Source organism: Chiloscyllium plagiosum, chromosome 26 (genome assembly GCF_004010195.1).
Source record: "Chiloscyllium plagiosum isolate BGI_BamShark_2017 chromosome 26, ASM401019v2, whole genome shotgun sequence".
Lineage (NCBI taxonomy): Eukaryota > Metazoa > Chordata > Chondrichthyes > Orectolobiformes > Hemiscylliidae > Chiloscyllium > Chiloscyllium plagiosum.
In genome coordinates this window covers 17,833,887-17,896,983 of record NC_057735.1, presented here as the reverse complement: position 1 = coordinate 17,896,983, position 63,097 = coordinate 17,833,887, and the positions used below count along the sequence as shown (strand labels likewise).

The 63,097-nt window shown below is 39.7% G+C and overlaps 1 protein-coding gene across 4 annotated transcripts; it reads left to right on the top strand.

The window, feature by feature from the left end:
* Positions 1-18,673: 18,673 nt before the first annotated feature.
* Positions 18,674-56,946, top strand: LOC122563161 (TRAF3-interacting JNK-activating modulator). 4 transcript variants are annotated; one of them, XM_043716638.1, is made up of 15 exons: positions 18,674-20,287; positions 27,437-27,590; positions 33,652-33,724; positions 34,382-34,406; positions 36,134-36,163; positions 36,775-36,870; positions 39,631-39,702; positions 42,680-42,820; positions 43,371-43,508; positions 45,661-45,805; positions 47,965-48,027; positions 49,994-50,053; positions 50,351-50,463; positions 52,204-52,317; positions 55,845-56,946. In XM_043716638.1, exons 1-15 carry the CDS (start codon positions 19,880-19,882, stop codon positions 55,938-55,940), a joined length of 1,728 nt encoding a protein of 575 aa, XP_043572573.1. In that variant the 5' UTR covers positions 18,674-19,879; the 3' UTR covers positions 55,941-56,946. The 4 variants fall into 4 exon arrangements, with proteins under 4 accessions (XP_043572573.1, XP_043572574.1, XP_043572576.1 ...); XM_043716639.1 differs by having other exon boundaries at positions 52,204-52,353; positions 55,845-55,931; XM_043716641.1 differs by lacking the exon at positions 55,845-56,946 and adding an exon at positions 55,162-55,327.
* The last annotated feature ends 6,151 nt before the right edge of the window (positions 56,947-63,097 follow it).

Sequence of the window (63,097 nt, the reverse complement as noted above, 5' to 3'; positions counted from 1 at the left end):
CCCCACCCCCACCCTCCTCTAGCTTATCTCTCCACACTCCAGGCTCACTGCCTTTATTCCTGATGAAGGGCTTTTGCCCGACATGTCGATTTCGAAGCTCCTTGGATGCTGCTTGAACTGCTGTGCTCTTCCATCCTTTTCTCTCATGCAAAGTACGTTGTGGTATTCTTGCATCTGTCCTCTTGAGTCCAGGATGAAATGCTTCAATAGCTTTTCTTCTTTTTTCAGTATTACTCAACTTGGAAATTTGACCCCGAAACCCAGAGAGACAGAAAGACAGCCACTGTCACCCCTCAATGATACCACATTTATCAGGGCACTGTCAATGTGTTCAAGGCTAGCAGGTTGTAACTTACTTTTCCACTCCATCTGCCTGCTACAGTAACTTGGGATATTTTTCCTTCAGTGCACATTACCCAACTGAGACAAGCCCAACAACTTGGCAGCAAGCTCCAATCAATTTTCAGTACTACTATTTCAGCATAAATTAATTTAGGGACAGTTTTAAATATAATGAGATTTAAAGAGGAAATCTCACTGTCATAGCTCATGTAGAAAACAAGCTTATTAAAAGCAATTGATAAAACTTCTTTCAAATAATCTCAAAAATAATTACAGATTCCACAGACCTTTTAAAGAACTTACGCATTTTCTTCACTATACTGTTTTTGGGTCAAAGACTCATGGAATCCCTACAGTGTGGAACAGGCCATTCGGCTCATCAAGTCCATACCGACCCTCTGAAGAGCATCCTACCCAACCCACCCCCGCTACCCGATCCATGTAACCCTGCTTTTCCCATGGCTAATCCTCCTAGCTTGCATATTCCTGGACATGATAGGCAATTCATCATGACCAATCCACCTAACCTGACATACTGTGGGAGGAAAACCACGCAGATATAGGGTGAATGTGTAAAATCCACACAAACGGTCACCACAAAGCTGAATTTGGCACTGGCACTGTGAGGTAGCAGTGCTAACCACTGAGCCAGCATGCTTCACAATATGGAGATGTTCCCCTTTGTGGGAGAGTCCAGGGCTAGAACCATAATCATAGAATAATGTGTTGCTGATTTAATATAAAGATGAGAAGGAATTTCTTCTCCTGGAGGGTAATGAATCTGTGGAATTCTTTATCTCGGGGGCAGTGGAGGCTGGGTCATTAAGTATTTTCAAGGCAAAAATAAGCAAATGTTTAACCAGTAAATGAATTAAGGGTTATGGGGAAAAGGCAGGAAAGTGAAGTTGAGGATTGTCAGGTCACCCATGAACTCATTAAATGGTGGAGCAGACTTGATGGGCTGAATGGCCTACTTCTACTCGTATGTCTTACAGCCTTATGTCCAGGCTGGACACAGCCCTGAAGATGATCACTCCACTGCTTGAATCCATCAAGGATGGGCTGCAGAAGGAATATATATATATAAATATCTGTAGCTTTCAGCAATGGAGAAACAATATGAAGTACTGTATACATAGAAAATAACATTATAATTTAATTTGATACATTTACTTGTGTTTTATTTATAACTTTTTTTAAGAATGCTCAACTAAGAAGAATTACGTTTGTAAAATTATGCATTGACTGACTGGGAGTAGTTTGTGTCTCCAAATGTTTCTAATGTAAAGTTAGAATACCAGAAAGGAGGTCATGATTTGGAGATGCTGGTGTTGGACTGGTGTGTACAAAGTTAAAAATCACACAACACCAGGTTATAGTCCAATGGGTTCATTTGGAAGCCCACTATCTTTCAGAGTGCTGCTCCTTCATCAGGTGATTGCCTGATGAAGGAGGTTTATATTGTGCCAAATTAGGAAAGCTTGTAAAAGATTATGATTTGGAGATGCCGGTGTTGGACTGGGGTGTAGAAAGTTAAAAATCACACAACACCAGGTTATAGTCCAACAGGTTTAATTGGAAGCACACTAGCATTCGGAGCGCCGTTCCTTCATCAGATGATAGTGATGAAGGAGCAGCACTCCAAAAGCTAGTGTGCTTCCAATTAAGCCTGTTGGGCTATAACCTGGTGTTGTGTGTTTTTTTAACTTTGTAAAAGATTAGCAAGTTTGGTATGTTAGCACCACCTTATGGTCACTGCCTGTATTACATGCTGTATTTCCATGTGATCCACAAAAGTCACTGTTTAACAGTAGATTAAATGATTGGCTGTTGTCAACTCAGCTGCAAGCTAAGCTTAAGTAAGGTTTGCTGCAATAAAGTATGTCAAGTGGGGAGTTCAGTGAAGGGTGTGGTGAAGTTTTTTTTCTTCTGCTTCTCTATATTTAAGCCTCCAGAATTGAGTTTCCACTTTTTTTTTAAAAGGCAGAAAGAGCAGGTAAACCAGTATTACTGTTAGAAAGTAGAAGTTTTGTCAGAATTATTTACTGTTGTACTGTTTCATCAGTATTGTAAAGTTTGTTGGCAGTGCTAAAACCTATTGGGTGGTGTAGGCTGTATTAATTATAAATTAATTAATTAACAATTACTCATGAATTACCACGTATTTGGTGGGCGGCACGGTGGCACAGTGGTTAGCACTGCTGCCTCACAGCGCCTGAGACCCGGGTTCAATTCCCGCCTCAGGCGACTGACTGTGTGGAGTTTGCACGTTCTCCCCGTGTCTGCGTGGGTTTCCTCCGGGTGCTCCGGTTTCCTCCCACAGTCCAAAAGATGTGCAGGGTCAGGTGAATTGGCCATGCTAAATTGCCCGTAGTGTTAGGTAAGGGGTAAAATGTAGGGGTATGGGTGGGTTTCGCTTCGGCGGGTCGGTGCGGACTTGTTGGGCCGAAGGGCCTGTTTCCACACTGTAATCTAATCTAATCTATTAGAGATGGAAGGACAAGTGATGTGTTGCGAATGCAGAAAGTGCAGATTACAGATGACAATACAATTGTTATGAAGATGTGGGTATACCTTTAAGAGAGTTAAAAGCAGCAGAACTACCGGGCACAGCACTACGTGTTCTCAAAAAGGTAACAATGTAACCTGGGCCAATTCACCCTTCTTTACCCGATCTGGTGATCCCGGATTCCTCCGGGGACACCATGTCAATGCCCAGCTTAGTGAGGACACCTGATCGGCATAGTCCACAGCAGCCCAGAACAAGAGCAGTGAAAAATGTTTGTAGGCATGCTTCTTCGTCAATTCACAAGATGTGCAGAGATCACCCAGAACTGATCATGCTGGTGTTTGAAATGTTGTGCGTCCATGTCAGGCGTCTGCAGCAAGATGAACAGCAGCTTACACAGTTGGAGAAGTGTGCTTTAATGGAATTCCCGGTTCCCCTGAGCAATCAGTTCAAGGATTATGAGCGACAGAAAGCCTTCCAAGAGGAACTCATGGCTCCTGTTACTAACTTTTGGTTGTCTGAGGAGATGTAAAGAGTGCTTTCAGAGCCAGCCATGTTTTGTTCGTACATTGGTGCAGATGTCACTCCAGATGATCCTATTAGAGAAGACCCAGCAGGCATCAGCAGATCTCAGATCAACTTGAGTGTTTACACCATACTTGGAGTTGTAAAGCGGGCTCACTGGCCTATTGATCTGGAGGAGACAAAGGCCGGAGGGTTCGTGGTTGAACTCACACCCAGTGGATCTCCGATCTACTGCAATGCCTGCACTGAGCATGTCATCAAACTTCTTAACAACCTGCTCACGCTAATAAAGACACAGAATAACCTTTGGCTGCCAGAGGTGTTGGCCCAGCTCAGCCCACACTTTAACCTGAGTAGTTGTGGTCCCAGCACTGACTCCTGTGAAACTCCACTAGTCAACAGCTGCCATCCTGAAAACGATACCTTTATCCCCACTCTCTGCCTTCTACCTATCTGCCAATCCTATATCCATACCAGTACCTTGCCCCTAACACTATGGACTCCTCTCTTATTTAGCAGCCTCCTGTGTGGCACCTTTTGGAAATTCAAATGGATTACATCCACTAGCTCTCTTTTGTCTAACTTACTCATTACCTCCTCAAAGTTAGGCTAACGACTTATAGTTTCCTGTCTTCTACCTTACTCCCTTCTTAAACAGGGGTGTTACATGAGCCATTTTCCACTTCTCCTAGGACCCTTCCTCACTCTAGGAATTCCTGAAGGATCACCAGCAATGTCTCCATAATTTCCTCAGCTATCTCCTTCAGAACCTTGGGGTATAATCCATCCTAATTGGATGATTTATTCATTTTCAGACTGTTCTGCTTTCCCAGCACCGTCTCCTTACTGATGGCCAGTACTTTCACCTCTGCCCCCGGATTCTCTTGAAGCCTGGTATGCTACAGATGTCTTCCACTGTTGCAACTGATGGAGCGCACCTATTTGATTCCTCCACTATTTCTTTTCCCCCCATTACTACTTCTCCAGCCTCATTTTCCTTCTGTTCAAAGTCTTGCTTCACTCTTACCATTTAGATATCTAAAAAAAACTTTTGCAATCTTCCTTTATATTATTAGCTAGCTTACCCCCTTATTTCATCTTCTCTCCTGGTATTGTGTGTATAGTTGTTCTTTTTAAAAGCTTCTCAATCCTCTGGCTTCCCACTAATCTTCATCACATTGTATGCTTTTTCTTTTGCTTTTATGCCGTCCCTGACTTCCTTTGTCAGTCATGGTTGCCTCATCCTTCACCCAATATGTTTCTTCTTTTTTTTGGGATAAAGTTCTGATGTGCCTCCTGACTTACTCTCCAAAACTCCTGCCATTGCTGCTCCACTGCCTTTCTTGCTAGGCTTCCCTTGCAATCAGGCAGAAGTGGGTACTGCAGATGCTGGAGATCAGAGTCAAGATTAGAGTGGTGCTGGAAAAGCACAACAGGTCAGGCAGCAGCTGAGGAGCTGGAAAAATCGACATTTTGGGCAAAAGCCCTTCATCATTCCTGACCTGCTGTGCTTGACTCTCTTCCCTTCCAATCACTTCTGGCCAGTGACCCCTGCCTGTCTTTGTCATTACCTTTACTCAATTGTAATACCGTTATATCTGATTCCAGCTTCTACTTCTCAAACTGCAGGGTGAATTCTATCATATTACAGTCACAGTCCCTGAGGGGTCCCTTCACCTTAAGTTCCCTGATCAAGTCTGCCTCATTACTCATCAGCAAACCCAGAATTCCCGATTCCCTAATGGGCTCTACCACAATCTACTTGAAGAAACCATCTTAGAGTCATAGAGTCATAAAGATGTACAGCACAGAAACAGACCCTTCGGTCCAACCCGTCCAGGCCGACCAGATATCCCAATCCAATCTAGTCCCACCTGCCAGCACCCGACCCATATCCCTCCAAACCCTTCCTATTCATATACCCATCCAAATGCCTCTTAAATGTTGCACTTGTACCAGCCTCCACCACTTCCTCTGGTAGCTTATTCCATACATGTAACCACCTGCTGCATGAAAAGGTTGCCCCTTAGGTCTCTTTTGTATCTTTCCCCTCTCACCCTAAACCTATGCCCTTTAGTTCTGGACTCCCTGACCCCAGCGAAAAGACTTTGTCTATTTACCCTATCCATGTAAACATTCCACAAATTTCTTTTGTTGTGATCTGCTACCAACCTGATTTTCCCAGTCCACATGCATATTGAAAGTCCTTCATAATTATTATAATTATGCCTTTCATACATGCCTTTTCTATCTCCTGATTTATTTTCTGCCCCACATCCTGACCTTTGGGTAACAGGCTGTAAATAGTTCCCATTAGGATATTTTATTCCGTTGTGGTTCCTCGACTCAATCCACACAGATTCTACACTTTCTGATCCTATATCACTTCTTACTAATTTAATTTCTTACTAAATGAGGCAATTGCAACTGATCTCCACCCTATATAACAACCCTTTATCTCTGAGACCATATCACCATGGTCTCGGTTTCCTAGCCTACCTGTAACTGGGCTAATCCTAACGAGAGTCTTTAAATCATCCTTAATTGGTTACTTAAAGGCCTCAGTTGACATTAGGGCAGAAAGGTCAAGCATGGGCCTACTTGCTCAGAATTTAATTTTCTTGGAGTCTGCAAGGCAACAGGGTTCTGATGTGAGACCACATCACCCAATTAAATTTCCTTCCCTCCTTTAAAATCGCCAGCAGTGACAACAGAAGATTCCAGCCTCAGCGTCTACCTATAAAGTCCCTTCAGAACCTTACGTGTTTCAAAGAAAGTACCTCCATCCTTTGAAATTCCAAACACTAATTCCACACAGCCTCACACATCCAGAGACAACTGAGAACAAAAAGCCATTGTTAAGTACCTACAGTAGCAACTATTAAGTATTTTCAAAACCTTTAATCTAAAAGCTCACAAGTTACCCCAAGAAAAACATGCCTGCAGGATCTCCAACTAGCTTAATCTGACAGCAGCTGAAGGTTTTTGTTCGAAATAATCACCTCAAGATTTAGTTGTCATGAAGAGAAGCAGGATGTGGGTTAATCAGATGGTGAGTTCGGAAAATGAAGTCAGCATTATATTGTGATCGCTGTAAAAGTAGCAGTAAGTGGCGGCTAAAGATGTTCTACATTTTTGCCCATCAAGTGTAATTGTGATAAAAACGATGCAAAATCTATCCTCCAAGGAGATATGTTCAGATATTAATAGGCATCAATGTAAAGTTTTATGCCAGGAAACAAATAATTATTTTCCTTTCTTTCTACTGCAAAGTCTATGAGGCTAAGACATGAAATGCTATTGGTCAAATGCTGGAAAATGGTATTAGAATACTTAGGTGTTTGTTTTTGACTTGCACAGATGTAATGAGCCAAAGGACCTTTTTCTGTGCTGTAGGTCTCTATGACTCTCTGCAACACAGTGGTACTTTGTGATTTAGGAAAACTTTGTGTAAAACAAAATTATATTGAGGGAATTCTGATATAACATGATCAGAAATGCAGTCTTCACTATTTAAAAAGAGAAAAGCTAGTTAACTGGAGAAATATTAATAAAATAAAAAATTCTGGAGAAATTCAGCAGGTTTGGCAACAACTGTGAAGAGAGAAATAGAGTTAATGTTTTGAGTCCATTGTGACTCTTCTTTGGAAGTCATACTGGACTTGAAGTGTTAATGTTGCTTTTATTTCCACAGATGTTGTCAAACCTGCTGAGTATCTCCAGCACTTTCTGTTCTTATTTCAGATTTCCAGCATCTGCAGTATTTTGCTGTCACTCAAGAAACATTAACCTGAACGATCACTGTTAGAATGTTACTCATATTTTTCTGATTAATTGCACATACATTGAATCTGCCTGTCCAGGCACATATTACATGAGAACATAAGAACTAGGAGCTGGAGTGGGTCGTTCAGCCCTTCAAGCCTGCTCCACCATTCAATAAGATCATGGCTGATCTTTCATGGACTCAGCTCCACTTACCTGCACTCTCACTGTGCCCTTAATTCCTTTATTGTTCAAAAAAAGTCTATCTTAGCTTTAAAAATGTTTACTGAAGTAGCATCAACTACTTCATTGGGCAAGGAATTCCATAGATTTACAATCCTCTGGGTGAAGAAGTTCCTTCTCAATTCAGTCCTAAATCTGCTCCTTGTAATCTTGAGGCTGTGCCCTCTTGTCCTAGCTTCACCTGCCAGTGGAAACATCCTCTCTACTTCTATCTTATTTATTCCCTTCATAATTTTATATGTTTCTATAACATCCCCCCTCATTCTTCTGAATTCCAATGAATATAATCCCAGTCTTTCCTCATAAGCCAACCCCTCCCCCCCAACTCTGGAATAACCTAGTGAACCTTCTCTGCACCGCCTCTAGTGCCAGTACATCCTTTGTCAAGTAAAGAGACCAAAACTTCACGCAGTACTCTTGAGGCTCCCTCTTGTCCTAGCTTCACCTGCCAGTGGAAACATCCTCTCTACTTCTATCTTATTTATTCCCTTCATAATTTTATATGTTTCTATAACATCCCCCCTCATTCTTCTGAATTCCAATGAATATAATCCCAGTCTTTCCTCATAAGCCAACCCCTCCCCCCCAACTCTGGAATAACCTAGTGAACCTTCTCTGCACCGCCTCTAGTGCCAGTACATCCTTTGTCAAGTAAAGAGACCAAAACTTCACGCAGTACTCCAAGTGTAGCCTCACCTTGTACAGCTGTAACATAACCTGCCTTCTTTTAAACTCAATCCCTTTGGCAATGAAGGACAAAATTCCATTTGCCTTCCTAATTACTTGTTATACCTGCAAACCAACCCTCTGTGATTCACACAAGGAAACCCAGGTCCCTCTGCATAGCAGAATGCTGCAAATCTTTATCATTCAAGTAATAATCCTTTTTACTGTTACTCATATCAAAATGGATTAATATTGTATTCCATCTGCCAGACTCACTCAATGTATCTGTGTTCCTCTGCAAAGTTTCACAGCCGTCTGCACACTTTGCTCTGCCACTAATCTTAGTGTCATCTACAAACTTTGACACACTGTACATGGTCCCCAACTCCAAATCACCTATATCAATTGAAAATAATTGTGGTTCCAACACCGATCCCTGAGGCACACCACTTGTCACTGATTGCCAGCCAGAATAGCACTCATTTATCCCCACTCCTTGCTTCCTGTTAGTCAACAATCCTCTTTCCACGCTAATACCTTAACCACAATGCCATGTATCTTATGCAGCAGCCCATTGTGCAGCACCTTGTCAAAGGCCTTTTGGAAATCTAGGTATACCACAATGACTGGGACCCTGTTGTCCACCTTGCTCATAATGTCTTCATAGAATTCCAAAAGATTTGTTAAGGAAGACCTGCCCTTCATGAACCCATGCTGCATCTGCCCAACAGGACAATATCTATCAAGATGCCTTGCTGTTTCTCCCTTGATAGTAGACTCAAGCATCTTCGCCATGGCAGAGGTTCAGCTAACTGGTCTATAGTTCCCATCTTTTGTCTACCTCCATTTTTAAACAGTGGCATCACATTTGCTGTTTTCCAATCTGCTAAAACTGCCCCAGAGTCCAGCAAATTTTGGAAAATTACCACCAGGGCACTTGCTATTTCTCCTGCCATCTCTTTTAGTACCCAGGGATGCATTCCATCAGGGCCAGGAGACTTGTCTATCCTTAGTTGCATTAGCTTGCCCAACACTATCTCTTCCGTAATAATGATTGTTTCTAGGTCCACACCTACCTTCGTCTCTTTGTCACTTACTAGGATGTTATTAATATCCCCCACTGTGAAGACCAATACAAAGTACCTGTTCAATGCCTCAGCCATTTCATCATATTCCATATAATGCCCCTTCTCATCCTCTAGAGGACCAATGTTTACTTTAGCCACACTTTATCGTTTCATGCATTTATAGAAACTTTTGCTATCTGTCTTTATATTCCGTGCAAGTTATTTCTCATGTTCTATCTTACTTTTATTCATAGCTTTTATTGTGGCTTTCTGTTGACATTTAAAATTTTCGCATCTTCTAGTTTCATGCTGTTTTTGGCCACATTGTATCCCTTCTCTTTCAATTTAATTGCCTCCCTTATTTCCTTAGACACCCATGGCAGATTACCCCTTTTCATACAGTCCTTCCTTTTCACTGAAATATACTTTTGCTGAGCACTTCGAAAAATTGCTTTGAAAATCCTCCACTGCTTGTCAATGTCCCACCATAAAATCTTTGTTTCCCATCTACTTTAGCTAAGTGGTCCCTTATTCTATTGTAGCATCCCTTGTTTACCAGGACCCTGGTATTGGATTTTATCTTCACACTCTCCAACAATATTCGAAATTCAACCAAACTGTGATTGCTCCTGCCAAGAGGATTCCTAACTCCTGTCTCATTACACAGGACCAGATCTAGGATAGCTTTCTCCCTTGTCGGTTCCATTACATATTGTTCAAGAAAACTATCATGGATACACTCAACAAGCTCCTCCTCAAGGCTACCCTGACTGATCTGGTTCAACCAATCGACATGTAGATTAAATTCCCCCATGATAATTGCTGTTCCATTTTTACAGGCATTAGTTATTTCTTTGTTATTGCCCACCCCAATGTGATGTTATTATTTGGTGGCCTAAAGACTATGCCTATCAGTGTATATTTCTTCTTAGGATTTCTAATTTCCACCCAAATGGTTTCAACCTTATTCTCCATAGAACCAATATCATCTCTCAGCACCGCCCTGATGTCATCCTTGAATATCAGAGCTACACCACCCCCTTTACCTTCCTGTCTGTCCTTCCGAATAGTCTGATACCCCTGGATATTTAATTCCCTGTCATGACCATCCTGTAACCATGTCTCCGTAATGGCTATTAAATCATTTTCATTCACAATGATTTGTGCCGCTAACACATCAACCTTGTTACGAATAATACAAGCATTCAGGTAAAGTGCCTTTATGCTATCTTTCTTACCCTCATGATTTCCAACATCTCTAATAATATCTCCTGAGTTATCCTTCCTTTTTCTTCTTTCATAGTCTGCCTTGAACACATGTTAACCTGCTGCTTATCTTTTTATTTACAATTATACTGCTGTCTTTTTCCCTTTCCCTTCCCCCCGAATCACTAGTTTAAAATCCTAGTGACCACCCTATTGATCCTTTTTACTAGAAGGGCCTGTTTCCACACTGTAATGTAATGTAATGTAATCTAATCTAAAAACACTGGTTCTAGATCAGTTCAGGTGGAGACCGTCCCATCAGTACAGATCCTTCTGGTTCCAAAACTGATGCCAATGCCCCATGAAATGGAGCCCCTCTTTCCCACACCACTCCCTTAGCCACGTTTTTACTTCCCTAATTTTCTTATCCCTAAGCAAATTTGCACATGGACATTATAACACTCGAGGACCTGTTCCTTAATTTCGTTCCTAGTGCTAGATAATCCCCAAAGAGGTCCTCCATCCTAGCCTTGCCTGCTTCGTTTGTCACAATGTGGACCACAACAACGGGATATTATGCACATCTTTTGCAGGCGGGACTAGAACCTAGACCTTCTGGTTCAGAGCAGGGACCTCAGCTATTCATTATATAATAATGATTTAAATGAGGGAACAAAATGTAATATCTCCATGCGTGTAGATGACGCAAAGCTGGGTGGGAGGGTGAGCTGTGAAAAGGATGTAGACAAGTTGAGCAAGTGGGCAAATGCATGGCAGATTAAGATAATGTGGATAAATGTGAAGTTATCACCTTTGCAGCAAAACCAGGAAGATGAATTATTATCGAAATGGCAGTAGATTGAGGAAGGGAGAGGTGCAATGAGAGCTGCCTGTCCTTGTACACCAGTCACTGAAAGTAAGCAAACAGGTATAACAAGTGGCAAAGAAGGCAAATAGTGTGTTGGTCTTCAAGACAAGAGAATTTGAGTACAGGAGCAAGGATGTCTTGCTGCAATTGCACAGGGCCTTGGTGAGATCACAACTGGAGTACTGTACAGTTTTAGTCTCCTTATCTGAGGCAGGATGTGTTTGCTATGGAGGGAGTGCAACAAAAGTTTACCAGACTAATTCCTGGGACGGCAGGACTGATATATGAAGAGAGACTAGATTGGTTAGGAACATATTCACTGGATTTTATAGAAAAATGTGAGGGGTCCTCATAGAACCCTCCAAACGTCTAAAAGGACTAGACAGGGTGAATGCAGGAAGAATATTCCCAATGGGTGGGAAGCCCAGAACCAGGCTCACACTCTAGATAAACGGGGTAGGCCTGAGGTGAGGAGGTGAACCTGTGGAATTCTCTGCCACAAAAAGTGATTGAGGCCAAAACATTGAATGTTTTCCAGAAGGAAATAGATGCAGTTCTTAGGCTAAAGGGATCAAAGGGTATGGGGAGAAAGCAGGGACATGGTGCTGAGTTGGATGAACCAACATGATCATATCATATGGTGCAGCTGGATCCCAGGACCAAATGCCGAGTCATGCTCCTATTTTCTACATTTCTATATTTCTAAATTGAAAGTTGAAGTTTAATTCAACAAATGTTCGCAATTTTTCTACCCTGATTAGGCCATTAAATTGCCTTTTATATTACATCCTTGAGCACAGATCATCAGCACCTCTAGTTTCCATTATTACATTTTGTCTTTACATGCAGCTGAGGTCATGGTGTATGTGGGTGTGGATTAAGATCGCTGTGCTATTTGGATATGCAAAACCTCAAGTTCAAACTTGTGTGTTAGAATTAAGAAACTTCCAGTTTCCACAGTTGAATTCCCCTCCCCTACAACTGCGCATGGAGGCAGATGTCAAATTAGTGTCAGGGACAATAAAAGTAAAAATTTAAAAGGAGCGTGATCACCTAACACTTGAAGTAATTGTCTATACTGCAAATTTTATTTTTAATTTCAAAGTAGAGTCAGGTTCAAAACTTTGATATCAGCAGACTCACATAGAGCAACAACATTTGCATAAACCTGTCTGCAAATAAAAGCACAAACCTGGGCACTGAATAACCTTTTCTTTGTACACTAAATACATATCATGTTAAATACACTTTATTTGAGGATAGTTAAAATTTATATTTAAACAGATAGATACATATTTTGAGGAGTTCCAGAAAAGCAGGTCTGGAGCTTATCTAGTTTGGCAGAAAGAGTTGTCAGCAGACCCTGGAGTCAGGCTACCGCTGGCATGAACTGAAGAAAAGTAGAGCTGGGCCCAATGGCAACAATGAATTAGTGAGGCACAAAAGAAGCACTTTACCCGAGCAGTCAGCATGGGAGCAAGGCCCAGAATCTAAAATAGATGGGGCTTGAGATGGATGGAAATGGAGCTGGAGAGAAGTAAAAAATGTCGGCAATACTGAGAAATGACTGAGGCTAGTGGGATGGGGAGAGTGTCAAGATCACACAATGTGCACTGCTAATTATCCTCAGAGTTCAGACGATACACAGTGCTAGCAAATTAACTGCTGATGTTCGAGGTTGTAATTGACACATTTTCTGCAACCACACAAGAATGTGACAAACGTGTTACTCAAGGAAAGTAATTGACTTTTGTTCCTGTCAGTGCTGTTGGCAATGAGCTTTATGAAATCCCTTCATTTGCATCACAACCAGGAGCTAAATGTTTCACTTGGTACAGAAATTTGTCGGTGAGATTGCAAGTCAAGCCTTTACATATACAACTCATGACGTTCTGTTCTGTTATTTTAGAATTATAGATTTATACTGCAAAGGAAGAAGCTACTCAGTCCATCACACCCATACTGGCTCTTTGATAGTGTCATGGAAAGGGGGAGAGGTAAACTGAATTCATTTTACTGTTGTCCTCCTCTTCTGACCATAACAGAGGTGATTTAATTTATTTTTAATTTTTCTTTTCCCTTCTTAAAAAATAATCGCTTATTTCCCCAAACAATGTTTGTCAAGTTCAATTTCAAAATGACCTACCACAACTTCTTCAGGGCTAAAATAAAAGACAGGTTTATTAATGCATTCAAAATCCAGGGGAATAGTTCACAATACAAAATCACACAGGGAACAAAGAAAGAAAAGTAGGAAAGCAAATAAGTCACAATTGCAAATTCAAAAATTAAGCTGTAAGTATTAATTTATGTGAAATAGAGTCAATTTCCTTTTGTTGAAGCTTGGACGCAGTGGATTACAGTTAAATTGTTACAGGCTGCGAAATTAATCCACCTTTTGGGTGAGATATGGGATTCTTCCCACACATCAAGTTTTGAGACTGGTTGAGACAAGAGTCAGGCTGTAGCTAAGCCCAGAGCTGCTTTATTGCTGACTGTACTGATGTAAAAAGCAATCTAAGAAAATAGGATAAAGCAGCATAATTTAAGTGGTTCAAAAACCAACAATTTCAGTTTCATGACTTAGGCTCCTAGTTAAGTCACTTCAGTTAACGAGACAACCTTGGTGTGTCTGGTCAAAAATCATGCAGGTAGCAATTGGGCCATTAATGCCGTCTCAGACATAAGGAGTTTCTAAAGCTTTCTCCTTTTTCAGATATTGTTGACATAGGCATCCCTTCTGTGATTCTTATGTGCTGGTTTGACTGTAATATAAATACAATGTAAGGAAAGTGGCATGCCAGGAAGAGGAAGAGGTAAACGTTTTTTAAATTCACTCATGGGACATTGGTATCACTGGCTGGCCAACATTTATTGCCCATCCCTAGTTACCTTTGAACTGAATGGCTTGCTAGTCCATTTCAGAGGGCAGTTGAGAGTCAACGGTGTTGCTGTAGGTCTGGAGTCACATGTAGGCCAGACCAAATGAGATTAGCAGATTTCCCTCCCTGAAGGACATTAGTGAATTAGATGGTTGTTCTAACAATTAACAATGGTTTCATGGTCATTCGTAGATTCTTTATTCCAGATTATTATTGAATTCAAATTCCACTATCTGCCATGGTGGATTTCAAAACTGGGTCCCAAGATCATTAGCTAAATTTCCTGGATTAATAGTGTAGTGATATTGCCACGAGGCCATTGTCTCCTTTATAATCTCCTGGTTGCTGCTGATAAAAACTTATAATAATTTATGATTAACTGACATCATGGAATTGGTGGCAGTCATGTTGTCAGTTCAGCAGGGGGTCTATTTATTTTACTTAAACAGAAGAATGTACCTTTAAAGAAAGACAAATTAAAATTCTCTTCATGCCTCTGAGTGTAACATAGTTCTGTAAGTTCACTCACTCAAGACTTTATCCTATTCATTGTTGAAAATTATGATTGAAACTGCTTTCCTTTCAGACATTCCAGACCAGAACTACTTGTCTAAAAAATATTGTTTCCGCTTGTTATCTCTGGTTCTTTTTTTAATCCCCTTTAATCTGTATCCGTTGCCAGCTGGGAACAATTTCTCTTTACATATAATTTCATGCATCTCTGAGATCACCATTTTAACCTTCTCTCAGAACTAACACAGCTTCTCCAGCTTCTCCACATTAACCTCATCCCTGCTATCATTCCAGGAATTCTCTTCCTCATCCTTTTAATTCACCATCAGAGGGTTAGCATACTTTCCTTGCCTTTGTACTCTGTTCCTCTGATAATAAAACCAAGTTTCCCATATGGAAAAAGTGAGGACTGCAGATGCTGGAGATAAGAGTCCAGCGTGTAGTGCTGGAAAAGCACAGCAGGTCCAGCAGCATCCAAGGAGCAGGAGAATCGAAGTTTCGGGCATATGCCCTTCATCAGGAATCATATGCTTTTCCCACCAAGTTTCCGATCTGCTTTTATTTAAACAGATATCTCAACATGTCCTGATTATTTCAAAGATTTACATATGTACACCTCCAAGTTTGTAGTTCTGCACCTGCTTTTGTATGTTTTCATATTGCCTCTCTTTATTTCTCATAGCGAATATATCCTTTCACACTCCTGTGTGTTAAATTTCATCAGCTGTCATGTGGCAGTTTATTTCACTGGTTAGTCTCTGCTCTCCTGAAATCTGATGCTGTTTTGTTGTTTACTATATTTGCATTTTGTGCAATCTTGCAAATGTTTCCGAATATTCTGGCCCATTGTAATATATTGAAGAGAGTAATGGTCTGAATGTGAACCTCTGTGTTTCTATCAGCACCATATACCTCTCTCCAGTCTGAAAATTCAATGGTTAACTACTGCTCTCTGCTATCTGTCTCCTTGTCTTATCATCACAGTCATTGTGGCTACTGTCCCTGTAATCTCATGGGCATTAATTTTGTTAACAAGCATTCTTAATGGGTGAATATGCATGGAACAGCATACACCCAAATTATTTTGCTGCCCTAAAGACAAACATTTATCCTTTTATGTTCAACATATGTTTTCTAACTATACAAATGTCAATAAACAATTGAAATTGTTCCTGCAACCATAATATGAAAACCAGTTTTTTTTTTGGCTGTTTTAAGAATAAATGTTGCAGCATCTTATTCTGTAATGATTTACATTCAGTGGTGCTCCTCAATCTTTCTGAAACATGTCCATTTATTGCTCTTTCCTGCATGAGTCACAAGAAGTTATTTTGCAGATACTACATGTAAACAAGAAGGTTGATAGGATGCTATCCTCTATTACTTATGTTTCAGTTATCTAGCACATTGGTGAGAGCACATCACAAACATTATGCACAGTTTTGGTCTCCTTATTTAAGGAAGGATATACATGCATTGGAGGCAGTTCAGAGGAGGTGTGTCAGATTGACACCTGGAATGATTGGGTTTTCTTATGGAGTTAGGTTGGGCTTATTTCCACTGAACTTTAGAAGAAAGGGGGTGACTTGATTGAAGTTCATAAGATCCTGAACAGTCTTGTCAAGATGGACATGGAAAAGATGTTTCCTCTTGTTGGTTAGTCCAGAATTATGGTGCACTGTTTTAAAATTAGGAGTCATCCTTTTGAAGCACAGCTATGAAGAATTTTTATCTTTCAAACGGTTATTCAACTTTGAAATTCTCTACCTCCAAACACAATCGAGGTGGGCTCATTAAATATTTTTTAAGCTACAGATTCCCTTGTTAGACGTGGGAATCAAAGATATTTGGGGAATGTGGAATTCAAAACAAAGACAGATCAACCATTGAATTGTACAGAGCACTCAAGTGACTGAATGATCTGCTTTTGCACATATTCTATATGTCTATATGCCCATCCCTTCAAGTGCTTGGCTTGCTAGGCTATTTCAGAGGGCAGTTAAGAGTCAATCATATTGTAGATCTGAAATCACAGGCAGGCCACACCAAGTAAGGATGATAGACTTCCTTCCCCAAAAGACATTAGTGAACCCAGTTGGCTTTTCTAACAATTGATAATACTTCTGCAGTCACCATTACAGAAGTTATCTTTATGACTCTAGGTATTTTTTAACTGAATTTAAATTCCTCCACTGTCATTTTGGAACATGGTTGTCTCTAGTCTATTAGACTGGGTTTCTGGATTTCTACTTAAGTAACTGTTTCTCTTTGTACTTCATTTAATCTCTTCCTGATCAGATTTTTATATGAGATGTTTTTGAAGTAGAAAAGGATAAATTCTCAAACAATCCTTGAAATTCTCATTGGTAATTCTATGAAAGCCAAATTAAGAGTATAATTGGTCAAAATCTTTAAAAAAATGTTTTAGATGTTTCATTACTCTCAGGGCCATTGGAGTTGCATGAGACAGCAACACCTATAGGGCTCCTGTGGCACACTGGTAGTGTCCCTATTTCTGAGCCAGAAGGCCTAGGTATAATTCCCTCCTCATGTAGAGGTGTTCAATAATATCAGGTTGATGTGAAAATATTTAGGACAGCAGCAACAAGATGTGGGGGGAGTGGGGTAAGTAAACAATAAAGGCCTCAGATATTTTTAACTTAATGCCAATCCAGCCCTCCTCATCATTATTTGAAAGAAAAATATTTAACCAAAAGTTTGACAATGGGTGTCCACCCTAAAAGAATGGACTCAGCAATGTTTTAATGAAATACTTCAGTGTCAATTGGTTGAATTGTCTATCCAAACCTCAACGGTAAAACAATGTTCTTTTTCCCTGAAAAGCTGTTGGCTGCTCTGCAATCAGAGTACTATTTGTTATTTGTGTCAACCAGTGGTTTAAAATTCATCTGATTTTGGCATTTTATCCAATATCAGGGTGATATTCCTGATACAGGGCTTATGCCTGAAAGGTCGATTCTCCTGTTTCTTGGAAGCTGCCTGACCAGTTGTTCCAGCACTGCACTCTCAACTCTGATCTCCAGCATCTGCAGTCCTCACTTTCTCCTAGTTGATATTCCTGGTAGGCTTACTCGCAATTACACTTTCTTAATGAAGAGTGGAATTTCTTCATAATGGTGGTTTTATACACGGGATTTATTTGGCTTCGTCAAAAGTAGGTATAGGCATCTTTCTGTAAAATAGAGAAAAGTAGATGTGAAGTAATATTTTGTGATCGATTACAATTCTTTGGCAAAATAAATGTACATTTTAAGATGGCATTTTAACATTGTAAGGTACCAGTTTTAAATAGAATGTATGTGGCAGGAACGATATACAGTTTAAAGTTGTAGTGTATCACAGCAAATATTTAGTGATATTGCAGAAGAAAAGGATAACAGTGGTTCTTTTTAAATTATTTCAGAGCGTGTTTGAAATATTTTCTTTCCCACAAAGTCTTTCCTTCCTCCTTCCAACATTTGATTCATCTATAAGGTGTTGGTAGGGGGATATCGTTAGCTTGCTTTGAGTATTCAGTCAGACAATCTGATCTACTCAATTAAACACGGGGCAGAATATTCAGTAAGTTGTTCAATTTTTATTAAGTGTACTCCGTGTGGTAAAATCTGAATGGCAGCTGAACAATGAGCTGCAACGAGAACTTAGTGGAGCTGACTTACAAATATAAGTTCCCCTTTAATAAGGGATGATATCACACATAATTGGCATCCTTTTCTAAAGAGTTTTTTTTAACTGGTTTCACAAGATGTCGTCACAAATTTTAAGATGTGAAACTAGATCAGCCCTTCAGGCTTAAATTAAAAATAAAACAGACCAGTGTGGTGGCAGGAACAGTTTGCAGTTTTATGCTGTATGGTGCAGTGCATCAGCTAACATTTGGTGGTGTTTCAGGAGGAAGGACAATAGCTGTTTTTGTTTAGATTTCTGGGTGCGTTCAAAATATTTTTTAATTTCTCTCACAAACTCTATCCCCCCCACCCCCCCCCCCACCGCCATTCCAAAAACTGATAAACATCTGTCAGAGCTCAGAGCTAAAAGGCACCATATCCTGTGCGATTGAGTTTTCTCTGTCAGTGTGTGGTTGAGATACAGCCTGACAGCAGGCGGGCAGAGTTGAAGAGAGATCAAGAAAGAAGGAGCAGGGCATGTTACAGGAACAAAGTTAGGCCTTAAAGAGTGTGCACAGGCAGACACAGGCTCTTGGACCACAATTCATGCAGTATGATGCAAAGGTGTTTGTCAGATATAACAGAAAACAAAACAAACTTGTGTAAAACGCTGAAGAGAGAGATCCAACTGACAAAACGGTGAGGAAACCGCACGTTCTAGTTGAGTGTGAGAGACAGCGACAGGAAGAAGGTTAGAAGCGTGGTGGTTTATTTAAAAAAGATATATTTCCTGTTTTAAATTGCAAAGAACCGTGTGTGCAGTGAAAGCAAATGACTAGTTTACTGGAACCCAATTTGATCCCCAGCTCCAACCAGGCATAGGTATCACTGTCAGACTAACTTTTCTGCTGAGATGAAGTAAGATTTGATCATCTGAAGAATTTGACTGGGAAAAGAATTAATGTGAATCGAAACGAAATGCTGAAGCACCTGCAGACTCCTAGGTTGTGAGCGCGGCCCAAGGACTAACATTTTCACTGGCTGTTCACACTGCTTTTGTGCCTCTTTCCGTCTCTGGTTTAGTAAGTTTAAATCTGTTTTATATACGGACGACAAACAAAGTGAGACTGTGAACAGTGAGTCCTGGTTAACTTCTTACTTGCCGAGTGAGTGAATACCTAGACGTTGGAAGTGGCAAGTGTAGTCAGAGAGCAACAATCTATCGGTCTGACAGGAAAGACAGAGAAAGATTGGCATCATAAATAGTGGATAAATGAATCATGCTTCATTCATTAAGAAGATCACAGTAATCCATTGAAGTGGAGAAAGAAACAGTTCCAAAAAAGTTTTTGCATTGTTCAGAAGAAGTTATTTTTCATGCATATTTGCCTATTATAAAACAATACACAATCAGAATATTTATCCTGAATACATATAGTCTGTCACTGGAGCTAATATTTAAACTCAAGTCGGCTGAAATTTCCTTGGGTAGGTTTACCATCTTTGTTGCATTTTGCAGACATCAGAGCAAAGTTAAACTGTAAGGACCTCAGAAAAATAAATTGTGAAAGCTGTAGTAGTGTTTTTGGCGCCATTATCATTTGTCCAGGGTGCAGGCAAATTAATCACTTTGGTCCTACACGTATTTTGAAGCATTGGAAGAAATGACTAGTGATACCACCAGCCTTAGAATAATGGGGAGCAGTCCAAAGCGAGGTCTAAGCCCAGGGGGATCTGGCTCATCCAAGAAGAGGAGGCTGTTTGCTGAAAGCTACGATGAGAAACTTGAGCGGAGACATGAAAACCATCTGACTCGCTTTGGTCGAAATAACATCACAACCTGCCGCAGTTCACCAAGGGAGAGGAACGTGGAACAGAACTCAAGACAAGTGCAGTTTCTGAAACGAAGGAATTTAACAATCGATGAAGAGGAGATTAAAAAAAATCCTGCCAAAGCAAGCCACCACAGAGCAGAAAGGACAACAGCAGCTGCCACTTCTACTGCATTTGCTGCTTCAGTCCTGGAAGTGGGTTTGAAGTTACCACCACAGAATTTAACTGCAGTCAGTCAGGTAAGAATACCTACATCAATAGATATGGCAACAGAAACAAAACAATAGCTGTCAACTGGTTAAAAATTAGGGATGGTTGGTATTGTATAAATGCAGCATAACTGTTCAGCGATTGATTCTGAAACCAAAGTATAGTTTACTACATTCTTTAAAAAAGACATTCATGCCAAAAAATAATGACTAATTAGATCAACTGAAATAAATTATTTTCCCCAATAACGTTTTGGCCCTTTCTCACCAATCAATGCTTTATTGGGTGTAATGGGGTTGCATGTTGGCTCAGTGTTAGCACTGCTACCCCACAGTGCTAGGGACCTGGGTTCAATTCCACCCTTAGGTGACTGTGTGAAATTTGCACATTTTCCCTGTATTGGCATGGATTTCCTCTAGGTGCTCCAGTTTCCTGCCACTGTCCAAAGACATGTATGATAGGGGGATTGGCCGTGCTAAATTGCCTGTAGTGTCCAGGGATGTGTAGGTTTGGTGGATTAGCCATCAGAAATGCGGGGTTATGGGGGTACAGTAGAGAGTAGGGTCTGGGTGGGATGCCCTTTGGAGGATCAGAGGCTGAATGGACTGCTTCTACGGTGTAGGGATTCTATGTATTTTCACTGTTTGCATTTTAAAATTGAGGTCTTGGCTGTGCTACTGCTTTCAAAATGTGATCACAAATATCTTCAAAGTACAATCATTTTTAATGTATGAAACATTGGGCCTCAAAGATAATCATAACATTCTCTTAATGAATGAGTATCACAGCAATAACTGTGACATTTTATAAATATTACATTGATGATATTCTGACTGAGAGATGCTGAAGATGAATTAAACTCTTCCAATCAATGTCATAAGCATGGCCAAATACAGGAAGGGTGAAGTGATTCACACCTGTTCGGCAATCTCTCTAATCCAACCTTGTGGCTCTTCAGTTTCCAAACCGGCTATCTTTAAGGACTCTCAGATGGTCATATTATTCCCAGTGGTTGGCCGCTCTTTTGCTCTCGTATCAACTCAGACCACGACTCTCAAAGTTCAGCTCACTTATTAATGCTGGCAAAATGATAATTCCTTCAACAATTCCATGACTCAGAGTTGAATAACCAGCTTTTTCATCTCAGTACTTCTCAATTCTCTTATCGGTATCAATTATCCTGACCAGAAACTCTGACCATGCTCACAAATGTAAAGAGCATTGAGATAAATCTTGGAAGATGATGGAAGGAATTTTTATCCTGTTGTTTTAGTCTTCCATTAATGTTATTATGACAGGCAAACTATCAGGGATAACTTTGACTTTTTTTAATACTACCCACCTTACCCCTCACCCAAAGGTAATGAACAGGAATATCTCTGTGAAGAATGCTGAAAATAATGAATGATTTTGGGCATTTTATAAGGTCGTGGACTCAATTAGAACCAGCTCAGCACAAAGAATGTTTGATTACTTCGTGTAATTGCCTAACTTCCGAGTGAAGAATAGACCATTATGATTTTTTTTAAAAGTCTTCATTTTCTTTATAGATATTTGTTATTTTAACCAACCTGTTCAAATTCAATATGACACATCTTCTGGATCAGAGATAAAGACACTACCACTTGCTGCAAGATGTCTGAGATTATAATGATATGGTGGCTTAGAAGGTTATAGGTTGGGAGAACTTTAATTGGTGTAATCATTCTGATTGGAGATTAATACAGCATTAAGTATACCATGAATTACATGACCCATATTTAATTAACAATCATACCGCAGTACATCATTGCTTGACTGTTTCACTGTAGGAATAATCACAAGGTGGATTATTATCAGTCCATTAACTTTCATGTTTACCAGATGAAAATCAACAGGGATCTCATGACAGCCTTTCTCAGTGCAGTAGCTAACTCAGTGTTCGTAGGCTTTATTTTGCTCAGCTCCTAATGTTGTACCTTGGCTAGTGGTGAACAGCAAAAGGGAAAGGGGATTGCAGCATTGCATTGCTGAATTTCTAACCTATTGAGGTTTGTTCTGAGGATGCACCTTGCAATATTACCCCAGTATTGTTTTTGCAAAACAAAATCTCATTGTCTACATAGTTTTATTAAATATCTGAAAGTGAACAGACAATTATTGATGCAACTGAGTCTTTCCTCAACAATTCATGTTTATGTCAGCCACTATAAACTCCCCCTCCACTCCACTGAAAATGACTTGAGATGATGGTCACCTCGCAGAGAGCAGCTCGACAAGTATTTAGTTTTCATATATGAGCCAAAACTTTGATATTAAATTCACATTGTTTACTGAGCTGTAGTGCTAGAGGTTACAGGGAGAAAGCAGGAGAATGGAATTGAGAAACGTATCAGCCATGTTTGAACGATGGAGCAGACTCGATGGGTTGAATGGCCTAATTTCTGCTCCTATGTCTTATCGTCTTATGAGTCAGGGGATAATATTGAGAGATGAAGACATAATTCACAATAGTGCATGGAAATGTTTGGAAGATCAAAGCTGCTAGGCTTGACAGGGAGTGCCCAGAAGAAAGGATCCTGGAGTTTCCAGGATCCCATCAATTACAAGCTGAGCCTGAGACTCTGTCATAAATGTAGCCTGCATTGCTCTCCATACTCATGTGACTCATAAATGCAGATTAGAAATGGAAAAAAGGCTGCAAACACACTACAGTGGGTGGTGTAAGGTATTTCTTTCTGTCTGAGCAAGCAGGCTGTACCTGTGAACAATGTGAGGCTCTTCAAGGGACAATTATACCAATGAGGCTGTTCTACAGTGCAGGTTGAAGTCATCTGTAATCATAATATCCTGCATGTGAAATGCATACAGTGCCCCACTGTGTGCAAATCAAATCCTGGTCACAAGCAATCTTGACTATTTCATTGGTCATTGCAGATTGATTATAGTTATCTCTGTGAAGCAGACACTATCGTATACAACGTTAAATATGAAACTGTTGGACCACAATTTACAAAGACAATCCAAAATCTCATAGGCTGCACAAGGGCATGGAAATGATTTCCTGTCACTTTGTAAGTATTCATCGACATGCAATGCTGCCTTTCTTGAATGACATGGGGGATGGGGAGACAAGGTATCAATAATCACACAGCACTTATTACTTCTGACTGTATTTGGGTATTATGGGCTGTGTTGCATTCATTGGAATAGAGTTCCTATGTGAAAGGTCCATGGCCATCCTGCTGGAGTCCTCCATGTCCCACTGTTTGGAGGAGTATGTTTAATCATCAAGGCCTGGCTGCCATTGTGCAACAAATGATAGGCGCGCTGAAGATGAAGTTCTGATGTTTGACTCAGTCTGGACAGCCTTTGAGTACACTCCAGGTAGACAGGGCTACATAATCCTCACATGCCATGCCCTGCACGTCAGGAGCAGACAATGGACTCTGACGAGCTGGGCAAGTGGCAGCAATCTTCTGATGAGGATGAATGAGTACATTGAGCAAGAGGAACATCATCTTCTGCATAATAGAGCGCTGTAGTGTCAGGCACAACTAGCCGGACAGGACTTAATTGGCATCCAGTTTCATTGTTTGTGAGCTGGGCACGCTAATCACTGATTGACTAAGTTTATTGTTGGTCAAAAGGCAAACAGTCCCTGTCTTCTTCCCAAGCAAATGCAACTTCTGTGTGTTTGTATATTGTTCAATTTGACTTTTGCTGAATTAAAGTAATATTCTCAACTGTTCGAAGGTTAGCCAATGTGTGATGGTTCCACGTGAACAATGACAGAATGTTGGGCTACACTGGGCATTAAGAAAGAGCACACTCCCTTAGACAGGTTCTAAGGTGGGGGAATCTTTATGTATGGGTAGACTGTGTAGCTTGATTCGTAAATAGCAATAGGTTTTTGAATGTATACTTATATTTGCAATGAAGTGTCAGATGCACCACCTATGTGCCCTAAGAAGTGTTTGTTTGTGGTTGTCTTCCCACTATGTGCATAATGTATGGCAACTCATGGCTGGTAGCACCTGGTCTTTAAAAATGGCACCTATGCCAGTAACATCTAGAGGTCCGAGCAATGTTGAATACTTCTGCCTAGGGTGAAAGGGGAGATATGATGAGCGGGCTGCCAATGGTTGTGATGCATAGTAACGAGATGAGTTCTGGAAAATAGCATGAGAATTCTCATTAGGCCTCCCTGTGAGAAATCCTCCATGAAGATCACCATCAATGATACATAGCCAGTTTTTGGATTAATTCAACAGTTTCAACAGGTTTGATTAATCATGCGAAATGGGTAAAACAATGTGAGAAATTGGAAAATAAAACCACAATGGTAATAGCATACAGAAAAGTTAATATTCATATGAAAAACTGGAAAGTCTGTAAATGCATACTGCATAGAAATAGAAAGATATAAAGCCAAGAAGAAAATAGTCAATTATTGAGGTGGAGGAAGATTAAGTAAATTATTCAGACATAATATATTAAAAGTTCTACCTCTATGTGCAGTCTTTCTACAAAACCTTAGTTCCTCTAACCACATTTTTGTTATATTGAACATATATTTTTCCATTGCAAATCCCCATGCACATGTTTGCACTCTTATAAGCAGAACTGAAAATATTAGTAACCAAATTAATCCATAGAAAGGCTACTGAAGGAAATTGTAACGGAAGGAAAAACTTCAGAAGTTTATCAAATTCAGTGAGATTGTTATTCCCAAGACTAATAATGTTCTCCCATCTTCTGCAGCACTCTTTGATCACAGGTAACCTCCTGGGCACTACTGGACGCCACACGCTCCGTCTCTGAGGACAATCAAAAGGCAGATGAATCTATCATGACACTTTTCAGAAAAGTTTTGTTAATGTTGCATCACATGACTGGGTTTGCCACACAATATCATTTTTAAACCAAAAATATCAGGTTGGATGTCAGGATATGCTAACAGTACAGAAAAAATTATTTGTGATAACACAAGATTGCATTATAAATCATCCTGAAATTTCCTGGAAATTCTCACCATAACTACGGTTTAAGTTGGTTTCTTTTAGAGGGTTCTTATTTGAGTGGTTTCTGCCAGGTTTAGAGCAAACTTTTGATTTACACGACTTTCCCCAAAGCTTAATGTTACTTCTGTGTTGGGTCTGTAGAATCCTCTTATACTCATTCATCTAACTTTAGTGCAAAAGAACAGTTGGTACCAGTTTTCTTCATGTTTGTCAATACTGCACCAAAACAGAATAATAATCAAAATGTTGCCATCTCAAATTCAAAAGGTGCCTGATATGAGAAAAACATAAATTTCTAGAGCTTGATAAAAAGATTTTCTTAATGTATCATTGCAAACCTTTACTGATTAACTGCTCTACGCATTCAACCTCTGTCCACAATTTTGTATTATTCATTTGTGGGATGTGGGCATTGCTTGTCCCTAGATGCCTTTGAAAAGATGGTGTTGAGCTCCCTTCTTGAACTGCTGCAATCCACCTTGTTGTGAGTTGATCAATTATGCTGTTAAGGAAGGAATTCCAGGATTTTGATCCATGACAGTGAAGGAATAGCGATATATTTCTAAGTCAGGAGGCTGAGTGGCTTGGAGGGTAACTTGCAGGTGACTGTGTTCCTATGCATCTGCTGTCCTTGTCCTTCTGGTTGGAGGTTATCATGGGCTCGGAAAGTACTGTCTAAGGATCTTTGGTGAATCTCGGTAGTGCACCTTGTAGACAGTACACACTGCTGTTACTGAGCATTGGTGGTGGAGGAAATGGGTGGATGTGGTGCCACTTGGGTGGGCTGCTTTGTCGTGTATAGTGTCAAGCTTCTTGAATGTTGTTGGAGCTGCACCTACTCAGGCAATTGGGGAGATTTCCATCATGCTCTAATTTGAGGTTTGTAAATGATGAGCAGGGTTTGAGGAGTCAGGAGGTGAGTTATTTGCTGCAATATTTTTCAGATTTATAACCCACTCAACAAGTGCTCAGAAGGACTATGCAGCTGAAGATACCTTGTCCATAATAACAGCAAAGAAAGAGGAAAAGAGCCATGAGCCTCTGAGGGTGAGGCAACATCGATAGAAAAAAGCAGCCAATCACTACCACCTTTAATGGTCCTGGAATCTCATTTGTTTAATTTTGTTTTAAGTTCCAAAGTAGATAGATATGCTAAACAGGGAATTTGGGTGTAAGCTCCATCAGCAAGATTGCCATAGGCGTTAGCATAAATTTTAGTATGGATAGAATTAAGGACATTCCAGGCAATTGCCTCAAAAGTATTTACAGCAAAGTTCACAATAAACTGGAGGTGAGTGTCTGTGCTTTATCATACCAGACACTTCCAGTCTATGAATTAATAAATTTCAGTACAACTTGAAACAACATTTTATAAGATAGCCTCCACTGCAGCCAGTATTGGTAAAGCTGTTGTATCCACTCAGCTTTCAATGCAATAGAGTAGGGAATGAGCGGTGAGTCAAGAGGACTCTCAGTTAGGGTGAGCAGCCAATTTCACGTTTACTCATTTGACATTTGATTTGTATCTGTAAATCTATTTTTACAAAGCAGAAAATGAAGACATTTTACAAAATTCCACTGCCCTGTGGGAGTTCTGACATTGTTGTTTCTTAATCTGACGATGTGTCTTTTTTAGAAAAGACACATCGTCCTACCATTTTCTTTTCCGATACATATTTGCAAACAGGAAACTTTCAAAAGTCTCAACTTGAAAATCCCATACACGGCAGGTGAAAGTCACTTGCTAAAAGGTTAACATTGAGTATCTTAAGATATTCAACATCAATGACATTTGCCATTCCTTACTATCTGACAAATTAAACTGGAATTCTTTTACCAATTGGAAGATTAGTTAGGCTGCCCATGGGCCAATTAAACAGAAACATGCAGATTTGTATCAAGAAACCAGAAATTAGAAATCAGAATGTCACTTCCTTAGTGAAAAAACAAGACTAATTTTCTACTCAGATGAATTTAAAAATCTCTTCAATCATTGGTATGGTTTCAGTAAAAGCCCTTGTTGTTATGCATAATGTGTAAATGCTCACGGTTACAGAGAAGTAGGATTTTTAATTTTGGTGTATGTGAAGGAAGCGTCCCCATCCTGTGATGATTTGCTCCTGAGAGTTGTTGTTGATTGGATTTTTTAAATGACTTCTCCTTTCCTGTTTACAGACATCTCCACAGTTCGTATCGTGCAGCAATGATACCCCATTAAGTAAAGAACCCACTCACTGGGGAGCAAAGGATTCAAATTTCCATTTCTGTGCGAGTGTACCACCGCAACACCATGACTCAACCATCAAGAGAATTTCAAAAAGGGACAAAGGTGGGAGTTTACACCTCAGCAAAGTAATAAGTCAAAAGCTAAAGAGGGTTTGCATGTATTTGGAAAGACAAGGACTGATTAGGGATAGTCAACATGGCTTTGTGTGCAGGAAATCATGTCGCACTAACTTGATTGAGTTTTTTGAAGAAGTAACAAAGAGGTTTGATGGGGGCAGAATGGTGGACGTGATCTATATGGACGTGATCTATAAGGTGCTCAACAAGGTTCCCCATGGAAGACTGGTTTGCAAGGTTAGACCTCATGGAATATAGGGAAAACTAGCTATTTGAATACAGAACTGGCTTAAAGGTAGAAGACAGAGGGTGGTGGTGGAGGGTTGCTTGTAAGACTAGAATCCTGTGACCAGTGGTGTGCCATAAGGATCAATGCTGGGTCCACTGCTTTTTGTTATTTACATAAATGATTTGGATGTGAGCACAGGAGGTATAGTTAGTAAGTTTGCAGATTACATCAAAATTGGAGGGGTAGTGCACAGTGAAGAAGGTTATCTCAGAGTACAATGGGATCATGATCGGATGGGCCAATGGGCTGAGGATGGTAGATGGAGTTTAATTTAGATAAATGTGAGGTATTGCATTTTGGAAAAGCAAATCAGGGCAGGATTTATACACTTAATGGTAAGGCCCTGGGGAGTGTTGTTGAACAAAGAGACCTTGGAGTGCAGGTTTTAGTTCTTTGAAAGTGGAGTTGCAGGTATATAGGATAGTGAAGAAGGCATTTGGTATGCCTGCCTTTATTGGTCAGTGCATTGAATATAGGAGTTGGGAGGTCATGTTGTGGCTGTACAGGACATTGGTTAGGCCACTCTTAGGGGACTCTTAGGAAGACTTCATGCAATTCTGGTCTCCCCGCTATAGGAAGGATATATTGTGAAACTTTAAAGGGTTTAGGAAAGATTTACAAGGATTTTGCCAGGGTTGAAAAGGTTGAACTGTAGGGAGAGGCTGAAGAGGATGGGGCTATTTTCCCTGGAGTATTGGAAGATCAAGGGTGACATTATAAAGATTTATAAAATCATAAGGGGCATGGATAGGGTAAATGGACAAGGTCTTTTCCCCCAGGAAGGGCAGTCCAAAACTAGAGGGCATAGGTTTAAGGTGAGAGGGGAAAGATATAAAAGAGACCTAAGGAAAACTTTTTCATGTAGAGGGTGGTGCGTGTATGGAATGAGCTGCCAGACGAAGTGATGGAGGCTGGTACAATTGCAACATTTAAAAGGCTCCTGGATTGGTATATGAATAGGAAGGGTTTAGAGCGATATGGGCCTTGCGCTGGCAAATGGGACTAGATTTATCTAGGATATCTGGTCAGCATGGACGAGTTGGACTGAAGCATTTGTTTCCGTGCTGTACATCTCTATGATTCTATGACAAATCCAGCTAGAATGTTTTTCATAAAACTTCAGTGTTCTGAATGTTCGGTAGCATATAGTCATTGTTTAAAGAGGCGACACTCCTATGTTAATTTTACAGAATATTGGCAAAAGTGGGGACTGAATCCTCTGCCAGTATTTTAGCAACTGTTGCAATGTTTTCCTCAAGTGAACTTAGTGATTTGCCATCAGGACACACATTTGAAAAACTCAATAGGTGAGGCAACATCTCTGGAGAGAGCAACAGAATGAATGTTTCAGGTCTGTGACCTTTCATCAGAGCTGCAGACAATATAGTCTTCTGTCTACTGGGGAGACCAAACACGGATTGGGGGCTGTTTTGTGGTTCACTTCCATTCTGTCCACAAGCATAATCCCCGTGGTGCTTGACATTTTAATTCTCCAGCTTTCTCTCCCAGTGACATCTTTGTCCTCAGTCTTCTACACTGTTCTAGTGAAGCTCAATGTGAGCTTCAGCAACAACACCTTATCTTTCAGTAATGTACTTTTAAGCCTTCTGTATTCATTGCTGATGGGTTTTTAATTCATTCATGGTACATGGGCATTGCCTATACCTAGTAACTCTTGTAAAGGTAATAAGACCAGAAAAAAAATACATATAGGAGTAGGCCATTTGGCCCCTTGACCCTGCTCCACCATTCAATAGAATCATGGCTGATCAGCATTCTTCACGTCCACTTTGCTGCCCTTACCCCATAACCCTTGATTCCCTGATGATGATGAATCTTTCTCAGCCGTATGCACACAAGGACTCTGCTCTTGCTGCTCTCTGTAGCAAGGAGTTCCAAAGATTCACAACCCACTGTGAGAAGAAATGCTTCCTCATCTCAGTAATAAATTAGCCTTGCTTTTTTTCTGAGACTATGGCTTCTGGTCCTAGATTCTTCCATGAGGGGAAACATCCTCTCAGCATTTACCCAGTCAAGCCTCTTGATAATTGTACTTTTCAATGAGATCTCCTCTCAATCTAAACTCCACTGAGTAGAGTTACACCGACACCACTCCCCACCTCTTCCTCCACTGCATTGATGACTGCATCGGCGCCACCTTGTGCTCCTGGAAAGAGGTTGAGCAGTTCATCAACATCACCAACCCATTCCACCCGACCTTAAGTTCACCTGGACCATCTCTGACATCTCCCTCCTCTTCCTAGACCTCTCCATCTCCATCAACGAGGACCCACTCAACACTGACATTTTTTACAAATCCACTGACTCCCACATCTACCTGGATTACATCTCCTCCCACCCTTGCTTCTGCAAAAATGCTATCCCTTATTCCCAATTCCTCCATCTCCGCTGCATTTGCTCCCAGGAGGACAGTTCCACCACAGAACACACCAGATGGCCTCCTTCTTTAAAGACCGAACTTTCACCTCCGAAGTGATTGAAGATGCTCTCCAACACAGCTCATCCACGTCTCGCACCTCCGCCCTCAAACCCCACCCCTCCAACCGCAACAAAGACAGAACTCCCCTGGTCCTTACCTTCCACCACACCAACACAAAGCATCTGCCAACATTCCCATCACCTACAAACAGACCCCACTACCAGGGATATATTTCCCTCCCCACCCCTATCCGCTTTCCACAAAGACCATTCCCTCCACAACTACCTGGTCAGGTCTATGCCCCTCAAAAGCCATCCTCCGATCCTGTCACCTTCCCCTGCCACTGCAGGAATTGCAAAACCTGTGCCCACACTTCCCCCCTCACCTCCGTCCAAGGTCCTGAAGGAGCCTTCCACATCCATCAAAGTTTCACCTGCACTTCCACACGTCATTTATTGTATCTGTTGCTCTCGATGCAGTTTCCTCTACATTGGGGAGACTGGACACCTTCTCACAGAGTGCTTTAGAGAATATCTTCGGGACACCTGCACCAATCAACCCCACCATACCATGGCGGGACATTTTAATTCCCCCTTCCACTCTGCCGAGGACATACAGGATCTGGGCCTCCTCCATCACCACTCCCTCACCAACTGATGCCTGGAGGAAGAACGCCTTATCTTCCGCCTCAGGGCCCTTCAACCCCAGGGTATTAATGTGGACTTCACCGGTTTCCTCCTTTCCTCACCCCCCCTTACCCCAATTCCAAACTTCCAGCCCAGCACTGTCCTCATGACCTGTCCCACTTGTTGATCTTCCTTCTTACCTTTCCGCTCCACCCTCCTCTCCGACAGATCACCTTTACTCCCACTTCAATCACCTATTGCACTCTCAGCTACCTTCTCCCCAGCCCCACTCCCCCACCTATTTATCTTTCCACCCCAAGGCTCCCTAATGATGGGCTCCAGCCCGAAACATTGATTTTCCTGCTCCTCAGATGCTGCCTGACCTGCTGTGCACTCTCAACTCTGATCTCCAGCATCTGCAGACCTCACTGTCTCTTACAGTCCCAACCTATCTAATCTTGGCTCATAAGGCAATCTCTCCATTATCAGGGATCATCATAGTGAACCTTCTCTGAACTGCCTTCAATGAAACAATATCTTTCCTTAAATAACAGGACCAAAACTGCCCTCAGCATTTCAAATGTGATCTCATCAGTACCGTGTACCATTGCAGTAAGACTTCACCATTCTTATAAAGCATCCTATCTGGTTGCATCACAGATTGGTATGGCAACTGCTCTGTCCAAGACTGCAAGAAATTACAGAGAGTTGTGAGCGCAGCCCAGTCCATCACGAAAACCAGACATCCTTCCATTGGCTTGGTCTGCACTTCCCGCTGCCTTGGGAAAGCAGCTAGCATAATCAAAGACCCTTCCCTCTTTCTCCCTCTTCCAACAGGCGGAGGTACAAAAGTTTGAACACATGTACTAACAGTTCCTTCCCTGCTGTTATTAGATTTAAGAATGGATCTCACATATGTTAAAGCTGATCTTTCTCTGCACCTTCTCTGTAACTTTAACACTATATTCTGCATGCTTTTCTATTACCCTGATGTATTTATGTGAGTAATGATTTGTCTGGTCACTACATTAAACTTACTTTTATTGTACATAAGACAATATTAAATCAAATCAAATCAAACCCTCTTGACATAAGGGCGAACATTCCATTTACTTTCCTGGTTACTTACGGGTAAGTTGTCTTCTTGAGTCAATTGATTTTGGATTCCAATCTATCCCACATTTTGTTTACTTTCCTTTCTTTGCTTCATCTTTTAGCAATACACCTGCTCTAGGCATAGAGTTTGTTTTATAATTTCTTTTCTTGCCTCATCACCCATTCTCTTGGACCTTGGAAGACTAATATGTCTGTCATTTAATCCCTTGCACGGACTTACCACCTGTCTGTCCTTATCACAACTTGCTCTGCATTTACTTCATACCTAACCTTTTCCCAGTGCTACTGAAAAGTCCCAACCCTGAAACATTAATTGTGTTTTTTCTGTCTCTCTATAAAAATGCTGCCTTGTTTTTTGCAGCATCTTCTGTTTTTATTAAACTTAAAGATATTGTGTATGCATTGATAGGACATATATCAGGCCTTTATTATTTATTAAAGCTAATTTGGGATCCTTTGGAGCTGTCTGGAGTGAATTGACATCCATATTCTGGGAACGTGCATGGTGCCACATTGCCTTTTTGCATTGTTTACAAACAAAGATGGAAGTTTAGCTGTTATGGTTAATTTAGATGTCAATTTATGGTAATTATGAATCCTATGCTTCATTTTAACATGGTTTTGAATAATTAGGCTATCTAAATATCTATGGGCTGAACCTTACCACAATTCAGCTAAGTGTCACTTTTGGAAGATTTCATGGAGGGTTTTTAAATTGGACATTGGGCAAGTAACTACATGTGCACACCTTTACATTCATTCCAATGCAGCATCAATCAACATGGACTGTAACAATGCACCCTGGGGACAGTTATCTTTAACAATTTTTTTTTATTTGTGCATTTAATTGTGGACGGATAGCCCCCTAGAGGTTGGATTTAATGCTCTCCTGCAGGCTGGTTTGAAGGCAGCAGTATGAAATCCAACAGTTTTACCACTGGTGGTGGTCATCAGGGTGGCCTGTCTGCTCAGGGTAATTGTGTCCATTAAGTAGGAAATAGCTTAAGAGCCTTATACTGCACTGGGTCTTAACTGAGTCGAAGAGTGTGGTGCTGGAAAAGCACAGCCTGTCAGGCAGCATCTGAGGAGCGGGAGAGTCAACGTTTTGAGCACAAGCTCATCACCAGGAATGAGTGGGTGGCCCAACGGGGCTAAGAGATAAACAGGAGGCGAGGTTTGGGGTTGGGGGGAAGGTAGCTGGGAATGTGATAGGTAGAAGAAGGTTGAGGGTGAAGGTGATAGGTCAGAGAGGACCTTATCCCTGATCCAACCTTCCAATTTGGCGCTGCCCTCTTGAACTGTCCTACTTAAATCTGGTGCACGTAAGCAGAAAAAGTGAGGTAAGGCCACTGTCCTGCCTAAATAAATACCTTTCCCACCTCAAATCCTGACACCACCAAGCAGAAGATTTCACCTAATGTCTACCTATTAATGTACTGTTGTAAAAGAGACAAATGTCACACTTTGTTACAGAAACAAGTCAATGTTACTAACACTGGTCGCTCTGAGCTTTTTTATGGGGCGTTTTACTCATCACTGTACTTAAGCAACTAATTTCTCATTTCTGTTTGTTCAGCCACACAGATGCCTTCAGGTATTCCCGGTGAAATCGGTGAACTCATCAGGAAAGAAGCAAGCCAACAAACAGAGTATGTGCAACATCATTTACACTGTTCCCTTCAAACTTGATTCTAACAGTATTCAACTCTCTTATACATTGTTTAATATTTATTGTGTGGAGGTGTCACTGTTAGTCTGGGGTGGACAAGGTCAGAAGTCACACCACACCAAGTTAAAGTCCAACAGGTTTGTTTGAAATCATAAGCTTTCAGAGCGATGCTGCTTCATCAGGTGAAGTCACTCGTCAGGTGATTTCACTTGATGAAGAAAAGGTGTTCCAAAAGCTTGTGATTTCAAGTAAACCTATTGGATTATAACTTGGTGTCAATGACTTCTGCCTAGTATTTATTAATTTCCCAATTCCTTTTTGCAATCTTTTTCTGCTTCCTGCAAAGTCATCAAAGTGAACTGAAACTACTGTACAGGAAGGAAAGAGCAATGTGGACAAAGGTGTTCATTTTTGCTAAGCCTTTTGCCCCCTCCAACTGAAACTACCCTAATGTACAGTAAAACATTGTATGGAGTCCATGCCAAGGCAAAGTTGTCATTGACATATAGATCCCACATTTAACCTTTAAATATCATATGGGCCAATATAACATTTACAGAGGAAAACCAGGCCATTTCGGTTGCAGTCTATTGCTGGAGAGTGCTTTCAATATCTTTTTTATGTATTTCATTTACAGATGCGGTGTGGCTGTTCTTGATAAGGTAAAGTAAAAATATATCAGTGCTCTTGCTGGGGTGCACTGTGTTTCAGATCTTTCACAATTCAATAACACTTACTTGGCCATCACGAATGACAAACAATTAACAGCAACATTAGCGATAATCACGGTGGAGCATTAGGAATGTCTCATTACCATGTATCTGAATGATCATTTAATAACAAGTCAAGCAACAACTACCTGGTATCAATAATAATAATCTTGACCTCAATTACACATTGGAGGAGAAAATGGGAAGCATTTTGGGCTCTTCTGGTTCATTAGTAGTGTTCCTACCTCTGAGCCAGGAGACACAAGTCCCACTTGATCCGGAGGTCTGTAATAACCATCTCTGAACAGGGTGATTTAAAAAAGAAGAAAATGGGAAGCACACTTAGTGATCACAATATAGAACTAGTTGGGGGAAAGGCTATAAAAGATCTAAAATCAAAGTAGATTGTACGTTGAAAATGTTCAATCATGATAGAATAATAATTAACAAAGCAAGCAGATTACTGAGTGAACAGAAGATGCTGGAAAACACTCAGCTGGTCTGGCAGCATTTGTAAATGGAGGAACAGAAAATATTTCAGAAAATATTGATGACCCATCATGATTGGTAGAAGACCATGAATCTGAAACATTTAACAGAATTGTCTGCTCTCTCTGGTGGCAAACATGGAGATGGCAAGTGCAGGCAATTAGGTAGGATGGTGATACACGTGAAACCTCTTGCCCAATCATCTCCATTAGAATTAAGTCTGTGTAGGAAAGCCTATGGATGACCGTCCCACCCATTGCCAATTTAAGCCTGTAAGTAGCTAATTAATGATTAACCTGAGTGATTCGTCCTGTCACCATGTGGTGTGTCTGGTAGTCAATAACCATGTGGCCAACTTGGGTTCTACTCACCAGTGTACAGTGAAAACATACAAGGCCTAAACAAGGTACAAAGAGAAGGTAAGATTAATTCCTTGTGTCTAAAGAATTAATTATAAAGAAAAATTACAAAGACTTGAACTCTCAGTCTTGATAGGAGATGAATGAGTTAGACATTGAAGATTCTTAGTGGTGTAGAAATGTTGAAAGCACTATTGAACATCATTGTACGTCATTGTGATATGCTGATACAAAACTAGTTTTAAACTGATGTCAACAGATATGTCGCAAATGATAATGGTGTGAGTTGTATAAAACCCTTCATCAGAATTGAAAACGTTCCAGTTAAATCTTGTTTTTCCCAGTTGTTGTCAGATCCACCAAGTATTTCCAGCACCATATGTTTTTATTTCAGATTTCCAACATCCAGAGTATTTTGTTTCTACCTCACAAATGGCACATAATATTTAATGTTTTGGATAGCGTATGTTAGAATAGCATAGTGGAGCCAAAATCTCTGGTCATTTATGAGGCATTTAAAGGGAGGGATTAAGATTAACATACACAGAATAGGTTAATGTGCTGAATACCACTTGTTCACTTGCACTGAATTTTGTTCATTAAATTGATTTTATCTGTAATTTGAATCTTGCAGGAGATCCAGCAGCTCTCTGAATATCCGTATGTTAGAATAGCATAGTAGAGCCAAAATCTCTGGTCATTTATGAGGCATTTAAAGGGAGGGATTAAGATTAACATACACAGAAGAGGTTAATGTGCTGAATACCACTTGTTCACTTGCACTGAATTTTGTTCATTAAATTGATTTTATCTGTAATTTGAATCTTGCAGGAGATCCAGCAGCTCTCTGAATATCTAAAGGTAATATCTCACAAGACATTTTCTGAAGACAGAAAGTATCTCATAAAAGTATACAGTTCTAATAAGTGGTTAGGACTTGGTGCTTTCATCATCATGGCCTTGGTCCGATGCCTGGTCATAGAATGTGAACTCATGCATTCTAGAAGGGGAGGCAATGGCCTCTTGACATTATTGATAGACTATTAATCCAGAGACCCAGGTAATTTTCTGGGGATCCGGGTTCAAACCCTGCCATGCATTCAATAGAAAAAAGGAGTCTAACGATGATCCTGAATCCATTGTCAATTGTCAGAAAAATCCATCTGGGTCACCAATGTCCTTTAGGGAAGGAAACTGTCATCCTTACCTGGTCTGGCCTACATGTGTCTCCAGACCCATAACAATGTGGTTGATTCTTAACTGCCCTCTGGGCAATTAATGTCAGCCGAGCCAGCTATACCCACATCCTGTGAATGAGTTAAAAAAAAGTAGGTGGGTACATTTGGTTTTGTATTACATAATCCAGCATTTGTAGGTTTAGTGAGTTACTAGAGTTTAAATGCAGAAACAAAAATGTGAGTTAATCAAGTTGTTAAAGTTTGATGAATACTGAATCTATATTTCTTTTATAGGAAGCTCTGCATCGTGAACTAATGCTAAAACAGAAGCTCACTATTCTTCAACAGCTTCTTGCAACAGTTTTGCAGGCAGCAGAGAAATCATGGAAGGTAAGGAGAGAGTGGATGATCTATTTTCGATTACTATGGCTTACTTAAATCAAAATCTACTTTGTTGGATGTTTACACAAGAGTCTTTAAAACTGGTATTTGTTGTCCATCCCTGGTTTCTCTGAGAAGTGATAATTGGCCTTGTTAACTGCTGGAGGCCTTGTTATTATGGTGCTCGTAGATGGTAGGCATTCACAGAATTTTGATACAGCGACAATGAAAGACTGGTGATATATGTCCAGATTAGTATGGTGTGTGCCTGTGCTCACTTAATTATAAGTAGAATGCAAACTGATCATCATCAATTATATCTTGAACAGACTATGTTGTGCAAGTTATGTCAATATGCATTTTATTTTTGTTTGAACAGACTTCATTTTAAGATAATATACTTGTGGCTAAGCAAATTTCCTGGAATGGAGGTTCCACCAGACAGAAGGCTGGATTCAATTTGACAGGAAAATACTATGTTGACTTTAATGCAGGTCCTAGCACAAAGTAGTATTTCTTTAATTATTTTAGTATTTCCATTTGAGCTAGATGTATTTTAATGTGCAATATTCTCTACTTTTATTCATAAAGCCAGTGTACTTTTGTTTATTTATTTATATCAATCACACGAACAGAGCAAATTGTGATACAATTATGTAACAACAAAAGTATGTTTCATTTATCCTTTGTTGAGATGTTGCCACTATTCTCTGCAGTTTAGAGGAATTGGAGACTGTCTTGTTGTAATATAAAAGATTGTAAAGTGGCTTGACAGGGTCAAGGCTGAGCAATTGTCTCTTTTAGTTAGGGAATTTAAAACATGGGGGGAGCAATCTGGTCAATCATTCAGCATTGAGATGAGGAGAACTTATTTCACTCAAAGGGTTGTGAATCTTTGGATGTGTCTATCCCAGAGAGTTGTGGATTTCATCATTAAATACACAAGACTAGGATAAGCAGAATTTTGATCTCTCATGGAAGTGTGAAATATGTGGAGCAGAAGAGAAAATGATGTTGAAATTCAAATTCAGTATGATTATGCTAAAAAGCAGCCTTGATAGGCTGTGTGGCCTACTCCTGCTCTCATTCTTTGTGTTCTTGTGGAGTTTGTGTAAGGCAGACAAACAACATGAGCTATATCATGAAGGATTCCACTCTGTGTCAAGGATACCTGACCAGGAGACTCTCACACTTATTGTCTCTCATAGAAATGTTGAAAGGATTTACAGTTTGACAATCAACACCTTCCTTGACCATCCAGTGCTGGGATGGAATTTGAATCCCGAACAGATTCTTATCAGAAAATAACTTGACTCTGGTTATATGATCGTCAGAGAGTCAGTGTAGACTTAATGGGCTGAGTGGCCTCTATCTACTCTGTAGGGATTCTATGATTTGGCCTCAGAGCCAAGGAGGCTACCCATTACAAGTAGGGCTCCACTCTGGAATTTTACCCTGTTAGTGAATTTTGAGAAGGTGTGTAGCTCAGGTTGAGGTTCTGGATGTAGGTTTGCTTGCTGAGCTGGAAAGTTCATTTTCAGATGTTTTGTCACCATACTAGGTAACATCTTCAGTGAGGTTCCGGATGAAGCACTGGTGGTGTAGCCGGCTTTCTGTTTATATGTTTGGGTTTCCTTGGGTTGGTGATGTCATTTCCTGTGGCGATGTTATTTCCTATGGTGATGTGATTTCCTGTTTTTTTCTCTCAGGGGTGGTAAATGGGATTCAAGTCAATGTGTTTGTTGGTAGAGTTCCGGTTGGAATTCCATTCTTCTAGGAATCCTCGTGCGTGTCTCTGTTTGGCTTGTCCTAGGATGGATGTACTGTCCCTGTCGAAGTGGTTTCCTTCCTTATCCGTATGTAAAGATACTAGTGAGTGGGGGTCATGTCTTTTTGTGGCTAGTTGATATTCATCTATCCTGGTGCCTAGTTTTCTACCTGTTTGTCCAATGTAGGAAATGACACCACAGGAAATGACATCACCAAGCCAAGGAAACTCAAGCATATAAATAGAAAGCAGGCTATACTACCAGTGCTTCATCCAGAGGTTCACTCAAGATGTTGCTTAGTCTAGTGATGAAATGTCTGAAAATGAACCTTCCAGCTCAGCAAGCAAACCTACATCCAATTTCACCCTGTGTTAAATAAAAAATCTATTCAACTTCAATATCCTCTCAATGTTATTTTCTTTGGCAATGTTTGATATTGTTGCAATATTGGTGGATACTCTTTCAGTGCTCCAATTCAGTCTTGGAATATGGTGTGTTGACATGTCATGATAAAGGAGATATAAAATCACAGACTAGTTAGTGCTTTCTAATTTAGATTCTATCTTCCTGTATTCCCATACTTTTATTTTACATTCTCTCACACATTGTTTCATAACTGAGAAACCAGGCAGCTATATGGTGATTTAAGAAAGGTGAAATAAATACAAGTTCTGATAACTTAAAATGATCCAAGGCATCCTGAGGGTGCGTTAGGAATAGGGATGGGAGAGTAGTGAGCAACAGGAGGAACAGAAGGATTGAAAGTTGTTCACTCAAATTTAACTTGACCTCTTTGAAGCTTTTGCTATATTTGAGTTGGCTTCATGTCAGCTTCACAAATGCAGGAGTTAAAATGATATTGAAATGTTAATGACATAAGGAAACATGACCTGCCTAAAGATGAGGTGAATTTCCTAAGGATTAACTTGTTGTAGCCCAGCAAGATTTAGACTCTTTTTTGTTGTTGACTATGGATTCAATTTTATTTCTGCCTTTTTAGGTGCAACTGGATGATGACTCAATGCGTTGCAAATTGCAGTCACTTGAAAATCAGTTGCACACCTGGACGCAGGTAACAGAAAAAAAAGTATATTTAAAGAAATAAATTCTTAACTGAGCTAATTCCTGCAAATCTTTGAGTTAAGAAATGTGTTTTATATATATATAGAAGGAAAAATGTTGGATAATGTTGGACATGTATAAGAGATGAATTAGGCCAAATTCACTGCATTGACAGAAGGAAACAGCTACTAAAGGTTTAAAACACCATGACTATATTTGCACTGAAATACATAAGATTGGAGAGACGTAATGAAGGTTTTCAAAATCATGAAATGGCTTGAGAGCCTAAATTATGAAATATTTTAAGGATGATTAAGGATGATCAACCATGATCATATTGAATGGTGGTGCTGGCTCGAAGGGCAAAATGGCCTACTCTTGCACCTATTGTCTATTGTCTATTGTCTATAACACCATAGTGCGAGCTTTCCTGCTCCCTGCTTGGTGGGAACAGAGCCAATGTTATTTTCCCAGCCAACATTAATACTGGATGAGTCAGAAAACAGACTGAAATCTGCCTTGATAGATCAAATTTCTTTTTTTGTTTATTTTACAAGGTGGTCTTTCACTGAAACACAAACATGCATGCTGCAGATTTGGTTTTATTAATAAATCAGTAGTTTATTATGCAAAAAATGATTTTTAAAAATTAGTTACAAATTTGAAAGATTTCAAAACATACAGCAAAATATAATATTCTGTCTATCCCAACTGCACCCAATGGTACTTAATCACTAGAGAGAATTCATTGTGTTTTATATATATATAGAAGGAAAAATGTTGGATAATGTTGGACATGTATAAGAGATGAATTAGGCCAAATTCACTGCATTGACAGAAGGAAACAGCTACTAAAGGTTTAAAACACCATGACTATATTTGCACTGAAATACATAAGATTGGAGAGACGTAATGAAGGTTTTCAAAATCATGAAATGGCTTGAGAGCCTAAATTATGAAATATTTTAAGGATGATTAAGGATGATCAACCATGATCATATTGAATGGTGGTGCTGGCTCGAAGGGCAAAATGGCCTACTCTTGCACCTATTGTCTATTGTCTATAACACCATAGTGCGAGCTTTCCTGCTCCCTGCTTGGTGGGAACAGAGCCAATGTTATTTTCCCAGCCAACATTAATACTGGATGAGTCAGAAAACAGACTGAAATCTGCCTTGATAGATCAAATTTCTTTTTTTGTTTATTTTACAAGGTGGTCTTTCACTGAAACACAAACATGCATGCTGCAGATTTGGTTTTATTAATAAATCAGTAGTTTATTATGCAAAAAATGATTTTTAAAAATTAGTTACAAATTTGAAAGATTTCAAAACATACAGCAAAATATAATATTCTGTCTATCCCAACTGCACCCAATGGTACTTAATCACTAGAGAGAATTCATTTTTCTATTGTGACTAAAGGATTTAACTTAACTGTTTCTTTTAATTCCAAGTCTTGTGAATGTATTGGCCTCTTCCTTAAGTGTTCACACAAACGAGCTTAGAATTTCTCAGCTTTTGATAATCGCTTCAGGGTTCTAAACAAATACTTCTGATCTCGATCCTTTCAATTAAACTTCTTATATTGAGGTAACCTATTTCTAATAATTCCAAACTGTTTCTTCAGGAGAAACTATTGTTTACATATAATTTCTGTGAATTGACACCAAAAGACTTTCTAATCTATAGGTGTTTCTCCTAAGCAAGGAAAAATGGATCCTTCCCACTGAAAATAATCTAATGTTTTTCAATATTTACTCTGTTTGCCAGTAAAAACTCTCCAAATACTAACAAATTCTCAATAACACTCCAGGAACTATTTTCCATACTGTTTTCTTTTAAGTAATGACTCTAGAAAGCCTAATGACGTAATTATTGAATTCCTTCATATACACACACCAAAACCCACATGCTACTAGTTCACAATCTAAACTTTAAAATAAATGATATTCATATATTCTTTTAAAAATCACAAACCATATATCATGCCAGCAAGCAGTTAAAATAGTGTTCCCTTTCCCACTCGATTTGTTCCAATTCAAATGTTGCTCATTTTAATTCAGGTTGATGCAACCTCCACTGAACTCACTCAGATTCTTGTGGATGAATGGGCAGTCAGGTTTACATGGTATCAATAGGGGCTAAATGGCATTTTAACTTGGGTTTGAGTGGAGAAAGCATTGATGCTACCCTTTGGGTTCAAACAAGAACTCGTTTAGTAGGATTTATGACATGACCCTACCCCAGGTAAATGAAAGCCAAGGCTTTGAAAGACGAGGAATGGGCAAAGGTACATTTCCAGGCCCCATAACAAACATTGCAGCAATTCTGGTCTTTTCCCACCTTCCTTTCATGTGAGATCCAACCCTCACCCTGCCTCCTTCTGAAGAGCTGAGTTTTTCTCGGTTATTATTACTTTGCGTCTTCTTCTCACCCATTTCAAATTGCATTTAAATGTATCCAGGAAGTTAAATGGTCCTGGACTGAAATTTCCACTATTCAATTAATTTTAAATTTGCCTCAGTCTTTGTTCATCTGAAATTTGTTTCAGTTTAAATTTCACCCCTGTGATTTTTAAATCTTTTTTTAATTCATTCTTTATTATAACTTGTCATTTAGTGCCAGAAATCTTAATGAAATTTTACTCGAGGGTATTTAGTCCATTGCAGCTTATAACAACTTATATGTGTTTTAATCAGACATAAGTTTCAATAATTATCCAAAAAAAACATTTTATGTGAAATGTTATTAAATATTTGAGTTCCAAAGGTGCAGGGAAATAAATGAGTAGCTCTTTAATCCATACAGATATCTCATTTTTCTTTGTGATCAAAGGGAACTGAATTCTCAAGTGCTGAGAGCGACAAATAAATGTGTAGATTTACATTTCTAGCAATAAACTACTGAAGTTATCTGGTCATTAATATTGACCAGATTCTATTATGTGAACAGCTGGGAAATAGTAGTATTTATTGTTTACTGTAGAACTACTCGCGAGACAGTTTGGAGGAAAGCATGGCTGAAATGCAGCAGCAAAAACTCAAGTATGAGCTCGTTGCTAAGGAATCACTCCAGAAAGCAATCAAAGAGAAAACAGCTGCTGAACAAACACTGGTCAACGTACAGGTAAGAGACACAAAGTTAAAGTCTGGAGTGACTGAGAACTCAGTTCCAGCTGCCAAGGCTGTGGAAATGATTGACATAAGAATTAAGAATAAATAGCGTGAAGCAAATAACAATTCAAGGAGATAGATTGATTTTTAAGAGTGCGAAGCAACAAAAACTTATATTTCTAAACCAGCCTCAACAGGTCGTAACACTGTTTAAGATTGGATTTGTGGTCTGAAGTAGTTTATTTTTCAAAGGATATCCTGTTCATGAGTGTTGAATAAGTTAGTTCATGTGCATGCTTAGTTCAATTACTTTTTTGTTTTTTTAATTTCAATTGTTTTAATTAAAGTAACATTCTCATTAAAAACCTGAAGGTTTACATTTATACAAATTAAAATGTTTGATTACACTTCCTACATCTTCAATTCAGCAAAGTGCCAGAGGAGAGAGAAACAAGTTCAACCTGTAGAGAAGACAGGCAGAACTTATCAATATTTAGCAAATCACATCATTTTCAAAATAATTGTTTTGTGAAGATATTAAATATTGCTTTATGTGTTTTCAGAGATCACTGAGTGTAGCAGAGAAGGAGTGTTCTCATTGGAAGGAGTCCTATAATAGAGCAAGGGCAGATTGTGCTGAACTGACAACCAGACACTCAGAAACCACAGATCAATTGCACATACTTCAGACAAAACTACAGGTAATTTAGAGTCAAAATGCATTTGTCTCATTACTTTTTAAAGTAAATAGGTTAAGTATACTTCGAGTGTTAACTTACATTTTCCAACAGAACAAAACTCAAAAGTTATGCACATAGTATACCATTGATTTATAAAGTGGCTAGTTTCTATATTCAGTTGCCGCAAATCCACAGCAGGTTTGTTTCCCAGGAGACATTGACAATTATTGGTAATACCTTCCAGTAAAAGTATACAATTCATAGTGAGGTTGAGGGAGGCCAGTATTACCACAATTCGCCTCAGCTGGTGAAATCACAGTGCTCATCTTTGAAGCACGTTAAGTACATCAAGCACACTAGATCTCATAATGAGTTTACAAAAAAATCTCAGATTGCAGTAGAATTCCACTTGCTCTCTCCAGGTCATAGAGTCATAGAGATGTACAGCACGGAAACAGACCCTTCGGTCCAATCCGTCCATGCCAACCAGAAATCCCAACCTAATCTAGTCCCACTTGCCAGCAACCGACCCATATCCCTCCAAACCCTTCCTATTCATATACCCATCCAAATGCCTCTTGTAATTATACCAGCCTCCACCACTTCCTCTGACAGCTCATTCCATACATGTACCAGCCTCTGCACAAAAAAGTTGCCCCTTAGGTCTCTTTTATATCTTTCCCCTCTCACCTTAAACCTATACCTTCTAGTTCTGGACTCCCCGACCCCAGGGAAAAGACGTTGCCTATTTACCCTATCCATGCCCCTCATAATTTTGTAAACCTCTATAAGGTCACCCCTCAGCCTCTGACGCTCCAGGGAAAACGGCCCCAGCCTGTTCAGTCTCTCCCTATAGCCCAAATTCTCCAACCCTGGCAACATCCTTGTAAATCTTTTCTGAACCCTTTCAGGTTTAGATACTGAGGAGTCTGGGACTTATATGATTAGGTAGACATTCAGTTCCTGTCATTCACTAAAACTCCTCAGGATGTACGTGAACTCTCCTACTGCAGATTGACTAATGATAGTTGGTGACCCGTGAAATAAGAGAAATAAATTCATTATCATTGTGTTTCAGATACATCCTCGCACATTTGGAAACATTTTCACTGCTTTTCTTGATGAATGTGCAACAATTTGACTGCCTTTTTCTTTACTGAACAGTTCAGTATCATATTACCAAGCACACTAGGCTGTTAAGTTAACAATGGAGTGGAAAATCAGAGTGTTTTCATTATCAGTTCCTATTCTCAACTAAAGGAACAGAGAATGGAACAAGTAAAGTCAATGCTGTCCCTGAAGAAACTGTTCATACCTACTGGCTGGTTACAGAAGGAGTAACATAAAAATTTGCATATTGCAGAAAAAGTATCCTAAATGTTAGCTGCTTAAGGAGTAATTTATAAATACAGAGTTAGTGATCTATACATCATTAGTTTTGAGGTGGTATTTCATGATTTAGAGGTTACAGAAAAGGAATCTCATCTATTATTTGGTTTTAAAGTCAGCATTTTTCAGTTGATCAAGGGGGAGTATACTGGGTCTGGAAGATGCTTTCTGAAGAGCTTTAGTGAGTTTCTCTAGTGTAACCTACAGATGGTACACACTACCATTGCTGCTCATCAGTGGTGGAGAGAGTGACTGCTTGTGGATATGGTGCCAATTAAGCAGGCTGCATGATGTCAGGCTTCTTGAGTGTTGTTGGAACTGCATTCATCCAGGCAAATAGGAGTTTCCATCACACTCCAGACTTGTAGATAATGTTTAGGCTTATGGATTTAGAAGGTGAGTTACATATTGCAGGATTTCTAGCCTCTGACCTGCTCTTGCAACCATGTTAAGTATTTAGCTGGTACTATTCGATTTCTGATCAATGGTCACAACCAGGATGTTGATGATATGTCCCAAGTACTGGCCAGTTGTAGAGAATGTTGCAAGTACATTGGTTTGTTGAAAGTTTTGAGAACAGATTGGCTTGTTTTCTTGTGTAAGAATGCAAAAAGCTGCCTTAGCAAAACAGAAGTAACTGCAAATTGAAGTCACTGAAGGACATACCCAATAGTTTATTTTGACAAATTATTTCATATGAAGAAAAGTATTGCCCCACCTTTCCTCGTGTGTGACTCATTGGTTCGCACTTCTTCGGTCACCCTTGTGCTTTTTCTCTTTTCAGAGAGTGGAAAGTGATGATGTGTTGCTCAGGAATTTACAAACAAAGTTGCACAATGTACAAAGCGAGACACAGAAACTCTTGGATAAAATTGATGCACTAAGAGAAGAAAATGAAGTCCAGCAAGAACAGCTTCTAAGAAGCAAAGGTATTGTTCCTACCTGGGCAAGGAGGGAGGGGAGTATATTTAACAGTATAACATTTTACGTGGTTTACAATCAAAAAGTCAGCATTAATATAACAGGGTGTTTTTAACTGATAAAGTAACTTATAATCAAATTGAAATCACTGACTTTAATAGGTACATTTGTTTTATAGCACTGAAAATATTTGTGGAAAAGTAATGATAATCTACTTAGCCTGATTCATTGTGATGTATTAACTTTTTAAGTTAACGTAATTTAAGTTCCTTGAATTTAGACCGAATTATTTAGTTTCGGAATTCTTGAACATCTAAGGATTGTCTCAGTCAAAGTCGATGCAGAAAGAAAGAATTTGAATCTTGGTAGCAAGATTAATTGACTGCCTAAAGCCACAATTGGTGGTGAGACAGGAAGGCAAAGCTCAGTTCAGGCAAGGGAGAGAAAGTGGTGGGTCCACCAAAATTCCAACTAATTAGGTTCACTTCCTGCTTCCAGACAGACCACCTCTGGGTCTGAAAGATTTTACCCAAAGCTCTACAAAGCAAGCCAACAGATTCTAACCACTAAAGTAGACATTACTGATTGAATAGTAGACAGAGGCACACTTCAGTCTCATGTTAAAGGCTAATGCAGCTCCAATCTTTATCATTCAAAATAACTTAAGAGAAATTTTTGAAAATGCAATTATTAAAAATAAATACCCAACCAGATGCCTTATAAATGTTGCAATTTGTACTAGCCTCCACAACTTCCTTTGGCAACTCATTTCATGCACACACGACCCGCTGCATGAAGAAATTGCCCCTTAGGTCTCTTTTAAATCTTTCCCCTCTCATCCTAAACCTATACCTGTTGGTTCTGGACTCCCCCATCCCAGGAAAAAGACCTTGTCTATTTACCATATCCATGCCCCTCGTGATTTTATAAACCTCTATAAGGTCACCCCTCAGCCTCCGACAATCCAGAGAAAACAGCCCCAGCCTTATTCCATAGAATGGACGAAAGTGGATACTGCAGATGCTGGAGTTTAGAGTAGTGCTGGAAAAGCACAGCAGGTCAGGCAGCATCCGAGGAGCAGGAAAATCAATGTTTTGGGCAAAAGCCCTTGTGATGAAGGGCTTTTGCCCGAAATATCAATTTTCCTGCTCTTCGGATGCTGCCTGACCTGCTGTGCTTTTCCAGCACTACTCTAATCTTGACTTATTCCATAGAATCCCTACAGTGTGGAAACAGGCCCAACAAGTCCACACTGACCCTCCTAAGAGTAACCCATGCCCCTATCCTACTATCCTGTCTTTACCCCTGACCAATGCACCTAACCTACACATCCTTGAACACCAAGAGTAATTTAACATGGCCAACTCACCTAACCTGCATATTTTTGGCCTATTCAGCCTCTCCCTACAGCTCAACCCCTCTATCACTGGCAACATCCTTGTAAATCTTTTCTGAACAGTTTAAGTTTGTTCTGGATCTCAAAACTTATTAGGATGAGAGTCCACGTAAGGAACTGCAGTGACAACCTTCCAAAGATCACGAGGGTTATCCTTAAAAAAAGGGACCTGTATTGTACATAGTCAAAACTGGGGAGAAGATATAAATATGTCAACCATGTCATGTGGGAACTCTGTACAGAGGTAATTGTTTTGCCAGACTCGTCACCAAGGATGAGCAGTGACTGTTCAATGGTTTTCATGGAAGAGATATTTGCCTACTTTTTATACGCACCTTGACCAAATCTGGAAAGCAACAGGAATAGGGCCATAAGCAAAACATCACAGGAGTGAGTAGGAGCCCACAGACTTGGAGGGGGAGGGATACGATAACCTTTTCAAGCCTCAGAGGAAATCAATACTTAATCTCTCAGTGGAACCTATTAAATATGCATTTCCTTAGTAACAGGCAGTGACATGCTCAAGTGGAATTCATTATCTGAGTCCTTTATAAAGCAGACTTAGCAATGACTCTGCAGAACTGTCTGTCCTGGGCCATAGCCTATGTACGCCATGAGTAGAGGCTCTATTTTGGTGTTCAATGATAAATGTTGTTCCTTTCTAGTTGGGCTTCCTGTGTTAGTACAGTGATTTTGGAAAGGTTTGAAACCTCTGCCACATGCAGCTATTGTGTAAGTCGGGGACTAAATGTAGTTTGCTTCCTTTTCCAGCAAATTTACAAAATGCAGAAGAGCAGAAACAGATTATGGCATCTACAATCACTAGCCTACAGGGTAAGCATTTGACATTTTAAATTCATTTTTCATGGGATGTGAATGCTGCCGGCAAGACCAGCTTTAATTTTGTATTGTTAATTTCCTCTGATCAGATGGAACTATGGCAGAGCGGGCTTGAAGGGCTGACTGGTCTATTCTTCATCCTTGTTCAAATATTCACTGTGGTCAGTCTGGTTTCAGTGCACGCACATGCTACTTGGAAGTGAGTTCCAGGATTTGATACAGCCACAGTGAAGAATTGATGATATAGGTTCAGGTCAAGTAAGTTGGTGAATTGGAGAGAATATTTAGGTGGTGATAGTGTTCTCCTGCATTTGCTGAACTTGTCCTTCTATTTGGTAGAGGTTTCAAGTTTGACATCCTAGTGAATTATTGCTTGTTGATGTCATTATAGATTTATATTCCAAAGAAAATTTGTACCTACATCACGTGAATTGGAAACCATAGCCCATTTTATGCAGTAGTATTCATCTGCAAAGACAATATAGTTTCCTGTTTTGGTTGAGTTGTGTGACATGATTTATTCAATGAATTAATTGGATGTGAATGAGATGCAGCCTGTTCTGCTGTGCTTTGCATTACTTGCATCCCAGCTAAATTATTTCATTATATCAATTAACCAAATGGCCAACATAGTTCAACTCTTTGAGAACAATTCCAAGGTTGAATGTTATTGATTGAATCTATTATCAGCTGAGATAGTGTTCTATGAAAAGTAATAATTATCACAACATCTTTTTCCATGTGTAAATTAAAGAGAGTTTATTTTGTATTAAATTATGAATCAGAGAATTTTTTCAATGTCGCACTCACCTCAGAAGAAAGTTCCAACTGTAAAATCAGATGGGTCAATCAAGAAATTACCAAAATTCAACAGCTATAAGCTCAGGTTTTATATCCTGCCTTTAATTATCCAGATGATGACTGAGGAACATAGGAGCTTTTTCTCGACTTCCATGATGTAAGCTCCAGTAGATTTAACTCCAAGGTTTTAACTTCAAGGATTTTGTCAGATTCTTACCTTAACTCAGTAGAACATGCTAGAAATGTGAAAGTTTGGCAGCAGGAGGATATTGCCATGAGCCTAAAAGAATGATCAAGGTTATTGCTAAACTGGTAGGAGGGGGAGAGAGGGTGGTTGCCGGAGAGATCCAAAGCCACTGGGAATTAACAAAAGTTTCCTAGAACTGGATTTTCTGCCACTGAGTAATGCCTTCTGGAGTCTTGGGGAACAGCATTTTAAATTTTCTGCCACAGTGTGCACCTCCAATTTGCAGTTTGGTTCATTGTGGCAATAGAGGAGGCCAAGGATGGTCAGGTTGGAAAGGGATTGGGAAGAACAATTAAAATGGGCGGTGACTGGGAGGTCCGGTTGGCCCCTGTGGGCCAGGCTGAGATGTTCGGTGAACCATTCCCAAAGTTTATGTTTGGTCTACCCGACGTAGAGAAGACCACGTTGGGAGCACCTGATGCAGTAAACTAGGAAGAGAGGCAGGTAAACCTCGGTCCCCCATCCCCTGACTCCCTTCCGAGCCCCTCCCCTCCCTTCCACTCCTCCATGCCGCCAACCGGACTAATTTCTCCTATTGACCAACCAGGTTATGTCCTCTACCTGTCTTCATCTATCCTTACCTCACCACCCTGACCCCACCAACCTTTATCTGCAGCTCCCCTGACATCCACCCTCAGTCCTGAAGAAGGGTTATATCTGAAATGTTAACTTCTCCACCTCCTGATGCTGTCTGGCTTGCTGTGTTCTTCCAGCCTCCTGCCTGTCTACTTTGGATCCCAGCATCTGCAGTTTTGTGTCTCTAACAGTGTGCATCTCAGCCCAAGCTTTGTCATATCATCCAGCTCCATAACATCCCCTACATCTGATTTTGAATAGACATGAAATTCAACTGATGTGAGGCAATAACTGTGCACCTGAAAGTAATTCTATTCAATACTTTTCAAATTGCAGAGCTGTTGCAGAAGAAAACCATCCAGGCTACAGAACATGAGAAAGTGATGCAACAGAATGGTTAGTAAAGAGATCACAGTCACTCCAGATTAATTCAGCATTTAATGATCAAAGTCTAGCTTGGTTTTGATTTATTCTAGCTGAAAATGTGTTGCTGGAAAAGCGCAGCAGGTCAGGCAGCATCTAGGGAACAGGAGAATCGACGTTTCGGGCATAAGCCCTTCTTCAGGAATCGAAGAAACGTCGATTCTCCTGTTTCCTGGATGCTGCCTGACCTGCTGCGCTTTTCCAGCAACACATTTTCAGCTCTGATCTCCAGCATCTGCAGACCTCACTTTCTCCTTTGATTTATTCTAGACTTGCTTAGTGCCAGGAGCGAACACCAGCATCAGGCACTTCAACTGGAGGTCAACAAACTGAGCAACCAATTGGAAAAGCAGTCAGCCCTACTTCATGCCAAAGAGGAAGAGGTGAGAAACTGGTTATCTACTCAAGCAACCCCACTTTGAAAATTATATGCAACATATTATGTACAGCCTCATTTGTGTAAGAATAGAAACCAAAACCTATATAAAGTTTAATGTTGATTTATAACTATTCTTTGATAGAGTTTGTTTTTAAAAGGCTTTAATGCTGAGGTTCCCTTTTTTCAAAGGTTAATACTGGAATACTTGACTGAAATATTTTAGTTTATTCATACTTACAGCTGGAAACAAGTTACATTTTCTGAAATACTAATAGCACAGTTAGATTGCAGTGGGTGTTATGGTTTTAGATTAACATTCATGAATATTAAATACCTACCTAATACTGAAATAAAAGTCATATTTCACACCATAGGGTTCAGAAAGTTAGGTTGACTGATTATGAAATAACTGGGTTAAACTTTTACACCCCTTTAGATTTAGGCTTGGAGGTGGGAGTGTTGGAAGTATGATAGGGAAGGAGTCAGGAGGGAAGCCTGATGTCTAACCATCACAGAGGCATATTGTCAGTTGTAGGAGCCTGAGTCCACTCATTACCCAGCCAACTGAGTCACTCAACAGTCCAAACAGTGGCCTGGAACTTCTTCCCTAACAGCACTGCGTGTGTACACCTACACCAAATGGAATGCAACAGCTCATGAAGATGGCTCACCACCATCTTCTCAAGATCAATTAGAAATGGGTAATCAATGCTGACCCAACCAGTGAAGTCCATATCCCTGAATGAATAACTTATCAAATTCAACCCTTGCAGTCATTTTGCCACCGTGTGTTAGGACACAAGGAAAACCTGGGCAGCTTCCCAATGGTTTCTAGGACAGGGCCTCTATAATGGACACTACATGGCTCACAAAGGGCTCCTGGTGACAATGATTGCCTTGGCAGCAATAGTACAACCACTACTACTGCCCAGCTCCAATTGCCAAGCCCTTCTGCCTGTCTGGCTTCCTCCTCAAAATCTACCAGCACTTCCAGGTTGCTGTCATCCTGAAGATGTTAGCATCAGTCACTGTTAGCAGTAACACTGCAAGACTGCTGAGCTGCTACCCCTCAGATTGGGTCTGCAGTTCTGGGGGCTGTATGTTGCGTCCTTGATGGACAGCAACTTGTAATTGCCTGCTGCTGCCCCAGAGTGCTGCCACCTGCTGAATCAGGACTGCCTCCATGATTTCGTCCCCTGTGTAAATATCCTGTCAGAAACTGAAGTGCACATTCCATGGTTGTTGGTTTAATGTTCCTCTATGATGGCATGAAATGATATGGTCAGTCATTTACAGAGATTTCAGTTCAATTTCATGAGTTGTTATTGGAAAAACTAAGAGAATTCCAGAATAAATAAATAAATCATATTTGTACACAGGCATAGTTTTGCCTATTCTAGGTTGGCATTCTACTGAAATCTAAGTGAGGAAAAAGGCATTTTCAGTTTTCAGCTGAGGAGGGTCCATCCTGACTGGTAATAATGCTCTGGTGATTCCATTGTCATTACGGCCACATCACAGAAGATGTACAATGGATGAGCAATGCATACAATCCCTGTATGTAGGTTAAAATAGTACCAAGTCTTAACAATACTCATTATGGGAAGTGGAACTCTCTATTTGACTTATGGAGATTTATTTCACATTGAGGAACATTGATAAGGATTGTTGTCTCCTGATTCTGTTTCTGAGCCATTTTATTTTCCTCGTTTGTATAATCTATTCTTTCTCATCAATCCTGTAGTGCATTGAACTCCATTCTAAACTCACAATTATGCAAAATGAGCATCGTGCCTTTTTAAAAAACATGCAGCATCCTCAGACCAAGTCAAAAAGTTTTCAGAAGAAACCTACCCAGGTGAGGTTCTGAAATCATCTGCAGTCACAATGCAAGGTGAGAAATGGCCACTAAAACCAGAGTTTAACAGTTAGCAGGCAATAAATCACCAGGTTTTGTTTTAAGACCTGAAATAAAATACAGATGCTTCCTTTACATGAATTCACAAAACAACATTTGGTTTCAAATAATGTATTTTGACTTTTTTGTAATTATCATCAATAACCTTTTAATCTGATGTTAACCCATCAAAATGTTGTAGATATTTGGTAGTTCTCTTTTGAATTAATTTGACAACATATCTTAAAGACAAAGAACCAAAGACATTAAGTTGAGTATATTGTGTGGAAACAGGCCATTCAGCCCAACTAGTTTGCTGGTGTCTTTGCTCTACAGAAGCCTCCTCCCATTTCATCTACCGCAACGAAGCTATTTCAGCTATTCATTCTGTTCCATTTTGGCTTATATAGCTCTTATATTTACACCACAAAAGAAGCCCTTAGGTGTATTGGGTCAACAGCAGCTCTTTGCTAGAGTGATCTAAAACTAATTGTGCTGATACCTATCTTTTCAGACCCTGCAACGTCACTTTTTTCCTTAAAAAAGGAACTGTTGTTAGATATTTGAACAGAAAGCTAGTAATGACAAAAAAGAGCAAACAAGCTACTTTTTTATAAACCAAACATTTGCAGTCTCTATGACAAATTTTGTAGCAAATTAGAGGAAACAAGCAGATGACACAAATGTTTGTACAAATACAATCAATGGCTAGTATCAGTATGAAACCATTCTTAATCATAGCCTATTTAATGCAATATGCATCAAGGCAAGAACAAAGCTAAATTTTTTTTACATTATAAATTAAACTAAGAGATGTACCAATGATCATGATGTTGAAGACATGATTATAATGTTAATTTCTTTCCTGTCTCCAAAGTCAAAAATTATTGCGTGTCATCATTGGAATAAATTCAATATAATTAAACTGATTCCATATTTACATTATTTTAGAAACCTGTTTGAATACTTCTTGAAATAAACAATAAAGCATAAAATATTACAGATGGGATTATCATCTCTGGTATTTAGAGTGCCATACTTGCTGCTATATTTTTGCATAAATTACACAATATGATAAGAAGTTGTCATGCAGTGTTGGGTTAAATAACGTAAGTGTGAATGGGTTATTGGACCCAATTCACAAGGTAGATAGAGTAAATAATCAAACAAAATTGAGGATAGCAAGTCAGCAGCTCATTTTACAATTCCAACAATCCACTTTGGTACTCCTTTTTGCTAGTCCATTGTTTGCTACCAGGCATTTTAATAATGTAAGTTATTATATTTAATTAATTAATATTTGTAATTTAATGGTGAAATATTTGTTTACATTGGACTTGATTGGGTGAAAGACTTTGCAATATTTCATTGCAAAAATTATAAAAATAAATACAGTATCATTTAACATAGAACTTCCTATGAGCTTCACAGTTATCAACTAGTACTTCAATAGCCCAGGAATAGGGTGAGATGAAATAACACAGATTCAGTATGTTAACAAACCTTTCATTGTTTGTTCAGCGAAAGACACTTTTAATTTAGGGAATGGGAAAGGAAGACAGGTGAGTTTAACTTTGGCATGTTCAGCTCACTCAGAGGAAAACAGCTCTTTATCACATGGAAAAGAAAGAACCACATTCATGAACAAAAATTATAATGGTGTTAAGAAAGAGAAAAATAAGAAACAGTATTTATGATCTACAAAATGTGAGGGAAGAAAAACCCTAGAACATATACTGTGCAGCAGGCTGGTGAAAGAGAATCTGAGAAAGTGCAGAAGATAATGGAGACTGGAAAACTAACATAATATAATAGCTAACCACAAGCGGGGTGCTGCATCAAATATTATAATTTCATAATAGTAACTTACATTATAACATGACCTTATGAATTGACAAGAGCTGAAGAACCACCGTAGGAAGCTGTAGATTTGACAGAAATGACGGCCCAATTTTAATCCTGGGTTTTGAGTGGGGCAAGATTGAACTTTATTAGTTTCAACTGTGAAAGGTCAATGCATTAAATATTACTACAATAAACATTTTTAGAATTCTTCCTTAATTCCTAATATTAAAGCACAGATATAGAATAGTATAATATGTTGCATGAAAACACCTTAGTTTAATGATTTTGTTCTGCTTTGTGATTGATTAATCTCAATAGAGAACATAGCATTGTGGAAAGTGTCCTTCATTTGAATAGTGATTCTACCATTTACCTAATATTCAAAATATAGAATACAGCTAGGGATTATATGGACCCAAACAACATGCAGATGTCACAACTAAGCTGACAATTTGTTATACAGTCATAGAGTCATAGAATCATAGAGTCATACAGCATAGAAACAGACCTTTCGATCCAACCAATGCACACTGACCATGTTCCCAAACTAAATAGTCCCACCTGCCTGAGCTTGGCTCATATCCCTTCAAACCATTCCTGCTCATGAACTTATCCAAATGACTCTTAAAGGTTGTAACTGTACCTGCATGCATCACTTCCTCTAGCAATTCTAAAAAAAAAGTTGCCTATGTCCTTTTCAAAATCTTTCTCAACTTAAACATATGACCCCTAGTTTTGAACTCCCAAACCCTAGGGAAAATATCCTTACCATTCACCTTATCTACGCCCCTCGTGATTTTATAAACCTCAAAAAGGCCACCCCTCAACCTCCTACTCTCCCGTAAAAAGCATCCAAGCCTTTCAAGTCAATTTTTATATCTCAAACCCTCCATTCCTGGCAACATTCTGGTAAATCTTTTCTGACCCCTCTCAAGTTTAATATTTTCTTTCCTATAACAGGGTGACTAGACCTGCATACAGTACTCCAGAAGAGGCCTCATCAATGTTCTGTACAACCTCCACATGACGTCCCACCTCCTTTACTCAAACGTCTGAGCAATGAAGGCAAGCATGCTAAATGCCTTCTTAACCAGCCCATCTACCTGTGATGCAAATTCCAAAGAATGATGTACCTGAACCCCTAGGTCTCTCTGCTCTACAACACTACCTAGGGCCCTACAATTAATTGTGTAAGTCCTGTCCTCGTTTGTACTACCAAAGCGAAATATCTCGTGTTTATCCAAATTAAACTCCATTTGCCACTCCTCACCGATTGACCCAATTGATCAAGATCTCTTTGTAATCTTAGAAACCCTTCTTCACTGTCCAATGTAACTTATATTTTAACAATCAACATGAAGAATATCTAGAATGTAGCTAAGTCATTAGAATGGGAGAACATGCATGAATTTTCATCATATGTACAGTTTTAGGACATAGCAAACAAAAGCTAGTTAATTGTATTAATGAAAAATATGAATAATTGCTTAGAATTCATGACACCTAAAACTTCAACGATGTTGTTAGTGAACATTTCTAAGATGGAATCATGGTCCAAAGTTAGCATAGGCAGAGATATCCAAGTATATTTTTGTGTCACTGTATCCAGTAATTTATTGCCTGGATGTTTTTGTCTCTTCTAGAGGAGGTGCTGTCGATGTGTGGCCTTCCTCCTAATGGCAGCAACAACAGCAGGGTTGGCAGTGCTCTGGGCAAATTTGGACAATATTCCTTTCTAAGAAGTTGCAATGAAGCACATGTTCTTACCAGCAGAAACTTGCTTAAGCCTTTTGAACACCAAATGTCTTCAAGGTAGTACTTTCATCATTTGCAAAGATTATTTACTGAATGTGATGGACATTATAAAATTGGACCAATGCATAAGTTCACAGACCACAGGCTTGCTGCTTGTCCTTGCCAAACTGACTGAGATCAGAACTTCTCACATGTGGAATTCTGACTGCTTGCCTATGTGACATGCTTCGGTGAATCACCGTTTTGGTTAGAGAAAGCAAAATGAATGAGATTTTTTTTATTTGTTCATCTACTACTGGACTGTACAGCAATATTAGCAGCAGGCTTTCTAATTGACATTTGCCACCAATCCCTTTAATGCCAGTGATAAGACACTCACAGATTGAGAGAAAAGGGGATAACCACTTTAGAGAGATGACAGCACAGTGGTCTAGTAATCCAGAGGTTATGGCTAATGTTTTGGGGACATGGGTGAAAATACCACCTCGGAATCTGGTGAAGTTTAAATTAAATGAATAAATACATTTGGAATTGAAAGGTCATCTCAGTAATTGTGACGTTGGAATGATCACTAATTGCCTGAAAATCTTGTCTGGTTCAATAATGCCCTTTAATGAAGGAGGTCAGGTCTGGCCTAGATATGTCAGTAGACTCACAGCAATGTGGCTGATTTTTAACTGCCCTCTGACATGGTCTAGCAAATCATTCAGTTCAACAAGAGTTATAGATTTGTCAGTGAGGCCAACATTTCATTTAAAAAAATTAAAAGATTTACAGTATCACACTTCATTGAAAGTGGAGAGAATTGTCTGTCATGATCAATGCACTCCTAACCTCCAAATCTTAGTCATTGAGAAGAACCACAGTTAATCCTCTGCTTAGAGTTTCAAAATGAGAACTTGACAAATGGGTTGAGGACAGCAGGTGGATATATGTTTTGTTTCCTGACCAAATAATTGTTCAGAGCTGAAAATGTGTTGCTGGAAAAGCGCAGCAGGTCAGGCAGCATCCAAGGAACAGGAGAAGCGACGTTTCGGGCATGAGCCCGAAGGGGGGGCTCATGCCTGAAACGTCGATTCTCCTGCTCCTTGGATGCAGCCTGACCTGCTGCGCTTTTCCAGCAACACATTTTCAGCTCTGATCTCCAGCATCTGCAGTCCTCACTTTCTCCCAAATAATTGTTCAACTCAGTTGAACAGTAAATCAATTAATCAGTATCGGGAGTTAATGATGGATTTCATACAGCATGTTATTTAAAAAAAAAACAAGAATCACAATTTTGAAGTTTTTCCAATAATAAGTCAGCTGTGTTATTATTGATTTCCCAGAGATTTTATTTTTATAAGATAATGCTGGTGATTAATAAAATGAATGTGCAAATTAATTGAAAAGAACTTCATTTATTTCTGTACAAATCTACTGCTCACAATTTATAGTTCTCCCTCCGGTATGAAACAAATATTTACATTTAAAATACCAATTCAACATGTTTATTCAAACTGTACTATATAGTCTTATTTAACACAAGTACAACACAAAAAAATGTACGTGTTTTAACACTTTACTTTGATGTTCATGTGAAAACATTTGGAAAATATAATGCCACCATAATCAAATTATAACTCATTGCCTCAGCTTCATTATTTTATCACAAATTTGATGTCCACCTAGTGAATTTGGTCATTTACAACATCAGAATGAAATGCCTATTATGGCATTTTTTAAAGTCTACCTTTGCAGCACATGGGGCATTGTAGGCAAACCCAGCATTTGTTACCCATCCCCAATTGTCCTTGAGAAGGTTGTGATAAGCAGCTTTCTTGAACTCCTGCAATCTCTTTGATGTATAAACACCCACAGGGTGTATATAGGCTCCAGGAAGTTGACCCAGCGAAGGTATAGCAATGTTGTTCCAAAGACAAACATATTATTCATGTAATAGGCGGGTCTAAGAAATCCATTTATCAGCAATTCAAACAGACTGTTAATCTGAAGTGTTCTGATGTCACATGAAGTTCACAAGCTGTATGTCAAAAATCCATCTTGTTTCAATATTCTGCTGGACATCCAATAATGGCCATCTTGTTGCAGGAATAGATGTAATGGAGTAAACTCAAACTGGGGTTTCTTTGGACCTTAATTATATGCACATCTTAGTTGCTGGCAAACATTATATTTCTTTGAGCTGTGCCTAGACCCTTGCTGTCATTACATGCTGAAGTTCCAGCAGTTCCCAGTATTGTAAAGGATGGTCCTGCCATGTTAAGTAGTTCAAATGCATCCTATCAACTGTTTCCTGTGGAAAACTCTGAACAGGAAAAGTACCTTTGACCAGCGGTCCATCAGGCAGTGGTCAGCACATAATATCTTTGAGGCTATGCCTCTTGCGGTTGATTCAGTCAGATGCTTTCATGAGCAGACTGTTAGTCATTTGGCAAGATGTGTCAAACACCAGGAGATAGCTTGCTGGTGGTTAGAATGACACTTGCCTTCAGGTTGGCTCATGCATTTCCAGACAATCTGTGCTACCACACCCTACCTTCGAGACAGCTGTAGTGGTGAAGATCATAAAGTATTTCCTTCTGTTAAGTGCTTTTGCAAATATGGTTGAAAAAGAGATGCAATAGTTTTATTGAGGTTCATCCGAAGCAACTCCACGCTGTTCGATTCTGTACTGTACAGGCTGCTCTCAGGCACATACTGTGCCTAGAGGACCATCAATTTAGTGAAAGATGCTGTTTGTTCAGCCTGAAACCTTTGGTCCTCCAAAACAAAGAACTATCTTCAACCAAATGTTGGAGCCTGGGATATTCCAAAGTCCAGGACCACAGTATATGCTGAGGGATACACTAACACCTAGGGCAGCTACTGCAAAGGTACTGCAGGGAAAGGCCACGAAGGCATTTTTTGTCATGATGTACCAAGTGGCTGGTAATCTGCAGAATGCCTCAAGCTATATGCATGAAATAGAACAATTATGGTTTTTACCGTATTTAGTGCATGTTCCAATTTCGCTGTTGGATTGAGGTACCTAAGAATGCAAAGTGAGCAACTGAGAAATGTGAAATTTCGTGCTTTCTGAAATATCTCATTTGAATTAGTCTGTAATCAGTTTTTAATTAGAAAAGTATATTTTTGCAAAAACAAGGAAGGCCTTGAAAGTAGTCTGGAATCTGATTATCAGCACTGTTCCTTCAGTAGTAGGTAACCCAGGAAGGGTAATGAAAGAAAAGTGGGAAGTGGAAATAAAACATTACGTATTTCAAAATAAAGAGCAGAGAGCAAAACAATTCACATCAACAATTACAGAAATGGCACATTAGCGAAGCTTGCTTGCATAACAAATGGTCACTGGACCCAAAATATTAACTCTGTTTTTCCTCTCTACAGAGACTATCAGACTTGCTGCATTTCTCCATCACATCTGTTTTTGCTGATAATGATGATGGTCCTATTTGGGTGTATGTACATGATAGCTAGTTAGAATTGCTAATTCATGCAGATAAATATAGTAAAATAATGCAATAATCCAATTAGGATTTCCAAGAACTTTTCTTATGTGGTGTAAATAACTATGTTAAAATATCTATGCATTGAACTAAACTTAATGTTATAGTGTGAATCAATTTTGATCCCAAGATCAAAATTACGACCTCATAATTTAAGACATATAATGACTGTGCTATTTTACACATCAAATGACCTTAGTAAAGAATACAATTATTATAAATGTTATCCTGACTTTTAGTCATAGTGTCATAGAGATGTACAGCACGGAAACAAACCCTTCGGTCCAACTCATCCATGCTGACCAGATATCCCACCCCAATTTAGTCCCACCTGCCAGCACCGGCCCATAACCCTGCAAACCCTTCCTATTCACATACCCACTCGGATGCCTTTTAAATGTTGTAATTGTACCAGCCTCCAATACTTCTTCTAGCAGCCCATTCCACACATGTACCACCCTCTGCGTGAAAAGGTTACCCCTTAAGTCTCTTGTACATTTTCCCCTCTCACCCTAACGCTATGCCCTCTAGTTCTGGACTCCCCCACACCAGGGAAAAGACCTTGTTTTTTTACCCTATCCCTGGCCTTCATGATTTTATAAACCTCTATAAGGTCACCCCTTAGCCTTCGATGCTCCAGAGAAAACAGCCCCAGCCTATTCAACCTCTCCCAATAGCTCAATTCCTCCAACCCTGGCAACATCCTTATAAATCTTTTCTGAACCCTTTCAGGTTTCACAACATCCCTCCGATAGGAAGGAGACCAGAATTGCACGCAATATTCCAACAGTGGCATAATCAATGTCCTGTACAGCCGCAACATAACCTCCTAATTCCTGTACTCAGTATTCTGATCAATAAAGCATACCAAACGTCTTCTTCACTATCCTATCTACCTGCAACTCCACTTTCAAGGAGCTACGAACCTGCACTCCAAGGTCTCTTTGTTCAGCAACACTCCCTAGGACCTTACCATTAAGTGTATAAGTCCTGCTAAGATTTGCTTTTACAAAATGCAGCACCTCGCATTTATCTCAATTAAACTCCATCTGCCACTTCTCAGCCCATTGGCCCATCTGGTCCAGATCCTGTTGTAATCTGAGGTAACCCTCTTCACTGTCCACTACACCTCCAATTTTGGTGTCATCTGCAAACTTACTAACTGTACTTCTTATGCTCGCATCCAAATCATTTATGTAAATGACAAAAAGCAGTGGACACTGCACCGATCCTTGTGGCACTCCACAGGTCACAGGCCTCCAGTCTGAAAAACAACCCTCCACCACCACCCTCTGTCTTCAGCCAGTTCTGTATCCAAATGGCTAGTTCTCCCTGTATTCCGTGAGATCTAACCTTACTAACCAGTCTCCCATAGGGAACCTTGTCGAACGCCTTACTGAAGTCCATGTAGATCATGTCTAACACTCTGCCCTCATCAATCCTTTTTGTTACTTCTTCAAATAACTCAATCAAGTTTGTGAGACATGATGTCCCACGCACAAAGCCATGCTGACTATCCCTAATCAGTCCTTGCCTTTCCAAATACATGTACATCCTGTCCCTCAGGATTCCCTCCAACAACTTGCCCACCACCGACATTAGGCTCACCGGTCTTTACTTCCCTGGCTTGTCCTTACCACCTTTCTTAAAAAGTGGCACGATGTTACCCAACCTCCAATCTTCCAGCACCTCACCCATGACTATCGATGATACAAATATCTCAGCAAGAGGCCCAACAATCACTTTCCTAGCTTCCCACAGAGTTCTAGGGTACACCTGATCAGGTCCTGGGGATTTATCCACCTTTAACCATTTCAAGCCATCCAGCACTTCCTCCTCTGTAATATGGACATTTTTCAAGATGCCTATTTCCCTCCATTCTGTATGTTCCATGTCCTTTTCCACAGTAAACACTGATGCAAAATACTTGTTTAGTATTTCCCCCATCTCCTCGGCTCCACACAAAGGCCGCCTTGCTGATCTTTGACAGGCCCTATTCTCTCCCTAGTTACCCTTTTGTCCTTATGTATTTGTAAAAGCCTTTTGGATTCTTCTTAACCCTATTTACCAAAGCTATCTCATGTCCCATAGTTTAACTATTCATCTTTAAAATATTTGTATTTTAGTTGAAGGTATACATACAATATTCGAGTCAATGCTGTTGTAGGTCATTGTACAGCTGTTAAAAATAAATTCCTCAGAGCAGCATAGAACAATTATGACTTTTCTATGGATTTTTGCAAAGGGAGAAAAATGACAATAATCCCAGAATGGAGTTTCAAAACTGCTGAGCATGGGTTGCAAAATCAAACAGTATTCTTGGTGTATTACTATTGATCGGTGCTCAAAATTAATTGTGAACAGCAATCAGGGTTAAAATATATGCGATAGATCAAATTGTAAGGTACTTTTTAGTAAACCCCTCTAGCAAGCTGTATTCTTCTAAGGACAAAAATAACTAGGCATGTAATTGTTAACTCCCTTCACAACAACACACAATTACTCATAAGGATTAAACACAGTTTAAAAGTCACTATCCTCGGGATCCTTCTGATGATAACCATGTAATGCTAATTAGTTGGACTACAATCTGATAAAGGAATGCTAGGACCAAGTCTCATTATCTTACTGGACACAGTATCACGTCCAAACAGATGAACCAACATGACTGTTGCCCAACCTAGTTTTTCCAAGGATAAATTAAAGAAACATTTAGATTCATAGAGTCAAAGAGATATACAGCACAGAAACAGATTTTTCAGTCCAACTCATCCATGCTGACCAGATAGCCAACCCAATCTAGTCTCACCTGCCAGCACCTGGCCCATATCTGTCCAAACCCTTCCTATTCATATACGCATCCAGATGCCTTTTAAATGTTGCAATTGTACTAGCCTCCACCACTTCCCCTGGCAGCTCATTCCGTACACGTACCACCCTCTGGGCAGCTTAATCACAATAGGAAAGCCCTCTCACCAAATATGGGAAAACATTTCAGAATGATCCTTTTCATCTTTTTTACACCATCTTTTAATGATATGCCACCAAAAATATATAAATATTTCAAAGTTAATGATTAGATTCAGTAGGGGAGACACATTGGTATGAGTCAACTCCATGTCACTCAGTATGAACCTAACGGATCTCATTCACAAGAACCAAGATAATTGTGATGTTTGATGATATCCTTCCTTTCCTTTTAAGTCATGTGTTTATATTAAGTAGAGGTCAAAATTTGGATTCGCTTATAGCAAAAAGAATCAATTAACTATTGAGGATATTATTAGCTTTGAAAAACCACCAAAGCTGCATGCCTTTTTGTACCATAGCATTTCAGTTTGCTTAACATTTAAATTGTCTCATCTAATCTTCAGTATTAAGCACTCAGTGAACCCTCTTCCCATTCTCTTTGGTGGGGGGAATATTTTCTGAAGAATTTCACCTAGAACTTTACAATATTGGAGAATTGTAACTAGTTAAAAAATATATTTCAAACCGTCAGGAAGAATAATCTTGAATGGCTTACTTCCTTTGGGCTGGGAGGGCTAGATGAACTCTGTAAACCCAAATTGTCATTCTGGAATAGAAACAGAAATTGCTGGACAAGGTCAGCAAGTCTGGCAGCATCACAT

What these genes read in the sequence shown, in the direction of transcription:
- LOC122563161 (XM_043716638.1), top strand. Translation starts at nt 19,880, where the DNA reads ATGACTAGTGATACCACCAGCCTTAGAATAATGGGGAGCAGTCCAAAG. An exon ending in TACTTCAGACAAAACTACAG is followed by an intron (nt 43,509 to 45,660) that starts GTAATTTAGAGT and finishes TTCTCTTTTCAG; the next exon opens with AGAGTGGAAAGTGATGATGT. An exon ending in TTCATGCCAAAGAGGAAGAG is followed by an intron (nt 50,464 to 52,203) that starts GTGAGAAACTGG and finishes TCAATCCTGTAG; the next exon opens with TGCATTGAACTCCATTCTAA.